The 54,799-nt window shown below is 38.3% G+C and overlaps 1 long non-coding RNA gene across 1 annotated transcript; it reads right to left on the bottom strand.

Annotated features, from left to right (window-relative positions):
* Window positions 1-48,330: 48,330 nt before the first annotated feature.
* LOC133517123 (uncharacterized) lies at window positions 48,331-51,696 on the bottom strand. Its single transcript, XR_009799330.1, has 5 exons — window positions 51,209-51,696; window positions 50,897-51,006; window positions 50,471-50,549; window positions 48,978-50,105; window positions 48,331-48,537 (listed from the first exon to the last, which is right to left on the bottom strand). It is a non-coding gene; the product is annotated as an uncharacterized LOC133517123 (long non-coding RNA).
* Window positions 51,697-54,799: the final 3,103 nt, after the last annotated feature.

Below are 54,799 nucleotides of genomic sequence, written 5' to 3'. Positions count from 1 at the left end.
TTTAAACACTACCAGTTCAGGTAAATATAGCACAAGTAAGCAAAATTACGATAAGTACGACGAAAATTTAAAAGAGTCACGGTACCAGCATTTCAATTACTGTTCTTCTGTTTTGGTTGTTTCATTAGGAACGATTGTTCTGTTTTTAAATGTTTGATCCTCGGTAAACAATGGCGTTTGTATGGCATATTATTATTGTCCCATCATAAATTATGGTCTTTGTTTGTCACCTGATTTGTAAACAGAAAAATGAACTTTACGGGTCAAAAAAATATCGTGATTGCACAAAAACGCGTTACGTTACGTACGCCCTTGCATTATTCACCCGTGGCTAATTGAAATGCACCGACCCTCTGCGATGATAATCGTATGGGCTTTACATAAATCATTGGTTATTTACAGCCTTTCCATTTTATGTGGACAGACTGACGGGCATACCCAACTGGTAACCTAAGTAATAGCAAACTGGAAAACGTTTACAGCTCATCGCTTCTACGTTCGGTTTTCGACGCAGCAGAGCAGCTTTGCTGTTTTTTTTATGATATAGAAGGTAAACCTATGTTTGTTATTAAGTACTAACGTAGGATTTTTGGAAACAAAAAGAAATCACATGGTGCGAGATCGGCAATATACTATTGCGGATGAGTCATTAATTCCACATTTGATGCCTTAAAATACGCATTCGTTGTCTTGACGGAATGTGCCGACGCATTGTCGTGGTGGAGGATTATATTGCTACGGGGACGCTTTTCACGAACTTAGTCAAACACTCTGGGCAAGCACATGTTTACATACCAATCTGCAGTTACTATCTTTCGGTTTTCAAGCGGTATAGTGGTGTAATGCCCTGATTTGCCGAAAAAGAATTAACCATTTTCTTACCAGTGCTTCGACTTTTTTTAACTTTCGTCGGTAAGTCTTCAAAAGGAAAGACCCACTCCGCCGATTGACTTTTCTTTTCTAGTTTAAAGCAGTAAACCCAGGTTTCGCCACTTGTCACATACACAGCCGTTATACCGTTTATGTCATTATATACAGCCGTTGATTGTCCACCGTCAATTTTTTTAATCATTTTATGGCACCACAACACGTAGTACAAAGTTTCCGAACCTTAAGGTGTAAATGCAGTATCTTTTGCACCTGGCTCATTCCAATGCCTAAGGTAGTACGAACTTGCTGACACGTAATTTTTTTGTCAGTTCCAATTAGTTGTCTTACAGTAAGAGGGCTGCTTTTTATGTTCTGTCGTTTGGTAAAACTATAGACAATATCAGTGTTAATTGGTATTTATTGTTTTTCAAAGTAATCACCGTGATACATAATACACTTTTTCATTCGACCGAACCAGTTTTCGAAACACTTATTAAAGTCCGAAGTCTCCAAAATGGCCGTTTTGTATGCCTCAACCGCTTCTTCAGGCGTTCGGTACCGTTGACCACGAAGACGTTGCTTGATTTTTGGAAAAGTGAAGAAGTCATTGGGGCTTAAGTCTGGACTGTACGGCGGGTGTTCCAGATTTTCGACGTTTTGCTCTTTTAACCGCCGGTCTTCACTGAGTAAATGTGGTATCCAGCGTGAGATCAATTTTTTTACGCCTAAGTGGTCATGCAAAATATTTTGAACACTGGTCCCTGAAATGCCCAATGAAGCTTTTATCTCACGGTATGTCGCATGGCGATCTTCGACGATCAGTTGCCGTACAGCATCAATGTTCTCCTGAGTCACGGCTGTTTTTGGTCGACCTTCACGATGCCTATCGCTAACTCTAGAGCAACCACGTTGAAATTCTAAATAAAAACGTTCCTCAGTGCGGAGGCATGGTGCTTCATTATTAAAAATAGTAGTCAACTTTTCAAAGCACTGAAGACGCGTTAAACCTCTTTTGAAGTTGTAAAAAATTATCACACGTAAATTTTCCTTCGAAATTTCCATGTTTACAACTGACTAGTCAACTTTGAACCGACGCTGTACTGAAACGGTTCGGGCGATTCGGCCAATCTCGAGTCATTCTTTTGTTTTCAAGTTCTAAATTCAAATATTTTACGATGATACTAGTTTTTAGGGTTCCGTAGCCAAATGGCAAAAAACTGAACCCTTATAGATTTGTCATGTCCGTCTGTCTGTCCGATTATGTCACAGCCACTTTTTTCCGAAACTATAAGAGCTATACTGTTCAAACTTGGTAAGTAGATGTATTCTATGAACCGCATTACGATTTTTACACAAAAATAGAAAAAAAAAACAATACATTTTGGAGGTTCCCCATACTTAGAACTGAAACTCAAAAAATCTATTTTCATCAAACCCATACGTGTGGGGTATCTATGGATAGGTCTTTAAAAATTATATTGAGGTTTCTAATATTTTTTTTTCTAAACTGAATAGTTTGCGCGAGAGACACTTCCAAAGTGAAAAAAATGTGTCCCCTCCCCCCCGTAACTTCTAAAATAAGAGAATGAAAAATATATGATATACATTACCATGCAAACTTCCACCGAAAATTGGTTTGAACGAGATCTAGTAAGTAGGTTTTTTTAATACGTCATAAATGGTACGGAACCCTTCATGGGCGAGTCCGACTCGCACTTGGCCGCTTTTTTTTATAAAATCGGGGGAGGTTTGCAAACGACAGAACTTAAAAGGCAGCCCTAGTATCAATATTACAATCGGTAACCGCTGTCGCCGGGCGGCCTTCACGTTCATCGTTATGGAGATGGTCAAGTCCTCGCCTAAACTCACTAAACCACGAATAAACAGAGCTACAAAATGGGGCTTCATCGCCAAATGCTAATTGAAGTCTTTGACAACTTTCTTGCTAAGTTAAACCAAATCAAAAATCGTAAAAAATCATGCTTCGAAAATGTTCACGATTTAAATGCATTGCAACAACGACACACAAATTTCAACCCAACGTCACGATGAAAAAATAAATGACAGTCTCACAAATTAAAAAGTAATATCCTACCAGAGAGTTCCTTATTCAAACCCTATAATTATTATTTTTTTTTATTTTTGTTTTGTAAGTGGCCAGATCCATGAATTACATATCAGTGTGCCCTAAGTATCCCCACGGGATTTTTCTTATCGGGGATATCTTAAAAGTAATTTTTTTGTCTGCCGTGTAAGCTACATAGAGTAATTAAAAAAATGATTTATATTTAGATTTATTTCTTTCATAATATTAAATTACAATATAAATAATTTTAAGCTAATCTTTATGAATTTATATATTTACCGTAAGGTGTAGAAATTGTGAAGTTAGGGCTTGCAGAGTTAAGGTGTGTACAAGAGTTAGAAGCTTGGCCAATGATATTATATTATTATAGATAACTCAAAAATATGGAGCACAAAAATATTTCCATTTATATTTCTATACCTACAAAGAAATCTGTTATTTTAGTTTAATTTTCGCATTCCATTCATCTTTGTCATACTTGTTGTTAAACATGAGCTTGTCTCTTTCTCTATCAGTTAACGGGAGTTCGTCAGGACGTGCACATTTCTATGTATCATTTCCTGACTAATGGTAACTTGTACAATTTGTCACAACAACGTAAGCGCTTCTATAGGTAAGGTTTAAAAAATCATTGAGTTGGCTCTACATGAGATCTCATAACTTGTTGACAGTGAGCCATCCATATATTATGATCTCCTTTTGGCAACACTTTACATGAATTTTTTTTTGGTGGGAAATTACTTTTATTAAATTTCCACAGGGACCGACCTACTTACAAAGTTGCACGCTACGTACAAAACGTAGGTGAATATGTAAATTTGTAATAATAATGTATCGTAATACATATTGACGATAATGATTGATGAATGATGATGATAATGATACGAGCCCGATACAATCATGAATAATGACATAACTAAATTTTTTATTGAAGTTTAATTTTTCAAAAACAAATTATAATAATCACAGTAGGTAATACACGCTTTTACAAATTGAAACTAAATCTAAGCTTAACCTATGGGGTCTAAATTATATCTACAGATATCCACTATGCCGCTGTCATTTGGTAATGTGCCCATAAGACTGGCCGCATTTCCTCGCTGGATGTCATGACATTCGAACGTTCGGTTATGACAATCCAAAACCTCCCCACACACTTGACAGTATTTTACATCATCACTAGGCCACGGGGAGTTTAAGTTATTATTTTCCTAGCCATTTAGCTTGGTTATGTTGTAGAGTATGCTTCGAAGAACATAAAACCTAAGTATTCCATGAACGGTCCTAATACTACGTGTAATGGTACCTATTGTAGCCGTACTTATACTACCGAAACTCTATGTCCAATATGAGCCAAGAAAATGAAGAAATAAGAAATGACTAGAGATAGGTAATAAATAAATAAGTATCAGTGCATCAGTATCAAACTGTTCGTGATGAAATGCAGCCTGTACACGAGTACGGCAAGCGGTGCACTCGTAGCAAGCAGCCGTCGAATAACATCCAATAAGTCGTCTGAGCACAACACAACTCATTTTACAAACGGCAAAACACCTACAAAGAGATAAAGATTGAATATCGCTTATGAGTTCGGGATCGTTGACTTTGAATTTAGATATAGCTCAAGAGATTTAGATTTAGATATAGCTGACAACATTATTTCTAGATACTAATTTATAAAAAAAAAAATTAGAAGTTAATAAATCTGAAAATAAATTACGGTAAACATTTAAAATGTTCTATGCATATTATAATTATTGTAGTAACGATATTGTGACACAATTATTATAAATCGTCATGACCGTAAAATACAAAATAAGACAAAATTCCTCTATTACGCGCACGCCGGATTACCAAACATACTTGTAGTCCCGTGTATACAAGAAAAACATTTTTAGCAAAAGTCTCGCATCTCAAGCCTAATTATGCTTAAATTTTATTTAGTTTACTTGATATCAATGATTTCTTTAAGACTGAGTCGACCGTCCAATGGCACTCTCATTAGGAGAATGTTTTCTGACAAACAAACTAATATCTGTATAAACCAGTAATATCTGTATTAATTTTATTGGTCTATTTATTCCCCAATATTTGATCTATATGATTATATAACTTGCTTTTGACTTTATCACCTTAACGGAAAAATTTGGCCACCATTTGCCGTTTAGTTGATAAAGCAAAAAATAAGCAAAATGTGACAAAGGCCAAAAGTTGGAGAATCAATAGGACAACAACATAAATATACTGGTTTATACAGAAATTTATTGGTTTATTAAGTCCCTTAATAAGGGCGCCACTGGACGGTCGACTCAGTCTTAACTACAAGTCAAAGCACTCAACGGTCAAGCAGAAGTAGAAATTAAGCATTATTCGCATCAAAATGCAAACTTCCGCAAGTCGGGCGCTTAATTTGTTATTCAGATATTTCATGGCTAATGAAGATTTATATCGTTTCTACTCATTATTTTGCCTACCAGTTCAATTTGTTTCTAATTTATACTCAATTAGCAAACTAAGTTAAGCTTTTGGGGATATTAAGTCAATTTGTATCGTGTAACTCCTCTGGAGTTGCAGGCGTACTTAGGCTACGGAGACTGCTTACCATCAGGCGGGCCGTATACTTGTTTGCCACCGACGACTTTAATACAAAAAAAAACATAGGAACAGGCGCGTCAATGTACGAAATTCCTCGCGGTAAGCGTCATTTCTTTATTAGAGTGATAGCAGAGCTGTGAGACGTTTCTGGCGAGTGGGGGGGGGGGGGGGAAGCCTTTTACACCTTTTACATTGAACTTGTCAACGTCATTTCCCAGCATTTCCTTACCTGGGTACGTAGCCAATTTGCCAATCGTTAACGCTCCGTAGTGAACGAAATTCAACTGTCACTGTAGAGAGAGAGAAGAGATGACTACGCTACACTACGAAGCGTTAACGATTGGCACGTTGGCTAAGCACTCTGATGCTTCCAATTAAATTAAGTAGATGATGTCACCGCGGCGGAAACACGTGTTGACTTCTTTATCTGTGCTGGCTTAAAAACTCGCATCCAGGTCATAATTGTTAAAAGAAAAAAATATTACTGCATTTTTAAAACAAATTCCATTTCAAGTACGAAACGATAAAAAAATTTCAATAGTATACTTTTATTCTAAAGAACATTTGACCTACTAACTAAATAGTTAATATTTTTATAAAAGGTATTGAAAGGTATGGTGACGCTATGAGCGCATCTCTGAAGGTCAGGTTTCTACGGCAGTGCATGGTGAGCATCTGCTTTTCATCAAAAAACATAGACGACCGCTTGCATACAAAGGTAGCCCCATTTTTCTTTTTGAGTATTAACTGTGTAAACATTACACAATTTTATGCACCTATTCAATCTAATTCGCTAAACTGTTAAACTGACGACCCCCCCACTCCTCTTCTCGCTTTGCTCGCGTTTCTAGCTCAGCTATACGTTCCTACTATAACATAAAAAAACGTAATTTCATTGAAAGTCAGCGCAATATTACTGAAATATTCTATGAAATATACATTACTCTGAATATGAATTATCAACAGTGCATTTGTCGTATAATAGTCATATCAGAATGAAAGGAGTGATTTCATCCGGTCACTCTTAAAGGAAAGCTCATATATATGTATGGGATCTAGTGCGATATTTTGATAACTAATTGAGCGAAAGCGAAGGTCTCCATTTCAGCTTGGGCGGAAAATCATTCGAATATCTGGACGTTCTCTACAGTCGCATTTTTCAACAGATTGTCGTGAAACTTGGTGGGCAGGTTCGATAATTATATGGAATTTTTCCTAGATTGCGATTTTGTTTTTTTTTAATGACGTAATGGGGAGGTCTGCTCACAGAGCCACTAGGTATATTTAATTGATACAAAATACGACATCATTAAATAGTCCACTTTTAGTGCTATACTGCGCTTTAAATTATTGTGACAAAATGTGTAACTAAATTTCCCAATGAGGCAATATTTTGTCGGAGCAGATAAACAGCTAATTCGAAGAGATTAGCGGTGTTTGCGTATTTATTACATTAAGCTGTCGGATTTATTGATTGTTGGGTTAAGATAATACAACTATGAATTTATAACTTTGCAGATATTTAGGTACCTTTTTATCCACTAACTGCGTTTTGTCTCCCTACTATATTAAAACAAATTAATATTTGTTTCCTATCCGTAGATGTAGATAAATACAATATATATTTTTATTATCATTCGTTTTATAGGTTATTATTATGTTAAACCTCATCATCCTTTAAGCGCTGTCTGACATTTTGCCACGGCTCACTTGGAGAGCTTGGGGCTCGTTTGGGAAACTAATCCCACGAATTTAAAAAGCCACGAAAAAGACTGTGTTGTCTGACCTTCAAACCCAGAGGGGAAACTAGGCCTTATTGAGACTAGTCCAGTTTTCTCACGATGTTTTCTTTTACTGAAAAGCAATTATTTAACACCTAATAGATTCTGAGATTTCCACGTTACAGGCTGAGTCTTGTGTGGGAATCATTGGACTGCTTCTCCTGCCAATTTCTGGAAATAAATATTAATTTTTAATTTAATTTAATTTAAAAGATATGTCGTTGATAAGTTCTGATAAACTCATGCCGAGCCGAGATTCGAACCCGTTACATGCCAGTATGAACGTCGTCCGTTTGACCGCTAGGATACCAACACTCCAAAAATTAAGGTAATACTCGGATTCAGACTGCATTGCTGTAATAATTGTGGAAAACTAATATTCATAATTCTTGCAGCAATGCTGCATCGCAATACTGCAGCAACGTTGCAGCAGGAAGCCTCAAATTTAGTATAAATGTCTTAATAAAATCCCTTTTTTTTAACGTTAGGGTTTTTTTGAGGTGGCAAGAGTTTAGTATATGTTTAAGAAGTTCTTTTACATCATTCATCAAAATATAAAGAATGAAACCAAATACCTTTGCTTTGTAAATAAACTGAAATCTTAGGCCCATACACAGCTTCATTGTTATAAATTGTATTTGTACAATTTATACTGCAGGTAGTGTGTTTTTAGTACCTAATATGTAACTAGGCCTACAAATAATGAATATATGAATTAACTTACTCATACTTGCCTGTCAATATCGTTGTCTGTAAGTGCTAACGCAGCGGCTTACGAGAGCGAATAACTCGCGATGCGACGCGGCGCGGCGGCCCAACGGCATTCGCGTTCACAACGAGATCGCCCACGTAGTACACTTCCATAGATATCAAAGGATTAAATTCACCCGCGCCGCGCCGCTTCTAGTTCGCGAGTTATTCGCTCACGTAAGCCGCTGAGTTAGTAACTAACCGCGAACACCAACTGTTGGTGTAAGGTAAGAAGTAAATTTTGACAGTTATGAATTGACCCTTATGTTTACGAAGCTAAGACTTACCGTTTAACTGATAGTCTTAGTGTCATATCCCGGGTGTTTCCTGTAACAGGAGCAATAAATTAAACTGTAGACTGTACTCCTCAAACCAACATTTGTTCAACAACTTTCAAAAATACCTTATGTTTTTATATATATATAATACCTTAAGTTAATTCTAAGACGCAATGTATTGCGAATTTTGTTAAGTTTAATTAAAGCGTGATAAGCAACGTCAAACACACTGATGTCAGTGTACATTGAAAATAATATTAAATTTGTATGAAAAAGATAAAATCTAAAGGTTTCATTATTTTTAAAAGTTGTTAATCAAAAGTTATATCGTTTTAGGAGTATCAAAAGTTATATCGTTTAGTGTTACAGGAAACAGCCGGTATATATATATAAGGGTCAATCCATAATTGTCAAAATTTACTTTTTAACTCCAAGATCATTGTTGTCAGTATCCTTCTACAACGTTAGAACACTAACTATGATTTAATATATTGGAATAGATAAGAATATATTTTTAATTTAATATAAATTCGTTGATAACTTACTTTTTAACTTACACCGGTTTATTAATTTCAATTTATGATATCAGCAATTTATACATTTTAGTAATTATCATACATTGGCAAACACATATTTTAAAACATAATTATAAACCTTAGAGAGAGATCTCAAATTATTTCTAACACAAAAGAAAACACACAGATTTCTGAAGCTTTATTGAATCACAAACCCGAATAAATCACAAAAATCACGAATCCTTGCAGTGCACAGCTTTCATAATGGCGCCATCTATGTCAAAACCGGCGAACCTCTAACAAAGCGTCGTGCCCAAACTAGCTTTGTGTTTGCAGAGCGCTGTGTATACAGATACTTTACATTACCGTCTATAGATAGAGGTGTTAGTCACGTTTAAACATGAGAGCTGAATGTTTTTTGTTCAAACTAGGGTTAAATGAACTGCCCTAGAACATTAACGTCCTTTTAATTGCCTCACGAAACGCCAGCTTAATCGTGGTTATCAACGCTGTGTGCTTATTAATTAAGTAAGTAAAAAGAAATACAGTCTGACTGTATCGTATCAACTATAAATTATTACCGAGCATAATACATGCAACGTACGATGTACCTACTTTAGGGAAATAAACTAGTAATTATGTAGGAACATACTACAGGTTTTTTATCGACTTCGTCTCGTTTTGTAACTTCGGCCCTTGAATTTTAAGACCAAAATAATTATGTACCGTTGCACACAATATTTTTTTTAAGAAAGCAGCAAACACTTAAAATTATAAATAAAAACATAGTAAATACATATACAAAAGTAAATCAATTTGTTTTGTAGATATTTGCCTAGAAGTACCTAAGCATTAAAACAATACAACAGTTGTATAATATTGTATGAATATTGAATGAAGTTGATTTAGATATCACTATAGTGCTAGAGTAGAAAAAAATTGTTTTAGTGATCACGCGTAGGTATGTCTGCCAAATACTGTTTATTTAGCTGGGCAAGCAAACATAAACATTATTGCCGCAGGGTGGTACGGGAGTTGCTATGCTATTGACTTTTGAGTGTTTATGTTAGCAGTCCAGTATTGTATATGTAATAAGTATGTGTTTGTAAGATAATTTAAAACACAGAAACAGAACAATACACAAACAATACTTCGAATGGCATTAACTCAAACTGATTGAGTAAGGGGATATATTAGATATATGTGCTGTGTAGAATCAAAAAGCGGCCAAGTGCGAGTCGGACTCGCCCATGAAGGGTTCCGTACCAATTATGACGTATTAAAAAAACTACTTACTAGATCTGGTTCAAACCAATTTTCGGTGGAAGTTTGCATGGTAATGTATATCATATATTTTTTTTAGATTTTTCATTCTGTTATTTTAGAAGTTACAGGGGGGGGGGGACATTTTTTTCACTTTGGAAGTGTCTCTCGCGCAAACAATATAAACCTCAATATCATTTTTAAAGACCTATCCATAGATACCCCACACGTATGGGTTTGATGAAAAAAGATTTTTTGAGTTTCAGTTCTAAGTATGGGGAACCCCCAAAATTTATTGTTTTTTTTTTCAATTTTTGTGTAAACATCTTAATGCGGTTCATAGAATACATCTACTTATCAAGTTTGAACAGTATATCTCTTATAGTTTCGGAAAAAAGTGGCTGTGACATAATCGGACAGACAGACGGACATGACGAATCTATAAGGGTTCCGTTTTTTGCCATTTGGCTACGGAACCCTAAAAACTAGACTTACCCAGGCGAATGCAAACTACCATCTACTCGCGAATTCTTCTGTGTAGGTATCGTAACAGCTCCAACTCCCCCTCTCTTTATGTAATTCCGTACTAAATTGGAGAACCCTATTGCGCTACCTTAGGGGACGTATACCGTGATAAAATATATTTTTTTCAGGTTATAAACGTAATAAAAGGTTATTAGGTAATAAAAGAACAAACCCACAAACCATGTTTTATTCCTGTTAGTCGAATATGGATTTCATATAACATCTTCTTCTTCTTCCTCGCGTTGTCCCGGCATTTGCCACGGCTCATGGGAGCCTGGGGTCCGCTTGACAACTAATCCCAAGATTTGGCGTAGGCACTAGTTTTTACGAAAGCGACTGCCATCTGACCTTCCAATCCAGAGGATAAACTAGGCCTTGTTGGGATTAGTCCGGTTTCCTCACGATGTTTTCCTTCACCGAAAAGCGACTGGTAAATATCAAATGATATTTCGTACATAAGTTCCGAAAAACTCATTGGTACGAGCCGGGGTTTGAACCCGCGACCTCCGGATTGCAAGTCGCACGCTCTTACCGCTAGGCCACCAGCGCTTCAATTGTTGGATTGATTGATTGGATTTTATATAACATAAACTAAAAATACCCTTTTTTTTAACCATCAAGTTTGGGCCTAATAAGATCAGATCGCGCAATATATTGCAAATTGGACAAAATATAATTTGAAAATCGCTATAATTACTATTTTTGTCAAGTCTAATTTTCCTCAATAAAAATCGACCGAGCAAGAATTTCTGTTAAACCGGAAACTTAAACATCACACAAAATCTCGGTGTTACAATAAAATACAATACAAATATTCTTTATTGCTCACCAATATGAAAGAACATAATGACATACAAAATAAACATACAACTTAGACTATGGTAGACAACGGGCGGTCTTATCGCGATAGAGCGACCTCTTCCAGACAACCTTAGGCTAGTGGAGACTAGGTAAAAAAAAACAAGTAATGTGAGTAGGTGATGCAGTGAGTGATAGAAGTTGAGAGATAATAATACCAAATTATACACACTACATACACTTAATACATAAATAAATATCATATATAACACATTTACGAATACACATATAAATCACCACAATGCGGCCAACAACAATTGAAAGGGAAACAGCAACAGAACATAAAGTAACATTACGGAAGTGATAAATAATAATCTTTTACTTGAGTTTTAAAAATATGAAGTGATTTAGAATAGTTAATATTGTTAAAATATGTTTTAAGAAGCCATTTTCACATTTGCTTAACTTTTCCGGTGTTTTACCAACTTAATGTAAATATGCATCCGAATTTCCGATTAGCAACAGTTAAAAATTTACTGGTAGACACAGAAAAGCGAAATTTGTCAGTGTTTTTTTTGCCGGAAGTGCTTGGCAGATGTTCTCAAAGGTGACTATCGGTACCCCTAAATATACCCATCTAATACCACCATGAAACCAATTCCAGTCGGTAGGTATGACCTCATTAGAATGAATGAATGAATGAATGATTGGTCGGTACCTATGTGACCATGCTTACATAATCTAGTCTGTCTCTCGTCTGTCAATGTGCTTCGACAGGTATCAGGTAAATTTGCCCTGTAGGTATTAAATTATATATGTAGGTAGGTACCCTCTTCCCGATTTCCAATTGAGCTGATATTTTGCATACCTACATATGTAAATAGGATGACAAAGCAATATTATGATGACATGGAGCTGATCTGATGATGGAGACAGGAGGTGGACATGGGGACTTTGTGATAAAACAACGCAAACTAGGTTAATTTTATTTTGCGATGGTTAGAATTACCTAGATGAGTAGTTAGTTGGCTATGGCAAAAAAGTAGTCAGCGATAAAAGCTTTTACCAAAAATGGACTTAGTGTCAAAAACTTATTTTGTTAATTTTATTACACATTGGAATCTTCAACCAAATAAACGATAAGGGGTTATAATTAGAATTACCATTCAATTGTTCCGCAGGCTATTGCCGAATTTATTCCACACCGCTCCTCTCGTTGAGAAGGGTCTCTTTGCACGGGACCACTTGATCTATCCGCACTTGAGAAACAGGATATGTAATGCAGTAGAGAAGACCTGGGCTAGAATTTTCAGGTTTTGAAAATGTCAATATATATTTCTTATCCCGTAACTGATGCTAAAGTTATATAAAAACAAACCCTTTTTTACAGAAGGAATAATGCATTGCCACCGGTCAATTTGAACCCAACCAAAGTGGTTCTAGTTTAGCTTCAATATGACCTATATAAACTAAAGTACGAAATATGTATTAAGGTGCCTACGGCAGTGTGTAATATCATAGCAATAAATTTAATAATACTAGTGTAAATAATTTCTAAAAATACGCTATGGGACATGCGCTCGCATCGACGGCCGGACGCAACTGAGGCGCGCGCAGGCGGCGCGCACGTATTTATGCAGCGGTTGGAGCGAGATGGAAGACAGGGCGTGCTACTCTCGCAAGCGACATTCTCTGCGGTAGTCCTGAATTGCTGTATTTTCTACTACCCACTTCATGCAACCGGCGATTGTGAGCGGGACAGAAGATATGCCATCGCACTCTAGAGAGGTGCGATTTACGTAAAAGGGTAGATTAGATTCTGTAGTTCTAAGATACCTATCTTTCTATTTTTTCGTAGGTTTAGGAATAGTATATAAGACGACGATACATTTCAATAAATGTTCATTATTTAACTGACTACACCGCTGTTTACACTTGACTCCTCCTGCCTGGACCCCCATAACATTAAAGATGGTCATGGTTTGTTGTGGGCAGCAATATCACCAGAGCCTAAACCAAGTAAGTATTAGTCGGTGAAAAATCAATAGCAAAGTCAGAATGATGGACTATTAATACAGTCAGCGAGTAAGATCGTCGTGAAGAAAAGTTGCATGTTTTTGGATGAGATGGGTGTAAATTCGATTGAAAAAAATGGGCAAGATAAGTACTAAATTGAAATAATTGTATATTATACACAACTGTTTATTTTTCATTGGGTTTTCCAGGATTTTCTGCTTCTTCTTCTTCAGTCGTTCCCTCAATGCTGAAAATCGTGACATCATGGCTTCCTGTTGAAGTCCCCATAGGACACCATAGGCTTCTATTCTTCGCCATACGCATGGCCTCGTGCAGTTTTAGTTGCACAGGTGCACAATGTAGTGATTTGAGCACACCATCTAGTAGGGAAAGGGCCCTGGAGTCTGGTGCCTTCAAATTTGCACGTCATAATAACGTCGCTCGGATACACTATCCGAGCGACGTGAGAGGTGTCCGAGGTATATGAGTATTAGGTCCTGGCATAGGTACTAATATCGTTGACAACAGCGTTTTATTCGTAGCTCTTCCATTATGAACTGATAAGTCGGTTTTCATATATTTTTTTATTTCCAATATTATTTAAATAAAGTTTACAGTAAATTTTGAATTAATGTTAAGTGATGCAGAAGAATAACACACAAAACTCCAATATGATTGATATAAAGTCATGGTTTACTGACTCTTTGTTATTACAACATGATTTGAATAGCGTAAATACCTGGTGTCTGGAAAATAATATGACTCTTAATGCTGACAAGTGCCTCTTTATTAAATTTACGCGGAAAAAATTACCTGCTGACTCAAAATATTATCTGAATGACGTTGTGCTTCGGGAAGTTTCCAATATTGAGGATCTTGGCGTATGCTTGGACTCTAAGTTAAACTTTGTAAATCATATTGATTCAGTTATCAATAAAAGTAATAAAATGCTTGGGTTCATAAAGCGTATTGGCAAAAACTTCAAACGCGTTGACACTTATCAAACTCTTTTCAATGCTCTTGTTCGTTCTCGTCTTGAATACTGTTGTCAAGTCTGGAATCCTGGCTACGCAGTGCATATCAATCGACTGGAAAAAGTGCAACGTTCCTTTACTCGATTTTTAGTATTTAAGACAAGGAACGAGGGAGTTCGTAAAAACCTGACATACGAAGAGAGACTTCAACGGTTTAAAATGTCCTCTTTACAACTCAGGCGGTCTTTCCTTGACATGGCTCTGTTACACAAATTGGTAAACGGTAAAATCGCGGAACCTTACTTGTTGGGAGGTTTAAACTTTACAGTACCGAAAGCTAGCACACGGTCTTGTCGTCGCACTATTTTTCGCCCCGGTTCTACCAGGACTAAACTGGGCAAGTCACTTCCGGTCCATAGAATGCAAGTAACTTGGAATAATCTGTCACTTCAACAAAACTTCGAAATAGACATATTTAGTGATTCTATTCTAAATTTAAAGCGCAGAATGTTTAAAAAAAACTTAATATGCTTGTAATATTATATTAGTACTGTTAGTAGTAGTTAGTATTTTCCTATGCATGTTTCAATCACTTAATCTATTAATGTATAGTTGTAGTTAATAATGTAGTGTAAAAAGCCTCGAACTGTTTGAGTGTTGTTGCACACCTGTTATTGGTGCATAGATATTATACGTGGCCACTATACTTGTTACTTTGCTAGCTTTGTTTATGTACTGTTGGTGTGTCTTATAAAATAAAATAAAATAAAATTTACATTTATTTGTCATTTTCTCATTGAATGCTATTATATTGCACACATCTGTAAGTTAACTAAAACCAAAAACGTTTCACTATTGGAAAAATAGAAGTTTAGTTTAAAAGAGTTCGTTTAGGAAACAGGGCCCATTCCTCCGAACGGAATTCCCGTACTGCAGACGTGGTGTACTATGACGTAGCAGGTTGCGTTACCCACAGCTGTCTGATATTACCGCGACGTTGCTAATTTAATCTGTCGAATAATTAGCGAGGCATTCCATTATCAGATCTGCTTCTATCTTGGCCTGTAGTGCTGGCAATCCGCCAGGAATGTTATTAATTTATCACAATAAACTGCTTGAATCTCATTATTTTTTATGCTTCTTGCTAAAGTTATGAGATAATTTAGCTTTTGTTATAATAATACATTTTGGGATGTTTACAGGGTATTTTTATTCCTTCATTCCTTCAATGCCATGCCGTTGTACTGCGCGGGCCACATTTTTTGAAATACAACACCTACAACTAAACTCAAGTTTACCCTGGTATAACTAGTACCACCCAAGCCTTTTGGGTAAAGTCCGAAAATATAAACATCTGAACGATCACCAAATTGAAATGCGCTGCATCTGCTTGCTCCAAAAGCTCGAGCCTTTAAAACCAAAGGCTTCAAGTGTTCAGCACAAACAAAAACATTAGTTTAATTAACCTTCTTACATTACCCGTAACATATATATTTATGTAATCCTAGGCTTCATACCAAATATTACGGGAGTTTCCTAATTTTACTTGTTATGTAGTATTTATACCTATAGGTGTGAGGAGTATTTAGTAATGTAGTATGTTGTAGGTGTGAACTACTCGTAGTATCATGTACAAACATGCATCATGTACTACAGCATAATTGATAAATTTTTCTTTGATCGGTGATTATTATATTTATAAACCATTTCATCATATTTTTCATGCATTCTCGTGAAAACACTTTCTTCTACAGAAAACGGTTATGGGAAAATTATGAAGGTTAAAGAACCTACATAAAATTATAAATTAGGAAGGAAACGATTGTTTTATAAAAAGTTACTAGTGCTTAATATGAATGTAATACGATAAATACCTAGCAGTCTTAATTAAGATGTTAATTAACACGGGTATCGAACAAAGGGCGGGACCCGCGTGGAAATTCAATTTCATGCTAAGGATCATAGTTTGAAATATTATGTTTGGAAACAAACTATTCGTACAAGTGGAGTGAAGAAATTACTCCGAATTAGTTATTGAGATGACGTATGACGGTTTCAAATAGTTAACAATTGTATTGTGTGATGAGCACGAATATTAAATTTTGTTCCTGAGTCATAGACGTTTTCTATGTATTTAAGTATTTATAAATATTTATATATTATATGTATCATTGTCTTAGTACCTACCCACAACACATGCCATATTGATCTTAGTCAATTAAAGATGAAATGATGTAAATAAATAAACTCTAGTAAAACTAGGTCTGATGTTCCTGCTTTAAAAACGATTAAGCATTGTATTAATCAGACTTTTTGCAAAAACTTAAAAACGGCTAGACCGATCAGAACCCCTAGTGTAAATGTATTCGATAGCGTGACATGACGTACGCGTTTGCGTTAAGTCTCATTTTGTATGGGATTTAGAAACAGCGCGCCAAGCGGGATGTTTTGGAAACTCAAAATTCTATACAAAATGAGACTTGACGCAAACGCGTACGTCATGTTTTGCTATCGAATAAATTTACACTAGGGGTACAGATTCGTTATAGTTTTCCTTGAAAGTCTTTACTAAGCTTTACTTTCAAGATATTAGTTTTGAAAGACATATCCAACGACACCCCACACTTTTGGTGTAAAGGAGCCACCCTAAAAAAATGTATTCTTCTAGTTTTTATTTAACGATTTTGATATGGTGTAGAGATACTGAGAATGACTCGACATATCTTGCCCGGTGTTTTTATTATATTTGGTTAGTAGGTGACTAAGCTTGCTTATAGTAAAAAAAAGAGTTATGATGAACAATTTACGAAAAAACGACGTTTTCTTAAATCGTCTCTTTTTTGTCTCCTTGTTAACTTAGACAACCTGTAGCTCCTAAAGTATTGATCGTAGAGTAAAAATAAATATAATAAAATTTGTTGAAAATTTCATGATAAACCTTTTATTTAGGAAGGAACGAATTTCCTTATCAGACAGTTGGCGGATGGGGGCTAGGCGAAAAAAGTATAACATTTTTCCGTCACGGCCCTGTTTTGTTTAAATTCTTTCTCGAAAATAAGAAGCCTAATTTGAACGACTTAGACAGCGGAGTTTCAGTAATATTAGGGTCCCGTTTGACCCTTTGGGTGCGGAACCCTAAAAATTGTAATACTTTAAAACCGCATTACAACGGAAATAATTAGGTAAGTACCTGGGTTACTTATTAACAATCCTTAAAGCGCATATGACCGTTGTCATCTATGTCAATGTTGCAGTTGCAGATACATATCAAAAGTGCATAAAACGCATGCAATGTCATAAATCAAAAACTTAATCAAGCTTTAGAGAGACGTTTAACCGACTGCAAAAAGAAGGTACGTGAGTAATTTATCAAACAATTTTATACCACAAAACTTACTCAGAAGCTACTAAAAAGCATGCCATTACAATTAACTTCAGATCCACATCAACCAGTTTTAACAAATGATTTTCGTTAGTATACAATAAGGTGAAGCAACTTTGTTACAATTTATGATAAAGCTAAAAAACAATTGTTACACAACATCCATTTTTACCAGTGCGGAAGCATTTCAAACATCTAACAAGTTGTAACAAATGTTAGTGTTATCGTGTTATTATGACGTTCTATAAAACTTTATAACACCAATGTGGGAGCACCTTAATGTAAGTATAATACCGATTGGCATTGATAAAATCAAGCTACTTTGGGGAGGGAGCGGTACGTCTCAAGACCTATAACATAAGTCTTTAGTATGGGTAAGCAACTTCTTACCTACATAAACTATTTTATTATTTCATAACTTTTGGATACTTTTTTCGGGTTGGGACTGTTCTTATGTAAGCTTAAAGTACAATCCCAACCCGAAAACAAGCATCCAAAAGGCATACACGTAGGTTGTGTAGGTAAGAAAAAAAAAAAGGTAAGCAACTTAAATAAATAAATAAATATTATAGGACTTATACATACTAAAATTATCGAGAAAAATACAACACAATATATTTATCTGCGTGTTGTATTTTTCTCAATCATATTGGTGAAGGTCCCCTCGTGACATCACGTTTCAGGCGCAAATATCGTAAAAGCGATATAAAAATTATTGAATAAATAATAATAATAATAGTAATCGGAAATATATCCTGAAGGACGGTACGGTCGACATTTGTCGGGCATGCCGCCGTCCCGGAGAGTCACTCAGGCATATCATTTCCGGTTGTTCTCATCTTGCTAACGGCGAGTACTTACACAGACATAATCTCGTAGCCAGAATTATTCACCAGCAGCTTGCTCTTCTATACCACCTTGTGGACCGCGAAGTACCGTACTACAAGTACTCACCTGCGCCAGTTCTCGAAAATAGTCGTGCCACGCTCTATTGGGATCGATCTATTATCACTGACAGGACTATTGTAGCCAATAAGCCTGACATCGTGATAATAGATCGATCGCAACGCCGGGCCGTGCTCGTCGATATCACCATCCCCCATGATGAGAATCTCGTGAAAGCCGAGAAGGACAAGTCCAGCAAATACCTAGACTTGGCTCATGAGATAACCGCCATGTGGGATGTTGATTCGACGATCATTGTCCCAATAGTCGTTTCAGCGAACGGTCTCATAGCGAAGAGTCTCGACCAACACCTTGAGAGACTCTCGCTAGGTGGTTGGATCAAGGGTCAGATGCAGAAGGCGGTGATCTTGGACACGGCGCGGATAGTGCGGCGGTTCCTCTCTCTGCAGCCCTGACCACCGGCAGCTTGGGCCCTGCCCCGCTGCTGGCGGCACACTAGGTTAAGTTTTTTACAGTGTGTTTATATGTGTTTTGTATAGAATTTTTTGATGTATTTTTATATTTTACTTTTATATCCATATTGTAAAAAACATAACCTAAGAAGGAAGAGAAATAAAGAACATAATAGTAATTATTATTGGCAGCAGGCACTTTTAATATTATACTAAAATTCTAACACATCACTGGCCATTCCATGATTGATTTAATGATGCATGGTAATAACCTCCTGTGTAACGAAGCGTGGTAGTGGCTATCGATCCCAGCGATTGATGTAAATTGAGCCATCTCTCGATAATCTTAATATGCATAGCTTGGTATGGCAAAGATAGCATACCTAAACTGCAAGGATAAAGATCCCTGTCCCCCGCTTAATATTTTACCGATTGCGTCGAAGGAGGCCGGATTCCGCTTGCAGCCTAATCCCAAAATTAGGATAAAGAAAAAACAGGGCCACTTTATAGGTAATAAATAACCTATAATATAAATGAACGAAAATAAGTTTTGCAAACTATATAGTTAAACATATTTATGACAATGGAAGAGGTGGTTGTTGAAATCACAAATATTTATTTTAATAATTTTATAATAAATAGTTTTTAAATATCACAAGAAAAAGAGTGTACATTAAATGCTTCCACACAAAAAAAATTGCATACGTTTTGACGATGACATGGTTTGATGCAAGGTCCTTAATGGCATACGGGTATACTTAATAAAATAACTCAATCACTCATTATCAGGCTATATTTTCAATAAAATGCTCCTAACCTTGTACGAGTATCGGTCCGACTCGAAGAATGAGATACGATAACGATAAGTTCTGGTTTAAATAAATTCTCATTTAGATATAGTTTGTATGTCGTATAATTGACAGAAGCAGCTCGATTCGGGCAACCACTGTCACTTTGACGTTAAAAATATCGTAGATAGATCTTATTGGGATCACAGTGGAATCGAAATAAACATCAGTTTTGACATGTCGTTTAGTTATCGATCATTTAAAGATCTTTCCAAGATCTTAAACGTGTCTTGGTTATTTTTTGAATTGGGCCGTATCAAATATCAAACATTTATTCAGCAAATAGGCCACAGGGGCACTCTTACATGTCCATTTTTACAAACAATAAAAAATACAAAATACAATTACAAATATGGAATCGATGAAATAATATATACTTTATTAGAGATGTACTGTCTCTAAATGTAAATTTACACAAAAAAAACTATGATAAAAAAATTTAACCGACAAATACTAAAATTATTTAAAGATGTATAAGTCTAAGTGTCACAGATAAAATATAAAAAAAAAACAATTATCCTTAGAGATGTAGAGGGTCTCCAAGACTTGAATTCTTATATAAATAATTAAAAGGCAAGAAATTAAATCAGACAAGAACCGAATGAAGTGTCTCACGTTAATGCCACTCAAAAGTAAAGTTACATACTTATAACGTTACATAATACTTATAAAGTTACATACTAATAAAGTTACATACGATATAGTTAAGATAAGTACCTCACCAGATCAGTTGACCCGATCGGTGATAACGCCGCTTGCAGATAACGCTAATAACATTAATGAAAGAAGAAGAAGACGATTGGGAGGAAGCGCGTAGCCGTAAAAAGAAGAATAAGTACCGTTACCGCTATTCGGGCAAAACAAGCGTGAATAACGAGAACTTGGGAAAGTTTAAGGCGGCCGAAATGAAAGTTCCCGTATTCATAACATTTGTGCACAAGGAAACAGACCCTAAAGATATCAAGAGGCATATATTTACTGAAACTCGAGAAACAGTTGTACTGCGTAAAATTACCACTAACAAGCAAAAGTATGATGCTTATAAGTTCTTTGTACCCGAGTCAAAGCTAGATATATTTTTAAACGATAAGCTGTGGCCTAAAGGCATATTGTTTTGACGCTTTGTGCATTATAAGCAAAGCCAATTGACCAGGGATACCTCTGGAAGCGGCCTAATATCACCTAAATAGTAATATGACAATAGGGCCGCTTATTCTATCCACTTACAACTGTATGAGTGTTAAACGCTCTGCTGCGGATGTATGAAAGTTATGCCAATCTGCAGATATTGTAGCTCTACAAGAGACGTAGCTGACCAAAGAGGAGCTAACGTTTCTTAATGACATAGACGACCAGTTCAGCTGCACGGGTACTTCTGCGATTGATACGACCGACGGCGGGCATACTGCGTGGCCGGCCGTTTTGTGGTGTAGTCCTTCTGTGGAGGAGTGCGGTGCTGCGTGACGTCACTGTTATTCCGTGTAATTACCCGCATCTTTGTGCGATTAGAATCGCCGTGAGTGATCGTTCTATTCTTGTATTCAGTGTGTATATGCCAACGGATGCAGTGTTTAATCTCCCGAAGTTCGCTGATTGCCTCGGAGCGGTAAGCGATATTATAGATAGTTACAACACGGAGGCGGTTTTTATATTAGGCAATATCAACGCTCATCCTTATGAACCGTTTTATTATGAACTAGACAATTTCTGTGTGGAGCATAATTGCAACTGTGTGGACATAATGAGGCTAGGATTAGGCTCCAATACGTTTACATTTTTAAGTGAAGCGCATGGGACCACTCGGTGGTTAGACCACTGTGTTGTAACTAACTCGGCCGTAAACACCGTTAATAGTGCATATGTGAATTATAAGATACTAGGGTCAGATCATTTCCCACTAATGATAAAATGTGACGTCAATTTAATTAGACATAAGGTTCCGAACAGATTATTGTCAGTCGATAAGGTATTATGGGGTGAACGTAATTGCCTTGAAATCGATAAGTACTCTGTAGTGTGTCATAATAAGTTAAAGTCGATAGACGCTCAAAACGTATTATGCTGTATGGGTACGTTCTGTAATGATCTATGTCATATAAATGTAATTACCGATTTGTTTGGACAGGTGGTAGTCGCTTTAAAGGATGCTGCAGTATTGAGTCGTGAAGTAGGGCGTAATGGTAGCAAAAAACGAACAAATCACGTGGAATAAGCATGTCAGTCAGACTCATAGAGAGGCTAGGGCTAGGTTTCAGATATGGCTTTGGCATGGTAAACCGACTGGTGGTCGAATCTATGACGATATGGCTGAATCAAGGCGTGTGTTTAAGTCTAAGTTAAAATGGTGTAAGAACCATAGTAATCAGATCAAAATGGTCCGTCTTGCCGAATTGCATTCCAAAAATGTCTTCCGAGGTTTTTGGAAGAATACTGCCAAGTTGGATAGGAAATCTGGCCTACCAGCGAGCTTAGATGGTGTAAGTGACCGCAAGGGAATAGTAAATATTTTCATCTGACTTTGACCATGTGCCTGATGCTGAGCACGTCAATAATAACCTCTTGCAGTTCACTCCTGAGGAAGTTATTTTTTTATTTTTTTTTAAAGTTGCTAATACAATCAAAACAATGTCGAGGGGCAAGTCTCCTGGAGTTGATGGGCTCAGCATCGAGCATCTGCAGTATGCAGGCTCACACCTGCCTACAATTTTAGTGACATTGTTTAATTGATGTGTTGGACATTCGTACCTGCCGACTGAGCTGATGAGAACGGTTGTAGTTCCCATAATTAAGGATAAGACGGGAGATGTTGGAGATAAGTCTAACTACAGACCGATCTCATTAGCTACGGTGATCGCCAAAGTATTTGACAAACATCTAAATTACTTTGCGTGCTGTCAAATATTATACCGACCGAAAGACGCCCGTTTACGCCTGCTTTCTCGATATATCGAAGGCATTTGACCAGTACCTCTAGTGTAAATTTGATCGACATCATAACGTGACGAACGGGTTTGCGTTAAGTCTCATTTTGTATAGGATTTTGAGTTTCCAAAACGTCCCGCTTGGCGCGCTCTTTCTAAATCCAATACAAAATGAGACTATACGCAAACGCGTACGTCACGTTTCGAAATCGAATTTATTTACACTAGGGGTACTGGTTTCCTACCACAAGCTATGGGAAAAGCTTGAGAAAATTAATTTACCACTAGAGCTTATTCGAATATTTAAGTATTGGTATGGAAATCAGGTCAACCACGTCAAGTGGGGGACGTCTTTTCGGATGAGTACAGATTGGAGTGTGGCGTGAAACAAGGGGGATCGAGCTCGCCTACGCTTTTTAATCTGTACATGAATGAGCTTATTGAAATACTAAGTAACCGCCATGTCGGTTGTTACATCAATGGGGTTTGCTTTAACAATATTTGCTACGCGGACGACATGGCGCTACTGAGTGCGAGAACTCATAACTCTCTGTGAACAATTTGCCATTAGTCATGGCCTAAAATATAACGCCAAAAAAAGTGAGATTATGGTTTTCAAAGCGTCCAACTGTCCGACTAACGTTCCTCCAGTGTGTCTCAATGGAGCACCCTTGAAGCGCGTCCATGAGTTTAAATACTTAGGTCACGTACTGACCGACGATCTGGTTGCTGACTCTGACATTGAAAGGGAACGGAGAGCGTTCTCAGTGCGTGCCAATATGATAGCCCGCAGGTTTGCCAGCTGGTCGTATAACCTAAAAGTTACACTGTTCCGTGCATATTGCACAACTTTTTACACCTGCAGCTTGCGGGTTAAGTATACACAAAGGGCATACAACGCTCTCCGTGTTCAATACCACGACGCCTTTAGAGCGCTGCTGCGGTTACCGCGGTTTTGCAGCGCCTCGAGTATGTTCGCGGTGGCGCGCGTGGATTGCTTTTACGCTATCATGCGCAGGAGGGCTACGTCAGCAGTGCGCCGAATGCGCGCCAGTGACAGCGCCCTACTAGCGGTCGTCGCAGCGATATTTGACTCCCCATTTGTGAGGCACTGGTTGTCATTGCATGCTCCAGTGTCTCAAAAAAGGGTTAAATAATAATTATAGGGATTAATTAATTTATGAGCGATATGTAACTTATTTTTTTATCAGAATATGACATAAGTTAATTTAAAATTATATATTAATCGTATTTTTTTTTATTCTTTAATTTCTTAATTTTTATTCTTTTATATTTGACGTTTCCTGTAAGTTAGTTAATATTTTAGTAATATGTTAATTTTAATTCCGTTAAGTCCATATTTTAATTATAATCATTCCTGTTCCAAAGATTTCATGAGCCATGTTGATTTATGTTCGAAGGGTGGAAGTGAAATTTGCATAAGACGCGAGTTATCATAGTGGCTGCTTACAGCCACTGGGTAGAAAGCGGCGTAAACCTCTCCACACCCTGAGCCACTCACGCAATGTTGTCCCCTTGTCGCTCCGTGCGAGCGACCGTTTTGGGGGACCCAAATTGTGAGTTGGCGAGTCACCACCTGCCCATTTGGTCGTGTTTTTATAAAACATATGATCAGGGCAGGTGCCATAGTATCCGCCATAGTCCCGGTTACCAGTCCACTTGCAACTCAACTCAATAGCCCGGTTTATTTTTGTACCCTTTTTTTACAATAGTCCTACACTAACCGGGGCTTGTCCTTGGGTGCATTGCTATAGTGTGAACAGGGATAATCCTCGGCTGGTGTCACGTTACATTTAGAGTAAATCGTCTTATTACAAGGGGCCTCTACGTGTTGGCTTCGGCCCCACGCACGCCTTCCAAATGTCCGGGACCCCATGGTCCTGAGTATTTGTAAAAGCCAGACATAATAAATAAAATATGAATAATACGCATTATTGCACCACAACCAACTCTAGGCCACGATTACTACGTCGGCCTATAAATAGACGCAATCTAGCGCTAGTGGGAGCCCTAAACGCTGTACTAGAGCCACATTTATGGACTAGTAAAGATTTAGACCTAAATTGCATAACTTTTGTTTTACTTGTATTCACATTTAAGTTGATTGAATTAAGCCATTCTAGCACAGTCTTTAAACAACTGTTTATTTTCTGTTGAAAGTTGCAATCTTTGTTTTCACCAGAGAACAGAATAGTTGCATCATCAGCAAACATTACACAAACGTCATCTATAATTTTGGGAAGTTCATTCACATAAATTAAAAATAATAGAGGACCAAGTATGCTCCCTTGGGGAAGCTTTAGTAAATTTGAATTGGGACTGTATCAACTCTATACATTTGTTTTTTTTTTATATATATAACTTTCTATGACAGTGGCTTGTTGTCTGTTATCTAAGTAGCTCTCCGGAAGTTTTAGAGCGTTGCCTCTAATACCTACGTTATTAAGTTGTGTTAACAATATATTATGAACGACACAATCAAACGCTTGGGACATGTCTAGAAATAATGCAACGCAGGGTCTTTTGTAATTGATATCATCCCATATATTTTTGAACAACTGAAATATAGCCAGTGATGTAGACTTGCCCTTTTGAAAACCAAATTGATATTGATGAATGATATTATTGGATTCAAAAAATCTTACAATTCTATTGTAAGATTAATACATCTACTACTAATACATCTTTCGACAACTTTAGAGAAATTTGGTAAGAGAGCAATAGGACGATAGTTAGACATGTCCGTTCTACTGCCCTTTTTATATAACGGTTTGATCAGGGCTTTCTTCAAAGCATCTGGAATACCGTTTGGAATATTAAATTTACAATATGAGGAAGTGGTTCAGCTATGTAGTCTAGAGATGCTTTAACAAGTTGAATTGGTATTTTAGGTCTTTGGTTATCTTTTTTATTTCATATGCATCTACGGGGACTAAGAATATACTTTTGCAGATAGATGATGAAGTTGGCTTGTAATTATGTGCTGATAAAAGTCCGTCATGGTTACGGGATACAAAGTAGTTATTGAATATATTTGCTATTTGTTGAGGGTCTGTGATAGAGGCATCTTCTGATATAATTTTTTCGACTGTAGTTGTTATTGTATTGGTCGCGGAAGTGTGTTGTTAAATTAGGTTCCAAGTGGCTTTTGTCTTTTTTGAGCTACATTTTATATAACTGTCGCTACTCAATATTTGCGTATAACCCTTTTGAGAATTTTGCTGTATTTTTTAAAGTTTGTTATGTTACTCATACTCTTTTGGTTTCTTAATTGCAGATACTTTAAACGCTTTACTTTGCTACATTTTAAAATTCCTTTGGTCTTCCACCGTGATTTTCTTTTATAAGTGATTTTAACTCTCTCAAGTAGTATGCAAAGATCAAGAAATAGCGACGAAAATAATTTTGACCCAACTTTCTATATCCTATAATATTTATTTATTATTATTTATTTATAGGTATGCTTTATGAATAACTATGGAGAAAAGCAATCATGGCACCAGGTCTATCTTCTTCCTCGCGTTGTCCCGGCATTTTGCCACGCCTCATGGGAGCCTGGGGTCCGCTTGACAACTAATCCCAAGATTTGGCGTAGGCACTAGTTTTTACGAAAGCGACTGCCATCTGACCTTCCAACCCAGAGGGTAAACTAGGCCTTATTGGGATTAGTCCGGTTTCCTGACGCTGTTTTCCTTCACCGAAAAGCGGCTGGTAAATATCAAATGATATTTCGTACGTAAGTTCCGAAAAACTCATTGGTACGAGCCGGGGTTTGAACCCGCGACCTACGGATTGCAAGTCGCACGCTCTTACCGCTAGCTGCAGGTAAGTATGCTGTTCTCAGAGTAAGCAATTACTATGGAACAGGCTCATCGAGAAGCGCTTACCATACTTACTCAACGCCTTACCTGCAACTATCAGACAGGAGACAAATAAAAATAAATTTAAAAGAGCTTTGTTCCAACATTACCTTGATAGCATTTAACACATACCTATCCAATTTTTGCCTCTACAATTAATTAGACTTTATGATTATCATGTACATAACCTAGTATAGCGCCACGGATCCCACAGTCAAACTGTGCAAACAGTTTTGCGGGACATTGTATTTAATATTAAGTCAGTATCCACTGTATTTTATTGAAATAAAAAATAAAAAAATAATAATAAGATATTACATGGTCCTCTGGTGTTGCGGTTATCCATGGGCGACGGTAATCGCTCACCATGAGGCGATTCGTCTGCTCGTTTGCCTCCTATTACATAAAAAATCAGTTTTCCTCAAGGAGGATGTACCTAATATTACGCACATAGATTTTGCCTCATAACAACAAGGCCGCGAACTATCGATATTTGGGTTCATAAGTTCATAACTATCCAAATATCGGTATCGTGTCAACTCGTAACGAACTTTGTAAGGGTAGTAGTTCCGAGGAAATTACCACCGCTGTCCACTCGAAGCTTGAACAGGGCTATTCTGATAGGCAAACTTCGATATAACTTCAGTAACACTAATCTAAAATGATAAATATATACCTATATTAATTTATTTTTAATTTTGCACCACCCGTTAACTTGACTTCGTTCACCATTTCACTATCTGTAGGTTGTCTGGAGAAGAACTTAGGTCCTATGCTGATCACCGTTTAAATATTCGCCCGTATTGGATTTACACACTGTATGTATACCATAAGTTTGCAGAAATAATTCAGCAAGCTACAGAATGAATAACGTGGGAAGGCCTATCAAGTGGACTTAACAGAAAGTTACCTAACTTTTTTCCTTTGAGGGAAACCGACCAACATTTCAAGCCAAACTTTTTTGAAAGTTCTTCGTTGTCATTGACGTCCCAACTAGTAAATCTATGTGCTATAAAAGTCGAGAGCACGTTTCTATTTTCGCTTTTTGATGCTATAAACAATATAAAAATACTCGAATAAACGTCCTGTAAACGTTTACTCGACGGTAAAAAGGCGCACTTTATACAGACTAGATTGTTATAAAACTCGAGTAAGCGATCTATAAGAAGCAAGTAATCGATGCTATAAGATTCGAGTAAAAGTGGTTAAAAACACTTCTAGTGTTTTAATAGCAACAACCCACCCGCCGGGTAGCGTAGCGCGGGTAGCGGGCACCGGCTCCGTTCCAGTGCAAATCTCTCTCTGGCTATCCCGCCTCACAAACACCGATCCTATGACAAGTCTTTTACTGTGTACTCTGTTAAATTATGCAATTCCTTATCATCTTCTCTTCGACAGTGTCAATCGGTCGCATCGCTAAAGGCGAATTTTAAAAAGTTGTGGCATTCGGACGGAACTTAATCAAAATGATGTGTGCGGTTAGGTAGTTTTGTATATATGTATTATATAGTATAGTGTGTATTATATATTATAACTATATATGACTATTTACATATTTGTTTTAGTACCTGGGCGACCGAGCTTAGCTCGGTTATAACTATTTATTGTAATATGGTGGTGTATAGGTGATAATCTTAACTACATTTTTTACTAAATTAAACTTGTCTAAAACAATAAAATTTAAAAATTTATATATAAACTTAAACATATAAAATAAAATAAAAGTTAGTCACCGGGCGAGATTTGAACCCGTAACACTCGTTTAGCAGTCCGCGTCTTATCCCGCTGGACCAGACGGACAGTGGCCGGCAACACGAAATTAGCGACCATATTCTGTGTCGAAAGAAAAACGCATGAAAACTCGAAAACACGCTTTTTCCCAAACATAAGACTAATCTAGATCGATTGTTTACCCCCAAAAACCCCCATATACCAAATTTCAGCAAAATCGTTAGAGCCGTTTCCGAGATCCCGGAAATATATATATATTTATTTATTTCCGGGAAGAATTGCTCGTTTAAAGGTATAAGATTTCATATCCCATTTATATAGTATAGGTTATGGGACTTATAGGTTTACCTATCTTTTAGGAAATTAAATATTTTCTTATATGCCGTTTAGTACAATTTTGATGTCTACCGTTCTTCAAGTCTACCTCAATTGCTCAAAGGTTCACTGGAAGAAATCCCTGAAAGGGATAAGTTCGCCTTTGTACAAATGATGTGTCTTCTTTCCTGTTTTATGTTTCTTTTTGTACAATAAAATGTTTTACTACTACTACTACTACTACAAATTGCTTTTACTCGGCATTTTAAATGTGTAAGAGTGGAGAAAATGCTTTTAATCAACTAATATGTGCTAAAAACATATCTCAGGTAAGCGATTAAACAACAAGATTAAGGTTCAAAAAAGGTACTCAATTATTTCTACACGTAATACAGTAAAACTTAGTGTGAAAAATACTTTATTGTGAAAACCAAAGGCACTTGATCATATAAATGGCCGCCTATTTACTTAAATTTAAATAATAAAATAAGTAAAAATTTGCTTACACGATCTAGTTACTGTTATATCTCATTTATTCGATTATAAGTCGAGTAACTGTGTTTACTGCTACATTTATAGCACACGATGCGACCATGTGAATGGATTTGGGATTCCTCAAGTCGAAGAACCAAAATTATTGCTGAGTGTATCATCTGATTGAATGTGTTTTTAACTTTTCTACAAAAATTACCGCTTCTTTCAGGTCTCTTCCACTTATTCCTACCCATTTTATTAGCAGAATTACCACGTATAAATTAAACGTATAAAAGGACTTTACGCTGAGTAAATTTTGTATAAAACCTGTAAATACACTTCAGCTCGTATAAGGGCGGTTTGAACCCCATTATACGAATTACGATATAAGCGTGCAGTGACAGCAGCATTGTTGCCAAATAGTTATTCGATTGCTTTTACTCCGCTTTTATAGCAACACAAAAGACAGTTGGGTAACAGTTGTGTTATAGCGCCTTATTCAGGCAATTAGCTATTTTATAGCTGATATACGATTTCGTCGCGCTAACTCAGCATTTGTTAAAAGGTGGAATAAAAGTGCTAAAAGATAGTGCTTAGCACAAATTAGCGAAAATCACTAAATAGTCGTGATAACCGCTATTATAGGATATAGTGGTTTTTCAACAACCGTAACTCGGCTGTTATAAGATTACAGGCTGAGTAAATCAATTCTTTAAGACTGTTTTGCTAGATGGGGTTATTGTGGTTCCTGAATAAACTAAAAATTTTAAAAAGGTATTACTTTCTTAATTTTATTTTGTTTCAACTTGCGTGATAATTGTTGCTGATATTTAATTTCCTATTGGTTAATTTTAGATCTAATAAAATAAAAAAGATTTTTCGCGATCTTGACCCGTTGGCCTAAAACATAAGTATTATCTAGTTTTTACGCTCGAATAGGCCCTCCGGCCAACAAAGACGATAACGAGAGTTGGCGATAAGTCCTCAACGGCACATATGGCGCACGTGCTGGCAACTTAGCCAATATGCGCGCATCCCGCTTTTAATGTGTTGCCTAGCGCCTCGAATTAGTTCAGCCTTGAGCTTGAAACTATGGATCACCAGATTCACCAGTAATGGGTTTCTGATAACTTGTCATTGACTTATACTTATCAGAGGGTGTGCCCGTAAATCACAAATGTACACATTGTTGGCTTATCCTGCGATTAAGTCTTTTTTCTAAATTTAAATATAAACTTAATGGTATAAAGCTCGTCTTTTGTGATTCTGCATAGAAAATGATTCTGATTCATTCAGCCAGTCCAAACCACCAAAACAACCACATTTCGATAGTTCATTTACTAGAATTTTCATGTCTATGTTTGAACAATACAGTAGAAAATAAAAATTTGGCTTTTTCATTATGAACAATGTAACGACAAACAATGCAATGATAAGTTTATTATTTTAAGGATTATTTGCTGAGACAAAAAAAAAAACAGAAAAAAAAAATTCGTTAACTTTAACCTGCAGATGCCACTTTTTTGAGAATCACTCATTAATAAAAACAAGGAAATCAATCTTTAAAACAAGAAACAACGTGCAAACTTTAATGAAAAAGGGCCTGACCCTTTTTTTTTGTTTCAAAGATTGATTTTCTTGTTCTTAAATATGTAACATTTTACGGGTTATTGGTGAATAACTATTATTTTATTGCATTCAAACCTCTTTGGAATCAATATGGATGGGAAACAAAGATATGAATGCTTTCGTTATTCTACTAAATAAACTGCTGATTAAAAAGATCTAAATGATGTTCATCATCGTCACGTTAAAAATTAAGTTATCATGTAATATACAAATAAATAAATGTACTGCACAACATGTTAAGTGTAAATCGATTGGTACGTGTTTATTTATTTTTTTTCCATTCACAACTATTGTTTGCATTTTGTAAGTTACAAATACAAACGTTTTGACTATTAACGCTAAGCGTAACAATTACTTACAGGTAAACACCACATGCATGAATTTACAGTTAATATACGTATATTTGTTAATTACATTTTCTCAAACTTGCTATGAAATGATGACATGACTTACGTTAAATTAGGTCCGGAAATAATCCAGGTGCGATGAGAGATGATGATATGTAAATGGAATTTCGTACAGCTTTACACACCTTGGCCTGTAAAGCAACCTTCTTTTGCTTTTTAACTTCAAATTGTGACACAACGTCTTGGCATTCAACCATCAACAATAGTACATTGTGCAACGTGGGGGGTAAGTGAAATTTTGGATACGAGGGTGGTGATTCCCGACAGCCGCAGGCTAACTAAAAATATTTTACAGTACATATGGTGCTACTTTACCGCACTAGTGCGAAAATTATCATATTACGTTACTGTGTCGAACATTTAAAGGGCCATATGTACTGTAAAACGTTGTACGATACATGTGCGAATAGGTAATTCGCAACTCGTGTCGATTTAAAACACTCCCTTCGGTCGTGTTTTAATTTATCGCCACTCGTTTTGAATTTTCGCACTTGTATCGTAATGTACTATTAAACGGCTGTTAAATTTATCAAATTATTTTTTTAAACATAAACAAAAATATTGAATTATAAACGTCAGTATTTTAAAAGTAAAACTCTTTTATGCTATTGGTTTGTATGATTAAGTGACATAATAAAAAAAAAAGCTATAACTCCCTAGGGTAGCATAAATGAGTTTTACTTTTAAAATGACGTTTATAATTTAATATTTTTGTTTATGTATAAAATTATTTAATTTGATGAATTTAACAGCCGATTAAAATATTTTTATATAATTTTCAATCGTGGCTGAATTCCGAATAGTTCTGTGCCTTCGAAGCCTCACCTGCCAAGAAATTACAAAATGGCGGACGAATGTTAGATATGTTACTGTATTTAAGAATTTTTTCACTTAAAATTTAGTTTTTTCTTCGCAAGTGTGATGAGAAACATTATGTGTAACGCCGGGGGTAAGAATATTCCAAAGTCGGGTCTTTAATTCCCTCGTATCCAAAATTTTGACTTACCCCCTCGTTGCACAATATATTATTTTATAGATATGGTCAACTTAATAATAATAATTTCACAAAATCAATCAATCAATCAAACATTTATTCAGCAAATAGGCCACAGGGGCACTTTTACAAGTCCATTTTTACAAACAATAAATTAAAAAAAAAAAACAATTACAAATATCGAATCTATGAAATAATAAATACTTTATTAGAGATGTATATTGTCTCTAAATGTCAAATTACACAAAAAAAACTATGATAAAAAAATAAAACCATAAAATACTAAAATTCTTTAGAGATGTATAAGTCTCTAAGTGTCAGAGATAAAATATAAAAAAGATATTAAATTATCCTTAGAGATGTAGAGGGTCGCCAAGGCTTGAATTCTTATATAAATAATTAAAAGACAAAAAAATTAAAACAGACAAGAACCGAATGAAGTGTCTCACGTTAATGTCACTCAAAAGTAAAGTTACATACTTTAACATAACCTGTACCCCGTGTAAGCTTAAACAGACCAGTCTCCACAAACAGCACCCGTTCACGAGTATGACGTGTATCTCAGCCATCGCCTCCCTCAACCTTCATTCGGGAAAGTGGCGACCCGATCAACGACGCCACCGTAAGTAAAGACTTTTAAGCGAGCATGACATGTTCAAGCTGCCGGGTTGTATTAATATAAATATAATAAAAAAATTGTGAGATACAACATTTGTGCTTGTAAGTTACATTAAAGACGGCATAGCGCCACATAAACGCGACTACATATTATTCATAAGGAGTGCCTACCTATAAAACTAAATTATAAATTTAAATTTAAATTGACTTAGAGATGTACAGGTCTCTAAGTGTCCAAATCATTAAAATAGGTATTATAATAAAATGAAATTTAAAATAAAATAAAATTTAAAATAAAATAAAATCTTAGAGGTGTATAAGGTCTCTAAGTGTCCAAAACTAAAATAATACAATCAAACGAGAACATGATGTTCTCTTGTGTCAGTTCTATTGGACGCTAGTATGGTTATTTCACAGAAAGAAAACGAAAACACTATTACTTACATTTTTATCATACTATCAAGATCAAGCTACTGGCTTAAAGGCATCCTTATCATCTATGAAATCATTCACAGCTGCATAATACGCCTTACTTAACAAACAGCTCTTAACGTGTGACTTAAATTTGTTAAGAGGCAAATTCACTATATCAGTGGGAACTTTGTTATAAAAACGTGTACAGTTCCCGACGAAAGACGTACTAACCTTACGGAGGCGGTGGGCGGGCACAGCAAAGCAGCAAAGATCGTCAAACACCAAAATTGTATAAAAATACTAATCTAGAAACTTTCTAGAATAAAATCTAAATGTCAAAAAATATGGTATACGGTATAATTATATACATCATTATTAACATACAAATAAATAATCCATTATTTACAATCACACTTAATCCCACGGTGTTTCATCATTCATGTAGTCTTATGTGCTATAATAGGCTTTAGAGATAAGCTTACGTTTTACATAATTTTTAAATTTACTAACAGACAATTCAGTTATAATATTAGGAAGTTTATTGTAAAATCTTACACAATTACCCATGCATGATTTTTTAATTTTATGGAGCCTAGTGAAGGGCACTGCGAGCTTATGCTTATTTCTAGTATTAATATTATGTATTTCACAGTTTTTCTTAAAACTGGCAATGTTTTTATGTACATACAGAATATTTTCATAAATATATTGAAAGTGCACTGTCATTATGTCGATGTCCTTAAACTTATCTCTAAGTGAGTCTCTATGGTTCATTTTATATATTGCACGAATAGCCCTCTTCTGCAGAACAAAAATGGTATTTATCTCTGAAGCACTGCCCCATAGTAAAATACCATATGACATAATGCTATGCAAGTAACTAAAGTAAGCTAATCGAGCTGTTTTCACGTCTGTTAACTGACGGATCTTGCTCACTGCAAAACCTGCAGAACTCAGTCTATTCGAGAGATTAGCAATATGGGTCTGTTGTGCATATTCGTTGCTAAGCAACGGCGCCGGCGGTGGCGCATCGCGCAGGCGCGCGTACCTCACGCGCGTAAGGTTTGTACACCACTGGTAGAGTGGCGAGTCGAGTAGGTCGCCACAAAACAAATTGATTACAATTTTTTGTTTTCTTTGCAAGTTTGAGAAAAGCACTATACAAATCTCGGCGAGAAACGGGATTGCCAGCCGCGTATGTCTATCCGGCCTCGCTACGCCTACGCTCAGTACGCTCAGCCGTCTATATCTACATGGCCTGTAACCCTACGTTTCCTGGCCTCTATAGTAATGTACTATTACGCAAATACCGTTTACAATAATAATGCTGGAAATACTATAACAGTAACCTATACCGTTTACAACAATAATGCAGAAAAATAACTCTTAATTAAATAAATAAATAAATATAATAGGACATTATTACACAAATTGACTAAGTCCCACAGTAAGCTCAATAAGGCTTGTGTTGAGGGTACTTAGACAACGATATATATAATATAATATAAATATTTATAAATACTTAAATACATAGAAAACACCCATGACTCAGGAACAAATATCCATGCTCATCACACGAATACATGCCCTTACCAGGATTTGAACCCGGGACCATCAGCTTCGTAGGCAGGGTCACTACCCACTAGGCCAAACCGGTCGTCAAATTAATTAATTACAGTGAATCACTAACTTATACTATTATTTTTTGCTAAGCAGGAGCGGACAGATTTTTTAAATTGATATGCAGAGTCAAAAGTGTATATCCATTACGTGGCTAGAGCTATTTACTACCTTGCATAATCTAGGGACAAGTGAGTTGCTGCCGTGGACCGTCCGTCGAAGCGGGGGTACAGGGGTGTTATCGGCTTGCGGGGTATTCTCATTGGAGCATGGAAGTGCAGTAGGCCTAGGAGTTGCGGATAGTCTATATCATTATTTAATAATTTATGCAAAAACATTGCAGCAGCAATGCTTCGGCGTAGCGATAATGACTCAAGTTTGAATAGCTTCAATCTTGGGGCATAAAAAAAGCTGTTTTGTTTTGCTTTACCCTCTGCAAAAGTCAGGTGCCACAAGAACCGCTTTTGAACCCGCTCCAGTCTTAAAGAGTGAGTAGCGTAGTGTGGACGCCACACTCGGGCTGTAAGGAACCTGATGTTGCCGGGCTGAAAAGTGGTGTAGTTCGCCCCACCACCCCCCTTAAAATCCCCCATAAAATGTTCTTAGTTTTCAAAGTTTTAATGATTTAATTTTTTTATAGTTAATTCATACATATTCGGTAGTATTAAAATAATCTGCTATAACATAGACCTGACGTAGTTCGACTGAGCTTTTTTAGACGGCCGAGGCTTAGCGAGGTCGCCAAATAATAAGTTTCTGGAGCTGTTCATGCCAGATGGCCAGGTCGAATAAGTTGCCAATTCTAATAAGAGTAGTTGTTAAATATTGTAAAATATAGTTACACGTGGTAAAGGGCTTCAAACACACATGAAAACTTATAACGTGGTAAAATGTTTATTTTCAAGATAAATTCATATTTAAAATAATTCTAAACCAGGGTCTTTAGAACTGTGTCGTATGCATAATTATTAGACTGCAGTTTGACTTCTGATCCCTGTAGTGGCTCCTAGGCTTCTTGAAACCCGATGTTGCCAGGCTGAAAAGTGGTGCCGTTTCCGCATATTACGGGTGTCACATGCGTGACTTATGAAGTAATTGTTTTTACTATGCAACCAAATGAATATTTTGTAAGTTGGCAGCAATGCACTTAGTTTAAAACTGTATTCGTTTTGATTTTGTTAGGTTAGTAGCCATTAATCGCAGTAACGTTATAGCGATTAAAAGCACAAGTGCTTGTAACGAGACAGATGTCCTCAGCCATCGTTAATTAGAGACATAGGGACATATAATTGTATACAAGGTGCTAACGAATTAGTCACGGATATTTTAAGAGATAATACATTACATTAAAACAATTAACTTTTAACTGTAATTATGGAACCTTTGTATATCATTTTTTTGTTTTCATTTACCGAACAAAAAAAGATATTATAATTATTTTGTAAAATAATCACCCTATTATGTACCTGTCAAGATGTTTAACATTGTCTGTCATGTCACGTCAAAAGTTGTTTTCCTTCAATGTCATTATGATTCGGCGGGAAAACTGTAGGTTATTAAATACTAGCGTCTGCTCACGGCTCTGCCCGCGTGGAAAAAAAAACTGTCCCATGCGAACAAGTAGTGTGAAAAAAGTAGTATGCTATTCCATACTAATAACCTATCTCTGTGCCTAATTTCATCCTGATGTAACAAACATCCATCTACCCATAAAAACTTTCCCATTGAATAATAATTAGGTTAGATATTTAACGAATGCTAACCTACCTAATTAACTAGTCTAAGTAATTTAAAAAGCAAGCACGGACATAAGAAAACTTTTATTAACATAAACTGTTTATAAAAATTGTTGAAAATGGTGACCATGGTTTTCAATGCACAATAGTGCTCGCTTTCGGATATTTTCATTAACACGCATTAAGATCTCTCTTTCCCTTTTCATAACCTCAAAGGCGTCGGTAATCCGTGTTTGTAATTCTTCTGATGTTCTGATTGTGTGCCCGTCGTTTCCATAAACCAAGTCTTTGGCTCGTCCCCATACGTGGAAATCAAGCGGTGTTAAATCTGGTGAGCGGGCTGGCCAGTTCACTGCACCTGCTTGAACCCCACCCCGGCCAATCCATCGTAATTGGAATCGCTCCGTTAAATACCTTCTTACGTTACGATCGTAATGGGCTGGGGCACCATCATGTTGAAAGTACATTCTCCTACGGAGATCGACTGGTACTTCGTCTAGCAATTCTGGTAGGGTTTCTTGTAGGAATTGAAGATACGTCCTACCATTGAGGCGGTTGAGAAAAACAGGGCCCAACAAATAATCGCCAAGTAATCCTGCCCACACGTTAACGCTGAAGCGAGTCTGAAAGTGGTCAGGACGTGCTAAATGGGGATTCTGTTCCGACCAAAAGTGTGCATTGTGAATATTAAATAATCCTACCCTCGCAAATGTACATTCGTCGGTCCACAGTATGTTACGTCTTGCGTTTCTAATAAGCCACTGACTGAAAAATACACGTGGTTCATAATCCTGTAGTTGCAGTTCTTGAACACGTGTGAAATGGTAAGGATGCCTTCCCTCACGTTTTAGAATTTTCCATACGTAGACGTCACTGACATTAAATACATTCGCTGCGTCCCGGGTACTGCTCATGGGATGGCGGTCAAAAAAATCCAAAATTGCTACTTCTAGACGAACTGGGTACCTAGGCCTACCGGCTTCACCTATTGGCATGAGGTTTCCGGCATGAAATCTTTGATGTGCCCGGTAGATAGTCTGAGGATTCACAATCGTATTGTATCTTTGTGCATAAAGTCTTGAAGCTCCCGCCGCACTGTAGTTTGAGTCGCGATAACATGTTACCATGTTTAAGTACTCGTTAAGTGTGTAGCGGTAAGGCATAATGGTAAATTAATTAAATTTCTTTGCAACCGACACAATCAGACAGCAAATTGCATGACACTGACATCCAAGTATTTTATTTATCAACTTTAAGAGGCCACTTGAATGATAGTTTAAAGAGGTTCTAGAATGTCTAAAGAGGTCTCATTTAATTATCTTATTAACAGGGTGTTTTAACGTAGCAAATTTGTTTCCTAGTTTTCTCCAAAAAAACATAACATAACCAATGCTGTTTCATACTTAAATGTACTCCGAGAACCGAGTACTATCAGCTGTAAAAATATCCGTGACTAATTTGTTAGCACCTTATATAGGAATACTTTTGTTAATACTGAGCTGGATAGGAAATCAAATATCACAAAGGGTTCATTGACATTATTAATTAAAGAATTTAATGTTTGTATGTATGCGGGATAGTATTAAATAAACTGGGATTGCAGAGAATTTCATAGGAAGACTAGTCTCTTCACATAAGGTTGAAACATAATCATGTAAAACGAAGTTATGTATGTAACTTTTGCATAGATGGTTTCTGAACAATTGGAAACTTAATTATGTTAATTACTATAAAACTAGAGAATCATATTATGTATTTACCCTGAAAATTGTGTTAAGTATGAAACTGAAACTCCAAATAAATAATATTATAAGCTAAATTGTACATAGGAAAATATTTGACAGAATGTAAACATTTAAACCCTAAAATTGTCTAACCCTGAATTTCACTGAGAAATCAAGGTGGTTTAAATAGATAAAAGAAGAATATTCCAGTTGATTTATATAGAATATTATATGTAAAGTCAGACAGTTATTTAAGAAAGTGATCTCCTACTCTTACTAATAAGAGATAAACAAGAAAAGTTTCAAATGATAAAAATTATAGGAAATTGAGAGATTCTAAGCTAACTGATGCTGTATAAAATTAGGACACATGTTTTAAGAGATAATTCTAGCTATAATTAATAAAGGAAATAGTAGGACATACAGGAAAACATGTAAATAATAAATTAGGTTATTATTTGTTCATGTAAAATTCAAATGTTAAAAATTATGAAAAATTGGGGTTTTTGAAGTTAAATGAAGCTGTAGAAAATTAGAATATATGGTTAAAAGATAATTTCAGTCATAATTAATAGTGGAAATAACAGGAAATTCGAGAAAACATGATAAAAATTATTCTAGGTTATTTTCTTCATAACTTCAAAAATACGCGATTTCAAAGAAGGAAGTTTATTAAAAATTGTTAGTAAATAATAAATATATCTGATTTAGTATTAAATTTTATTAAAAATCAAGTATTTTACTTAAAAATTAGAAAAAACAAATCCCATAGGAAAAATTCCGAATAAATGAGTTATTTAAAAATGAATCTTAAGTTCATACACAGTAAGTTCAAATTCGCTTGCACTCTGGAGCCAAAATGTCGTCGATGAAAAGTTAGAAGAGTACAGAAGATACTTTGGGCGACAAACGCAACGAAGAGAGCGATCGAGACGATCAGGACGAAATGAACGTTGTAATACTAAAATTTAGAGGGTATAAATAGGAAGAGCCAAGCTAGTGGAATTCATTGGAGAGCCTCGGACACTCGCACGGACGCACCGACTAGCACCAGCACTTCCACAGCCGTATTTTTCTGAAGAAAAATATAACTGCCGGATCGCGCCCGGCTCTCGCCGGAGGGGATCGCCTGCGTCAACGAAGCCAGCCATCGGTCGCCCTAGTTGCGGGACCAATCCTAGGTTCCGCTCAAACGGTTCACCTAGGAAAGGAACCGTAGGCTAGGCCCACGACCGACCGCTATGCGCCGCGAGACTCCGCCCGCAGAAAACGAAGATGAACGAAGGGGATAAGCACCCCCCCACCCCCGCGGGACGGGTGGGTACTTCGAAACAACGGTTTCCAGAGATACCCGCACGAACTCCGCCGACAGTCACCGACCCCCCCGCCCCCGCGGGGCAGGTGGGTAGCCTGGAAAGCGGGTTTCAACCACTACCGACACCAGCAATCACCACAACGGACACCGAACGAGCCAAACACGACGACCACGACTCCGTAGAGGAAGAACTCGCCGAGTTTACGGATGCCCTCACAACCGACGCCGAGCCAGACACCGTTTCCCCGACGAAATGGAAAACGTCCGACGCGGCCCCAGGACGCACCTTCTCGCCAATCCCGCGGGAAGCCCAATACCGACTTTCCCCCCACGAGCAACTGGATCGTGATCGTATCCTGGTTGCTCGTCTTGGGCAAGTCGGTTACATGTCTCCGGGTATGGAGGCATGGATGGTGGCTTACATCAGGCTCCAGGGACATGCCCTGGGAGAGGCAGTGGAGCTGCTACCTGAAGATGCCCACTTCCTCCAGTTCCTGGAGGATCACCCGGCAGCCCTCCGCCCCTCGGCTATGAAGAGGAAGCCGGAAAGCAGCCCACAAGAAAAGCAGCCAGAAAAACGCGCGTGCCACAACATCTCGCCGCCGACCGACCCGCGACTCCGCGCCCGCCGCGAAGCCGCGCCGCAGCCAGAAAAAGGCCCTTTTAAGGGCCCCAAACCCAAACACAATGAAAAAGGAGATGGCCACTTACCCGGGTCAGCAACGACAGCAACTGAGCAGCCCGCAGCAACACCCGCAGCACCCGACCACAGCTACGCGAACGCCGCAGCCCTCCCCTCGGGCTCTGGAGACGCCAGCACCGCAACCTCGGCAGCAAGGCTGCAACAAAAAAACAATAATACTGTTACATCAAAAAAAAAAGACAGCACCCAAAAAAATGAAAACAGTAGCGTTAAAAAGAGCAATAACGCCATGCAGCCTTGCGGCGACGATGAGGGTAGAAAAAAAAATAAAAAATCCAAATACCCTGCCATCGTCGCCGAATTACTACCCAACTGGCCGAGGGCCCTGGAGGCCATCGCGGAGGAGCTCGGCGAGTCACCCCATTCCAAGCCGAGGGGAGAAGGAGTGGAGTTCGAGCCCCAAACGGAGGCCGAATATCGCCTTATTATTAGGCACCTGGCCAAGTTGGAGGATGCGGCAATCGCCGCAATCGCTGCAGCCAAAGAAAAAGGGGAGACCACGGACATCGTTAAGCCGATATATCACATATACGGGCTGGACGATGAGAAGCGGCTTAAGGTGGCCGTCAGGGGCCTCCCCTCCAAGACACCGACGGAAGAAGTGAAGAACGCCCTAGAGAAGCTTGGACACCCCGCAGAATACGTCAAGCAAATAAACGCGAGGTCGGGCCGCCCGGGCTGCATATACTTCGTGCAGCTTGCGGGGCCCGCCCGAGATCACGCGGGAGTCTACGAGGTGAAAGAGCTTCTACACATGCGGGGAATCAAGGTGGAGGCATGGCGCGGGAAGAAGGGGCCCGCACAATGCCACAACTGCCAGGGGTTCCGCCACTCCTCGCACGGATGTCACCGCCAAACTGCCTGCGTCAAATGCGCCGAGCCACACCAATCCTACCAGTGCACCAGGCCTAGAGACCAGAAGGCCACATGCAAAAACTGCAGAGGAGAGCACCCGGCAAACAGCCGAAATTGCCCGGTCTACAAGAGGGAGGCCCGAAACTGGAAAGCTGGGAGATCTGCCCTCTCGGCCCCAGTCCCGAGCCGCCCAGGCCCCATCACCAAGGCATCAGTCCCCAAGCCCACAGTGGAGGAGTCGGCGCCAGCGTCTCTGATGGCGCCGGCCAACCCCCCCACTCAAAGGGGGGATACCGGAACGAGCCTTTCCACAAAGAAAGCCAAAAAGAAGAATAAGAAGAAGAAAGCCGCCACCAACACTCAACCAGCGCCAGCCCATCAACCAGCGGCCCTACACCCAGCACCAGCACCAACACCAGCCACCAGCATCGCGCCAACCGCTACGCCAGACCTCGCCGCTCTAGTGGCGCAGCTCGCCGCGGTAGCCCAGGCGCTCACTGCCGCCCTACACTCCACGCAGCAAAGAGCTAGCTAAGCTGCGTGTAGTATACTGGAACGCGCAGAGCCTGCGCTACAAGATCGGGCTGCTCCGCGAGTTCCTGAAATCGCAAGATGTGGACGTGATGCTGGTGTCCGAAACACATCTGCGAGAAGACGCTGCCCTGAAGATCCCCGGGTACCTGGTCTACCGCAAAGACGAGGTACAGCAGAACGGCACGCCATACCGGGGACTCGCAGTCATAGTCCGGAGGTCCATCGTCCACCAGCCGGTGGAATACCAGCCCCTCGACTCCTTTTACGCCTTAGGAGTCGACATCCGAGTCTCGGGCCACGATCTCCGACTATACGCCATATATAGACCAGCGAGTGCCATCGGCACCCTCACAGCAGACCTGCGAAAGCTTCTCAGTCCCAACATGCCGACCATCATGGCTGGGGACTGGAATGCCAAGCACCCGGCGTGGCACGCTGCAAGGCAGGACACAGCTGGCCGCACCATCTACCAAGCCGCCGTGGACCACAACTTCGATGTGTCCGGTCCCGAAGAGCCGACACGTCACGACGTCGCGCACGGCACCGCCGACATTATTGACTTTGTGGTCCACAAGAGCATTGCCGCCACCATGCACCAGGAGGTCCTCCCAGACCTCCCGTCGGACCACCGCCCGGTACTGCTGGTCCTGGAAGACATGCCAATCCGGGCTTTCACCGCCAGAACAAGACGCCGAGTCTGCTGGGAGACATACGCCGAAGCCATGGAGGGGAAACCCCAGACCATGGCGGTCTCCACAGCAGAAGAAGTGGAGATAGCAGCCAACACCATCTCCTCCAACATCCAGGACGCGCTCAACACAGCCACGCACACCATCCAGAGTGACGGGAGGCGCCCCCTCTTGCCACAAAGGATCTTGGACATGATAAAGCGGAAGCACGTCCTGAGGAGAAGATGGCAGACCACTAGATGCCCCACACTGCGAGCAGAACTCAACACGCTCGTCAGGAAAGTGCAGAAGGAGCTTCGAGACCATGCAGCGGAGAGCTGGGAGAGTCACATCGCGTCCATAGGCGGTGATGTCCCCTCCATCCACCGTCTATGCCGACAACTCGGCACGACGCGAGAGTCGACTCGCCCGCTCAAAGACGCGACCGGACAACCCAAGTACAAGGCAGAGGACAGGGCGGAGATCTTTGCCGAGTGCTTGGGCACCCAGTTCCGGCCCAACCCCATTCAAGACCATGAACATCAACAAGAAGTCGAACAACACCTGGAGAGGTACCTAGAGCAACCGCTGGAGTCAGATGAAGATCCGGTCTTCTTCTCACCCGGCCAAGTGCAGCGAGTCCTCAGGCGCTGCAAACCAAGGAAAGCCCCGGGCCCTGACTCGATCCCGAACGCGGCGCTAAGTCACCTGCCACTACGCTCCATAGTGGCGGTGACTCGCCTGTTCAACGGGGTCATGCGCTCGGGACACTACCCGACAGCCTGGAAACTTGGTCGGGTGATCATGCTGCCCAAACCAGGCAAGGACAGAGGAAGACCGGAGAGCTACAGGCCGATCACCTTGCTCAGCACCCTCTCCAAGGTGTTCGAGCGGCTTCTGTTGGGACGGCTCCAGCCCTACATCGAGCCTAGGCCGGAACAGTTCGGTTTCCGCGACGGGCACTCCACGTCTCTGCAGCTCACCAGAGTGCTCCACTTTATGGCGGCGGCACTAAACAAGAAGGAGCACACCGCAGCCGTCTGTTTAGACATGGAGAAGGCCTTTGACAGGGTGTGGCACGAGGGGCTTGTGTACAAACTGTCGAAGACCCAAGCACCCCGACGCATCGTTCAGGTCGTGGCTTCATTCCTGACCGAGCGCCGCTTTGCAGTCGCAGTCGAGGACGCAGTCTCCAGGGAGCGCCCGATCCACGCGGGCGTACCTCAGGGCAGCGTCCTATCTCCTGCCTGCTACGCGCTGTACACCGACGACTTCCCGGTCGTGGGGGACGTCAAGCTGGGCCTCTACGCGGACGACGCGGCCCTCTTCGCCGCGTCCATGAACCCTACGCACGCCGCGAAGAAACTCCAGAGGTCCCTTGACGCCCTCCCCGACTGGCTCTCCAGGTGGAGGATGTCGGTGAACGTCGGCAAGACGCAGGCGCTGCTAACCGGCTTTACCAATAAGCCCCCCCCGCCTCTTCGCTTACTCGGAGAAGCCGTGCCTTGGATGCCGCAGGTCAAGTACCTTGGAGTGACACTTGACCGGCGGCTAACAATGAAGCCGCACGTCGACGAAGTGGTCCGGCGCGTGAAAACAGCACGCACCCTGCTCCGTCCAGTGCTCTGCAGCAACCTCCCCCGCCGCACGAAGCTGGGGATATACAAGACCTACATTCGGTCCCGCCTGACGTACGCAGCTCCTGCCTGGTACGCCATGACGGCTGAGACACACAAAAAGAGACTGCGTGCGCAGGAGAATGCGGCCCTTCGCACTATAGTCAACGCCCCCCGCTTCGTGCGCAACATTGACATCCAGCGCGGGCTGAAATGGCAGAGCCTGGACACCTTCATCAGCCAACTATCGAGCAAAATGTTCGAGCGCGCCGACCACTCGCGACACCTCCATCTGCAGGGCATTGCGCCACTCCACGCACGCCCCCCGGACAACCGCCGACAGCGCCAGCTCCCCAGGGCACTGGTGCCAGTAGCCGCAGGAGACGAGGAAGACCGCAGCAGCAGCCAGACGGAGCCCGCATACCCGGAAAGCCGCTGACAGGCCACCTCAAAGCAAAGCCATGATCGGCACTCATGAGTGGCCATCACGGCCAATCATGGCCAATCACGGCCAATTGAAGCCACAGCTCTAGATGAGCGCAGAAGGACCCTCCCGTTGTAACGGGAGGCGAAAACCAACCGCCAAAAATCCCCCACAGGGATGGAAAGGCCACTCACCCTCACAACAAATGGGGTGTGAAAGAAATACTCGACCGAGTGGAATTCATTCAGTCTCCAGCAGCGGGAAAGAGAAGACCTCCAATAGAAGAAGGAAAACCAGCGGAGCCGAAGACGGAAGATCTACACAGGACTGGAGCAGCCAGCGGAGCCCTACGGAGGACCGGAGCAGCCAGCGGAGCCCTACGGAGGACCAGAGCAGCCAACGGAGCCCTACGGAGGACCGGAGCAGCCAACGGAGCCCTACGGAGGACCGTAGCAGCCAGCGGAGCCCTACGGAAGACCGAAGCAGCCAGCAGAGTCAGCAGAGCTCCCGGCTGAACTTCACAGGTTGTAGTCCTCGAGAGTCCGGTGAGTGATTATGTTTTCACTTAGACTGAGTATATTAATATTTCAACCTTCGAGTGTAACTTAGAATTTTAGAGGCAAATCTAAATAATTTACAGTTATTTAAGTTTCATTCAATGTTTAGAATGAATTGTTTGAGAGTGGTCTTGAATAATGTAGAAAATTATATAGAGAAGGATATTAATGTTGGCTACGCGAATTATTTATCTCTCTTTTTAGGGAGATATCTATTTAAATTTATGTGTGAGCTTATATTCTGCTAATCTGAATATTTGTTGATGAATTTACAAACATTATTTGTAAGTATCTCTAAGCTTTGCCATAGCAAAATTATATGTTATATTGGAAACAACTGAAAAATATATCTAGATCTAATATATGATCTCACTTTGGATAAAATATATCTAAGAGAATGAACATGGTTGGAAAAGGGCCTTGCCAAATTGAATAAGGTATCTGGAATGAAAAACTATTCTAAGATTCAATTCAGAATTCAAACTTATAGTGTACATCAGGTAAGCAAAGCATTCCTGAAAGTTTATGGATGTAATAAAATCTCATCTATACTCTTGAGTACTATGCTATAACAAGAGAATCTGGAGTTTGAATTGAATCAGGGTTTATCTATTATGTATTTATATTTTGGCTTTTTCTAATTTGTTTGTTTAGTGAGGTCTATGTAATGAGGATAGTAGTTTTGTAATGGCAAGTAAATTTAAACGGTTATTAATAAGAGTCATAAGGTTATAACATAAAATTGATTGAGGAAACTACCGGATCCAATGTGTTTTCAGGGCGTAGATTCAAAGCTTTTCTCCTATCATCTACAGAAGCACTCTACTAAGAAACTGTAGAATTATATAAATTATTTTTAGATAGTAAGCATGAGTGTTAGAAAACTAGCTTCAACTAGAGTCATAGTATTAGAAATCTCTCTCGTTGTGTCGCGTTGTTAGGCATCTGATAGGTTTCTTGTGGTTTTCTTCCTATCAGTATGTAAGTTTCGAAGACACAGTAAACTCCTTCACTTAGTTAGTCGACAGGCAGGTAATGTTAGGGACTAAAACCAATCAAACTTAATAAAATAAAACTCTTCAACTCTTAAATATAACTAAAATAAGTATAAAATCATCTTCTGATAAATAAATGCTTTAAAACCCTATCCTGTTGTTTGCTTTAGCGACTATCCCTACTTTCCTAAAGAACTTGGTGTTATTAATGGACACAACTTAGGGATCCTAACGATACCACTACGATCTACTCCTGGCCATAGTTATAAGTAAGACTGCAAAGCAAGGAACTAACGACTCATTGGGAGTAGGTAAAAGATGGTAAGTTTTTAGGTTATCTTTATTTAATGAATTTTTCTGGCTCAGTGGGTGTATTTTAGCTAAAGGGGTAAGTAAAGGGGTGGGTTTTCTACAGTTTGGTTTGCGTGACCAGGATTTAACTTTTATTCAAGTTAAAGTTAGATTTTATATCGAGTCAGAAGTTCCAAGCTTTGTGGTCAGTTTGTTGTTTTGTGAAAGTTGGAGGAAAGTGGGAACGGTTGCTGAAGCGAATGGGAAAGGGGGATAATTGATATCTACTACATATTTCATTACTGATATTACATAAACGTTTAGATAAACATAAGTTACACAATCTTGGTTTTTCACTTTACACTACACAACATCATATCCACATTTCAAATCACTGCATTCCTTTGTTTTGTTATTTTATACGCGCGATTTGAACTTAATAACATGGTTGAATAGTTTATTTATTACGAAAAGTTCATGTAAACTTAGTTATCGCAAGCCGGGCATTTTGACAACCACCTCAAGGTTACTCTCGTTTGAATGTTCGGTTGACATGGACATGTATATTATTTTGTAAAGACGGGCCTTACGATCATTACCAATTGGGCCAATACATTGGGTGTCAAGATCGCCTTTAGTAACACCCCTGTGTTCAGTTGTATGGCGAATTACATAGTGGAATGACATCATGTGACGCCTTTTCCAATTTCTTTTAAATGCTTAAATTGTCTTGAAATTATGTAGGAATTATTACGGGAAAATCGAATACACTCGCGAGTTTTCATATCGTCGGAATTATCGGTAAATCATTTCAGATTTCATTAATTTCTTGTTTAAGATCGGGTTTAAGCGATCATTTTGTTTCATTATGACGGTTGATTGCCTTCGCTCGGTGCTCTTTAGGCTAGTTTATTGCCTCACTTTATAATAGTCCTTTTCTAAATGCTGATATTTAGTTAAAATCATGCTTCTTTGGTTACGAAGAGTTTTGTTTGTAATTTAAAAGAGAGATGTATTTATCTAGCACATCTTCAAAATTTATTATACCGACATTTATATCAATAGAAATAGTAGCTTGGATTGTTTGGCTGCGGCCATAATGGTAACATTTATGTGTCATATCGTCATCGTCTTAAAGAAGCCGAGGGTCTATTAGGTCTCCCTCAAGCTATTTATCAACTCATTTTCTGGGGCGAGAGTGCGGTCTACTTTAGCGTGTGTCTTTGACCATCTGACACTTGGTTTACAACAGATGACGCTGTCTTGTGTGCAGTGATTAGATAGGTCAGAATTATATGCATGGGCTTATCTTCATTTTTAAATCATTGACTATAAAGTTTCAAATATTTCTTGCAACATTTGGAAATATTAACTTTCTGTTGATCTTAGATAACAAAAAGGAAATTATTACTCAGACTTTAAAGCGTTATTCATTTATTTACGTACAAACATTGTAAACGCATTATTAAAGGGACCCATTGAATACCAGCCGACAATTTGCTCTAAATTATACTATACCTAAACTATGTTTTAGAATCATTCTATTGATAGGGATCGCGTGGAAACCTGTTTAGTAATTTTTTGGGTTTATCATCAACTTACACTTGGGCAGATAGGGATGTCTTTGGAGACTGTTTCATAATGGGTACCTAATGGTAAATGTGTAAGTTAGACTTGAGTCTTATATTTTAAGGGCAGTTAGTAATAAATTGTTATTGTAGATATCTAATTTGCTATGTTGCTATTTATAGATCAGTTATTTAGAAAGCTAGTTATCTAGTCTAAATATTGGAAAAAATTAGCATTTAGTTTGATTGCGGTTAATCTATTTGTAAGGGTACAAGGTCAAGGCTAGCACACAGATGGGGATGAAATAAAGCGGAATATTTCCTTTATTATTGACCAAGTAACAAATTTCTGTCACATATTACATGTATATTACACATGGAGTCAAATGCATAGCTTAATTAGTGAAATCTTCTTAAACAGCTTGTAGTCTGATTATTTGTTATGGTATCGGACAGCAGACCTCAGGTTGATTAGACTAGAGAACAGGAGAGATTGTAGATAGACTTTCTGAAATCAGAAAAATAAATAAAATCAATATCTATTGCTTGAGTTAAATGGTTTCAACATATCAATTTTGTTGTTTATCTTGTATGTTTCAACATTAGTAAGTTTAAAATTTAGTTTAAGGTTAAAGTAAGGATTAGGGAATTTAAATTTGTAGATATATTACTAGAATACATTTATAGGGAGATGTAGTTAGCGATTTTCAGATGTTACTTGGCTGATAACACATAATTTAAGAGTAATTATGTAGGTACCATGTAGATAAATTAGGCTAATCACTACATAAAATGTAAGGATGTCTGTATGCATGTATAAACAGCTAGATTTAATAATAGAATCGTAATAACAATAACATTGATAGGGTATTCAAACATACATACATACTTAATTCACTATCTGTTAAATTTAAATTCATTTTTGTTTAAGAAAAATATGAAAGATACCTTTTTGATTGACAACATAATACATGATGTTGGTCCCAGGACACTTCTAGGGTGTCTGCACGAACTCGCGCCATGCCATGCTATCTTCTGTGATCTTATGGGCTCGTTTCATTTCAGTTTTACCTTTCCTAGTTTACTCAAGTTGAATTATCTTGACAAGTGTGTAGGACGCTCGGAGTTACGGCTTTCATTTGTCATATTGGGATCATAAATAGTATTTGTGTTGCTAATTTCTCTTCTAGAAATACTGTAATCTATTTATCTTCATTTCCGTCGCGGCGACTACTCCGTCTCTTCACAGATTCTAGGTCAAAAGGTGTTTGTCTGCATCAATAGGACTTTGTTCCAAAAGAATTTTGTTCAGGAAACGTGTCGAAACAACCGCAGGGGCTTGTTGTCAGGAATCTGTAGTCATTTACTAAGTTTTTCAGTCAAATGAAGTGCAGACTTTACAAGCAGCTAGTAGAAGGAAAGCCTGATGAAACATGTAAGTAAATTTGTTTTTCAAACAGGGTTTGAAGGGGCAAGCGTGGCCATCATCTTCTGGGTCTTACTGTCAGTGTCACAATTTGCTTCATAATTGCAGGTTGATACATACTCTATGTATTTAAAGCTTAACTTGAAGTACTAGGATCTTCATTCTCTACATTTTTTAGTCATAAGATAGTGCAGGTTGATTCGTAGCGGTACTTAAAGCATAACAAGTCACGTGACTACAACTTCCAAACAGGTTTGATGGAACAAGGGCAGCCTATACCTTCTTAGTCTTCTGTAGGTGTTTTTATTCACAATGGATTGGTGCATTTTTTCCAGCCCGTAATCCTGTTACCCTGCATCAGCGGTTTTGTAGTATTTTACCTCATTTGAAACTCGATTGGATACTAATGATGATTCATAAATTAAAGGTTGGCAGGCTCATTTTATTTGTTTTTCCATATAGGACTCCACATATGACTTTTGTATGGGGGAGAGGCGTTGCTGTCTCAAAGTTGTTAGTGTGTTGGGAGAGGATGTTGTCAGCTCATTGTTAACACAAATCAGATTCTCAATGTTTTTGCTCAGATTAAATATTTCAGGATGGAGAGTTGAGGTGCGACAAGGTATTTGAAGCTAGTAACTTTTGCTGTTCTGAAATTATACAGTGAAACAAATTATTAAGATATAGTAGTTAATTCATAATCAAAGAGTAAAGTATAAATTAAGCTTAATGTAAGAATTGTCTAATATAGTTAAACTAGCTACCCAGGAACAGAGATTACATAGTAGATAGGCATTAGAGTTAATTTTTGTCATACTATAAATGTAATTGGACTTGTGTGTTTGGTTTGATACATTTTAGAACTAAAATCTGACATGAAATTGTTGTTTATTATTGTTACATGTTATTTAATTTAAAACAGAAATGTCAGAGTTTCACAACTGACCCTTTATTATATAATATTTAACATTTTGGAATTTATTTGGTAAAAACAAGTCAAATAATAAACATTTACCTGAATTAGTGGGGAAGTCATGGAAAGTAGTTAGACCAGGTGTAGAGTCTTTGAATCAGGCTAAGTACACTTCGATGTGCTGAAAATTGTAAGACATTTTTTTTGTTAAGGAATGGGTTTCAATGACAAAATAGTATAGTTGGGATTAATTTATGGAAGAGTGGATTACAGGTTGTAGTATGGCAATTTGGCAAATAAATGCAAATTTAGAGTTGCTTAAGTTGATTTAGTTTTACTTGTACTTAGGTTTATTTAGCTTATAAGTGAGTTGTATGTTTACTAGATTCTTTGATAATGGCTTAGGTTAATTAAAAAACCAAATGTGACAAACAGGTTAAAATGTAAAGGGCAGTCAGTGCGTCTTTCTTTAAAAATTAATTAAGGGATCACTTTTTAGCAAGAGGTTATTTCAAATTTTGTACTTACATGATAGTTTTCATTGATTTGACTTTGTCAATTCAAAAGGCGCGGCTTAGGCACAAATCATTCAAGTTCTCGCACTTATTGTTTCACTTTGGATGTATTGCTTTTATAACCTGAAAATCAAAACAAATTTATTAAATATTGGTTATGAAAAAATTAGTAGATGTTATTCAGAACGAAATTGTCAGAAAGATTGGATAGAAATAAAATATTATACATAGCTTGTTCATTAAGGGGAATTCTTTTATGAGATTGAATTGCAAAGATGCATTAATATGGTTTAGATAATAGTTTAAAACTGAAAAAAATACATACCATTTTCTGTTCCGTAATCATCTTAAACTTTTAGTCCGCTTTTACAATAATTTTCAAGTATTTTGTTTTAAGATCACGTCAAGGTTCTTTTTTAGATTCTTGCGAACTTTATTATAAATCCAGAACCAAGAACAAACACTCAGGACACTGTAGATTCATATTTACAATTAATCACACGGCTTTATAAAAGCAAAACGTTATTTAAAGACTGAAATATTATACTTACAAACTAAGTTAACACATCAAACAATTATAGCCATTTCGAACTTTGTTCTGCATGTGTGCTGGTGGACGTAATTCTCTAGCGGTAAAATTACCATGATGCATAATCAAAACGGGATTCAATAAACACGTCTCTTTTATTAGTTCTTAAAATGAAAGGGATACACTGAATACAATACAATGTCAAATTGACGCTTTAATATCTACGCAATAGTGTAAGGAGCGGATCATAGATAACAACAAAATGGCGTTGAAGCTTTCACGTTTTATTTAATAATCAAACGAACTTACCTGTGAAGTTTGATTACAATTATGCGAGTATCCAAATCCAAGACAACAAATATAATTTACTAGCAGCAGTACACGTTATCGTGCAGTCCAAGTCACACATTTTAGAGATTATAGTATTTAAAAAACAAGTTCGCGCTGTCCCTCTCACTCGCTACGCTGCGTTCCTGCTTCGACATCGCTCCTCCAGTACTCATTATTTCAGAGTTATTTTTGTGTTAGTAACAGAGACTATTTTATTTTCATTTTTGGGGATGGGGGGCGGGTCTTTGTTGTCTTGGATTTGGATACTCGCATAATTGTAATCAAACTTCACAGGTAAGTTCGTTTGATTATTAATTATACTTCGTATCCAAATCCAAGACAACAAATATAATTTACTAGCAGCAGTACACGTTATCGTGCAGTCCAAGTCACACATTTTAGAGATTATAGTATTTAAAAAACAAGTTCGCGCTGTCCCTCTCACTCGCTACGCTGCGTTCCTGCTTCAACATCGCTCCTCCAGTACTCATTACATGTTTTTGTGTTAGTCCGAGTCACACGTATTTTCGCCAAAATAGTGTTCCTCTAAATATGTGTACCTAATTGTGTTTCGATTAATGTTTATTGTGCGCTGAATAAGAAGTATAGAATCAAAACATTATTTGAACTGCCGACCGCCGTACCCTCGAACGAAAAATTGATGTTTATTCAGCTCGGCAAGTCTAGTCTCGTTTGCCATACTTACATGGCAGTTAAACTTTCAATTTGAAATTGTAGGTATATTCGTTTAGCGTAATAAACTTATTACCTAAGAAATCAAGTAAGTAATTTTTACGTTCATACGAAATCACTTACTACAAATACCTTCTTTTTTGAATAAATAAATTACGGAAAAAATAAGTATGGGGCTACAAATAGATTACAATTTGAACTTTAAATAATTGTAATACGTACTATTATAGTATTATTTACTAATATAATATTATTTAGATTTCATTTTATGATTGCATAAAATGCAATGTTCACTCACAATTTTTTTTTACGAGATGCTTTCGCGTACAGATTTAAATATACAAACCATATCTGAATAAAGTTAATATATACTAGGTAATCGTTTCACGAAAGCGGCTTTTACCATGTCCGATCTACCCTACCATACAATAAAACAGATAACAATGGTAATCCTTGCCGATTGGTAATAAGTGCCTATGAATGATAACAAAACGCGTCTTTATGCAAATGTACATACACAGTACCAACAAGTTTAATGAGCGTCTTATGAGGATACCTATAGGTATAAATATACAGGAGTAATGTCAATCAATACACAATCTATAAGGCATTGGAAGACTATTTAGTCTGACTGACAGTTTAAAGTGTTTAATGCCATTAATCGACGTATACAAACGGGACGTGCTATGCGTGCTCCGATACGTGCGCCCCATGCCCCATATGAGGGCCATAGTGAATCTATCGCATGGATCATGACGGATTAGGTAGTAGGCTTTAATCGGACATCGCGGTATCGTCGAGTCTTGGGTCCGATCGATGTGGTCGCCTCCTAAATTTGATCATCAGTTAGTTACCCGCTTTGTTATTATTAGACAGCTTTGATTAACATAATATAATATAATTTTAAAATGAAATATATTATGGAAAGATATACTTGATTTGTGTAATATTGTGGACTCCGTCTAATAATAATTCTCCTTTCCGTGAGTACCTACTTAGAAGCTTAGGTTTACTGTGCAACAAGATATTCATCAAACAGAAAATCGGTATTAACTGTGTTGATTAAAGTTTTAATGTAATTTTATAATGCACATTAATTAATAGTTCAAAATTAAAACACATATTAAATAAATATTTTATTATAAATGAGATCTCGACATGGTACTATATTTGCCCCACTTTAATAGTGAAGAGGCTATCATTACTCCACAATCATTGTGTCGCGGGCTCCGCTTTCACAGCGTCGAGGTTATATTTGCCCCACTTTAATAGTGAAGAGGCTATCATTACTCCACAACCATTGTGTCGAGGGCTCCGCTTTCACAGCGTCGAAGCTATATTTGCCCCACTTTAATAGTGATGAGGCTATCATTACTCCACAATCATTGTGTCGAGGGCTCCGCTTTAACAGCGTTGAAGCTATATTTGCCCCACTTTAATAGTGATGAGGCTATCATTACTCCACAATCATTGTGTCGAGGGCTCCGCTTTAACAGCGTCGAAGCTATATTTGCCCCACTTTAATAGTGATGAGGCTATCATTACTCCACAACCATTGTGTCGAGGGCTCCGCTTTAACAGCGTCGAAGCTATATTTGCCCCACTTTAATAGTGAAGAGGCTATCATTTCTCCACAATCATTGTGTCGAGGGCTCCGCTTTAACAGCGTTGAAGCTATATTTGCCCCACTTTAATAGTGATGAGGCTATCATTACTCCACAACCATTGTGTCGAGGGCTCCGCTTTAACAGCGTCGAAGCTATATTTGCCCCACTTTAATAGTGATGAGGCTATCATTACTCCACAATCACTGTGTCGAGGGCTCCGCTTTAACAGCGTTGAAGCTATATTTGCCCCACTTTAATAGTGATGAGGCTATCATTACTCCACAACCATTGTGTCGAGTGCTCCGCTTTCACAGCGTCGAAGCTATATTTGCCCCACTTTAATAGTGAAGAGGCTATCATTACTCCACAGTCATTGTGTCGAGGGCTCCGCTTTCACAGCGTTGAAGCCATATTTGCCCCACTTTAATAGTGAAGAGGATATCATTACTCCACAATATTGTGTCGAGGGCTCCGCTTTCACAGCGTCGAGGCTATATGTACCCCACTTTAATAGTGAGGAGGCTATCATTACTCCACAATCATTGTGTCGAGGGCTCTGCTGTCGTAGTGTTGAGGCTAAGTTTGCCCCACGTCATAGTGAGGATGCTATCATTACTCCACAATAATTGTGTCAAGGGGTCCGCTGTCGCAGCTGTCGCAGTGGCGAAGATATATGCCGCACTTTAAGTTATATGTACTCTACAATTCCACAATAATCGTATCGAGGCCTCCATTTCCGCAGCGTCGAGGCTATATG

This window comes from Cydia pomonella, chromosome 4 (assembly GCF_033807575.1).
Source record: "Cydia pomonella isolate Wapato2018A chromosome 4, ilCydPomo1, whole genome shotgun sequence".
Lineage (NCBI taxonomy): Eukaryota > Metazoa > Arthropoda > Insecta > Lepidoptera > Tortricidae > Cydia > Cydia pomonella.
The sequence above is the reverse complement of the archived record's forward strand: the minus strand, read 5'-3'. Positions and strand labels throughout refer to the sequence as shown.